Below are 71,103 nucleotides of genomic sequence, written 5' to 3'. Positions count from 1 at the left end.
GGAAATCAGGAGGCCAGAATTGGAGGAGAGCAGAGATCTCAGAGGGTTGTGGGGCTGGAGGAGATTACAGAGAGAGGGAGGGAGCGAGGCCATGGAAGGATTTGAACACAAGGGTGAGAATTTTAAAATCGAGCCATTGCTGATCCGGGAGCTGATGGAGGTGAGCGAGCGCAGTGGGGAGGGGGTTGTTGGTGATAGATGAACGGACTTGGTGCGTGTTGGGATAGGGACGGCAGAGTTTTGAATAAGCTGAAGGTGGGAGAGCTCCCAGGAGACATTGGAATAGCCGTGTCTGGAGGTGATAGAGGGATGGATGAGGGCTTCAACAGCAGATGAGCTGAGAGTGGGGGGGTAGAAGACGAGCAGTATTGCGGAGGTGAACGTCGGCAGTCTTGGTGATGGTGCGCACTGACCCTTTCACTCCTTTTAACATTTTGTTTCCCCTGTATAATGTACTGAGTAGCAACCACTGCCTATTTCTGGCCCTGCAATGGAGAGAGTCATTGGGAAATACTATTCTTTTATTTCCTGACAGATGCTCCTAATAGCTTCAATTAGCTGTTAATGTGCTCTCTGTAATCTGTCCTCCTCTGACCAATTATCTCTCAACCGAGCAGTCCACTCGTCCTGTTTTTCCTTCCTGAACAAACAGTTTGGAATCAAAATGTGCCAAGCAAGCATCCAAAGAACAGTTGTTTTCACAATCGGCTCCATCTTCCGATTCCCCACGTAATTTTATATTAAAAGGTAGAGGGTACAGACTGCAGCTGATACCAGGCTGGAATACTGAATCCAATTCTGTTCTAGCACCTGCACCATTATCTCTGGCGATTTCCCCCCCCACCCGCCATTCCCCCTCCCTCCCCCCCCCCCCACCAACTGCGTTCTCATCTACAAGCTGCCTCTCGGCGACATTGTCCGAAAACGGGTACCACTAGTACGCTGACAACACCCAGCTCAACCTCACTGCCACCCCTCCTAACCTCTCCGCTACCTCCGACTTGTCACCCTGAGCAGTTATACTGGGAAGACTCTGTCTTTGATCCCCACAAGCTCTCCGCCCTTGCCACCAACTCCATCCTTCTTCTTGACCACTGTCTGAACCAGACTGTTCATAACATTGTGTCCGTTTCTGGGCACTGCACTTTAGGAAGGGTGTCAGGGCCTTGGAGAGGGTGCTTACTGGAATTGGGGGGAAAGAATTTGCAGAGCTACGGGGAAAGAGCAGGGGAGGGTGGGACTAATTGGATAGCTCTTTCACAGAGCTGACACATGCACAATGGGCCGAATGGTCTCCTTCTGTGTTATATCATCACCAAGACTGCCTACATCTAACTCCTTAACATCCCCCAACTCTGCCACTGCCTCAGCCAAACTCTTGTTGAAACTCTTATCCTTGCTTTTATTAACCCCAGACTTAAATAATCTAATGGTCTCTCGGCCAGACTCCAATCCTTCATCCTTTTTAAACCTTAGCTCATCCAGAACACCCAGAATCCACTCCCTAAACCTCTCCTCCTTTCTCTCTCTCTCTTTCTCCCCCCCCCCCCCTCCTTTCTCTCTCTCTCCACCTTTCTCTCTCTCTCTCTCTCCCCCCTCCTTTCTCTCTCTCTCCACCTTTCTCTCTCTCTCTCTCTCTCTCTCTCTCTCCCCTCCTTTCTCTCTCCACCTTTCTCTCTCTCTCTCTCTCTCTCCCCTCCTTTCTCTCTCTCCTCCTTTAAGATACTCTTTAAGACTTCTTTGACCAAGCTTTTGGTTATCTGACCCAATAGCCTTATGTGGCTTGGTGTCTGTTTTTGTTTGATAGTGCTCCAGTGAGGTGCCTGTGACATTTTACTGCGTTAATGATGCTATAGAAATGCAAGTTGTTGTTGGGTCTGCAACACACTTAAAGGGTGGTTTATGTCCCAGAACCGTGATTTAAAGAACTAGTGATTGAACGTAGCCTCTTAACTCCATCTACTTGCCCTGGTTTGATACCCTTTTTACCCAACAAAAATCTAGCAATCCACTATCCTGCAGAAGTCACTGGATAGCGATCAGGATGAGGGCCTGTCAGCAGATTGCTTTCCACCTTTCCCAGGCTGGGGTCACTCGGACGGATTGTATCCCTCCCTCTGAGGCCCCATCTAACTGCACAGTCTGGGGACTGAATCTGTGCCCTTGTCCATGGTGACACAGTATCTGGCTGACTGAGCCATTGAGGAGCTGGAAGGTGAAAGTTTTCTAATGATAGGGCTAAGTGCCTGGATTGCTCACTCTGTCTGTTTGAACAGAAAGCTGCTATTTACACATTTAATCTTCTCAAATGTCCATCATTTCATCGAGATCTACGAACCCAACACTCATTCTGCTGACACAGTCTTTCTCTCTGACCATCTCTCTTTCTCTCTCTCTCTGACCATCTCTCCATCTCTCTTTCTCTCTCTCTCTGACCATATCTCTCTCTGTCTCTCACCATTTCTCTCAAGATCTCTTTGTCTTTCTCTCTTTGTCTTTCTCTCTTTGTCTCGCTCTACCTCCATCTGTTTCTGTCTATTTGTCTCTCTCCCTCTCTGTCCCTGTCCCTCCCTGTCTCTATCTCTCTGTCTCTCCCTGTCTCTTTCCCTCTCTTTCAGTTTTTCTCTCTCTCTCTCTCTCTCACACTGTGTGTGTGTCTCTGTCTCTCTCACTCTCTTTCTCTGTCTGTCTGTCTTTTTGCAGCACTCGCTCAGAGAGGGTGGGCAAAGGGGAGACAGTCAGTAGGCCCTGCCCTTTTCTGGTTAGCATTCCATCGCTGCACACCGAGACAGGAAGCAGAGAGGACTGGATCGCAGCTCCCAACCCTTCCCACCACCAGGCAGAGTTCCCAACCCTCCAGGATTGGCTTGGAGTCTCCAGGAATTGAAGATTACTCTCCAGGAATCTGCTACGAACAAAGAACCTGGGAGAGAAGAACAGTGGGATCCTCAAAAAAAGTTTGGTTTTCATCATCTTTGAACACTTTTGTTTATTAGTGGAAAATAAGGATTAAAATGGCTGTTCGACTGGATGAGGAGGCAGGAGATCATGTGTTGAAATCTCCAGGAAGATGTCCAACCAGAGTTGGCAATCTCACTGGCCCTTCCCCCCAGTCTTTTGGGGGAGAGAGAGTTCAGGTACCACTGGATGGTCACCTTTCATGCTCTGTACATTAAGCAATGTTGTAAAGGTTATGTTACGACCAGGTGAGAAAGAGGTCTAGGGTTCCCTTTCAGCCTTCACCTGGTCGTACTGTAACAGGGTTTTATTTTTAAACACACAGTGTTTTGAGCTCCCCCTTGGTGAATCCTTGTTCACCGCTTTCCAATTATAAGGTAAAGAAACCAGCACAGACAGGCTTTCTTAGGTTTAAAGAAGAAAAATTGAAATTTCTTAAACTTAAACTCTAATTTGGTTAACGCCTACGGATACATGACGAGCCCACACTGGCATGCATACGCGAGACACACATGCAGATAGGGACAGAAAGAGCAGAAGAAAAATAAAGTGGAAAGGTTTGAGGCAATTGCTGAAGAGGGTTTTTTGTCACTGTGCTTCGAGCTCACGGTAGAGTCCTTGATTGCAGGTAGATCTTGCTTTTGGTTGGGACCCAGTATTCTTCTTAAACCTTGTTCACTGTAGGAGACTTTTCTCTCTTGGGGTCCATGTGTCTTCAATGGGTTTTGGAGTTCCATGAGAAAGAGATGGGAGCAGCCAGGAGAGGCTGTGGCGAGCCAGCTAGGAGAGGTCTTTTCAATCCAGGAGCATTCTGCTGCAAAAAAAACCCAGACTGCCAAGCAGGTTAGTCATGTGACTAACTGGTTTGACCACGTCTGTTTGTGGATTGTATTGGAGCAGGGATTAGCTCCTTTGTTTCAAACACTCTTGGTTTGTATGCAAAAATATCTTTCCAGCCAGGGAGCCTGGCAACTCCTTGTCACAGGCCTTCTCTTCCCAGCAACAATATGAAATTTAATGTCCATGTGGTGAAATTAATGTGCCTCATTCTGGGCAGGTGGGGGCCTGCATGACGATTAAGAAAAGGTAAGAAGAGGTTCTTGGGCCATTCCCTTAGATCAACCCCAAAGTCTCTGCAAGATTTTATAAGTAACGCTCTTTTTAATTAAAAGAGAGACTCTGCCATTTAAAGGATGTGTGTAGCATGCCATCGTGCTTAACACTTGGTGCTGACCAACAAACATGTGAGTGGGTATTGAGCGCTGCGTCAGAAACAAAGTGCCAGTGAGTATTGCTGATGGCTGACCAGCTTAATTGGATCTGAGGTTGCCAGGGTGGGAAGACAGGTGACATGGATGGGAGAGTACAGCCCTCTGAATGATTCAGACAAGAGCCGGGAGCTCTAGAGGACTCTCGCCCATCCCATTCTCCTTCTCAGAATCGGCAGGAATGAGGAAGGACCAGGGGGTAGGTGACAGGTTATTCTGAACGCTTGGTTTTACAGCTGCTGGTAGTCCTATAAAAGTCACAAGAATTGCGAGGCAGTGAATCAGGGTGAGGTTCGACGGTAACGTGACATCAGGCACAGCAAAAACGGAACTCTCGGTCAGTCTGTTTCTCTGGGCTGGTGCTGGGCGAATTAAAGGGTAGGAGGTGACACTATTTACCCCTCGACCAAACAGATGATCTGATCATTATCGCATTGCTGTTTGTGGGAGCTTGCTGTGCATGACTTGGCTACTACGTTCCCTACATTACAATAGTGACTACACTTAAAAAAAAAAAGTACTTCATTGGCTGGAAATTCCGACTGCCGTTTCAAAAGATGCACATCAGTCATGTTCAGACACACACTTTTATTCCCTCTTAATGCACAATCTGTGAAAATAAAAGCAGGATTCATTTTGAGCAGAGTGATTCGGAGCAGGTACGTCCCATAATTTCTCGGGAATTCTCCAGCGGCAGAATGAGACTTAACCGGTCCTGACTTTGCCTTATTGGTTGACTGTAGCACAGAAATTGTGTACAATCGGTGATCGGGGAGATTCCTATGATCCCGGGATTGTGGGGATTCAATGTCAAATTCCCAGTTCCAGAGCCCTGAGCATAAAATCTAGGCTGACACACCCAGACATGGTATGGAGGGAGTGCTGCACTGTCGGAGGTGCTGGCTTTTTGAGGCCCTGTTTGCCCTCTCAGATGTGAAAGATCCCATGGCCAGTATTCGAAGAAGGACAGGGGAGTTCTCCCTGATGTCCTGGCCAATATTTATCCTTCAACTTCGCTAAAGCAGATGATATGGTCATTATCTCATCGCTGTTTGTAGGAGCTTGCTGTGCGCAAATAGGCAACTGTATTTCCTGCATTACAACAGTGACTATGCTTCGAGCAAAAAAGTGTGCCGTTGATTGTAAAGTGCTTTGGGGGTGTTCTGAAGTGGTGAGAGGTGCTATATAAATCCAATTCTTTCTTGATTTGGCTCCCTCTGTACCAAGCTGGGTGTGTCAGCCTAGATTTTATGCTCAGGACTCTGGAACTGGGAATTTGTGAGATTGAATCCCAGAGGCTGGTGATTGGAACCAGGCGCCAGGCCCCACTTCTGATCATTGGACAGTGAGAGTAGGATTCAGCGGGCGTGCGGTTTCTGGGTACAGACAGTACTGTGCCCCGACTAGATCAAAGTTAGGGCGAGGTGCTGGCACAAGCCACTGCCCATGTGTCTATACACCAGCCAGGGTCAAATCAATAGGGGGTCATAGTCCCAGGATTTAGGGGTTGGCCATTTAGAACTGAGATAAAGTGAAATGTCTTCACTTACTAGAGGGAAAAATTTGCATTTCTTTCGCGGCTTTCACAAGCACAGGACGACCCAAAGCTCTTCACAGCCAATGAAGTACCTTTGGTGTGTAGTCACTGTTGTAACGCAGGAAACGTGGCGGCCAATTTGCACACAGCAAGATCCCACAAACAGCAACGTGGCAATGAAAAGGTTAACAGTTTTTTAGCAAGACAGATTTGAGGGATAGATACTGGCCCAGGACACAAGCCCTGCTTTTCTTCAAACTAGGGCCGTGGGATCAGGCGGGGCCTCAGTTTAACATCCCATCTGATAGTTGACAGTGCAGCACTCCCTCAGATCTTTGTGCTACTGGAGTGGGTCTCTCTGACTCAAAGGCAAGAGGGTTACTCACTGAGCTACATTCAGTTCTTGGGAGTGAGCACAATATTAAGGGGAATGGATAGGGTAGATCGAGTAAAACTATTTCTGCTGGTTGGGGAGTGTAGGACGAGGGGATTATAGTTTAAAATTAGAGCCAGATCTTTCGGGAGTGAAACTAGGAAACACTTCTACACACAAAGGGTGGTAGAAGTTTGGAACTCTCTTCCACAAATGGCAGTTGATGCTGGATCAATTCTAAAATGTAAATCTGAGCCTGATAGATTTTTTTGTTAACCAAAGGTGTTAAGGGGTTTGGGGCAAGGGTGGGAATATGGAGTTAGGTCACAGATCAGCCACGAATTCATTGAATGGCAGAACAGGCTCGAGGGGCTGAATGGCCTCCTCCAGCTCCCATTTCTTATGTTCTTATGATGGGTGGTGAGCAGAGGGTTTTGGGGGGAGAGAGAGTGGGGGTGCGGTTTACAAACAGCAGCTGAAGTTGGACAGAGAGAGGCTGAAGTGTTTGACGGGGTGGGATTAATGACGGGACACAGTTGCTTGGCTGACTGGGAGCTGAACCCTCCAGTCAGTCGTTGCCTGGAGACACGAGTGGGTCACTTATTAACCAGGGGTAACGAGGTGCATCAGCTGACACAGCTATCCTTGGTACAACAGCGAGCGCAAGGGTTGTGACTGAGCCAGGTCCCAAACGGAGAAAGTAACGGGCGTGTTAAACCGGGCATCTTGCCCCAGAGAAAACAGGACGCCGAGAGTCAAGGGAAAGCCCTGGAAATTTGAGTGTGAGCGTCACCGTGTTCTTAACCCGTGAGTACGCCATTCTGTAATTGTTCGGGAGGGAAACCGTGCCCTATCGCCACTTGTTGGGAGCAGTGGGTTGTCCTCTAAAGAAGCGGGTTAATCGTTGAAGGGAGGGTGTCGCAACGGGCAGTCTGTCCCACAACCCCGCCTGCACGCTCTTGCGTGTTGACAAGGGCAAGGCTGGCGAGCGCCGGCCAACATCACATGCACGGGCACACGGGTTCATTGCTGATGGTGAGTTCCCTATCTCGGCTGCGCTGTTCCTGATGAGATGGGACAATGGCGGGGGGAGGGGGGGAAATGCTTATGACAAAAATCTACAAAGTTGAAAAAAAATGTGTGAAGAGATCTTGGGGTTTGGCAAAGCCCCCACTCACCTCCACCACCCCCCCCCCCCCCCCCCACCACTGCATTTGTGACACAGTGCAATCCCACAGACTGCAATGGCCAGCTGTTACAAACAATAACTCCCAAGACACGTACAAAATAAAATCCCAATTTCAGGTCAGGAAAGTAGGAATTTGCATTTCTATAGCTGATGGCACAGGATAGCACTCTCACCTCTGTGTCAGAATGTCCTGCTTCAGAATCTTGAGCAAATAATCTGGGCAGACGTTCCCTGTGCAGTACTGAGGGAGTGCTGCCCTGTCGGAGGGTCAGTACTGAGGGAGTGCTGCCCTGTCGGAGGGTCAGTACTGAGGGAGTGCTGCAATGTCGGAGGGTCAGTACTGAGGGAGTGCTGCCCTGTCGGAGGGTCAGTACTGAGGGAGTGCTGCCCTGTCGGAGGGTCAGTACTGAGGGAGCGCTGCACTGTCAGAGGGTCACTACTGAGGGAGTGCTGCACTGTCGGAGGGTCAGTACTGAGGGAGCGTTGCACTGTCAGAGGGTCAGTACTGAGGGTGCGCTGCACTGTTGGAGGGTCAGTACCGAGGGAGTGCTGCACTGTCGGAGGGTCAGTACCGAGGGAGTGCAGCACTGTCGGAGGGTCAGTACTGAGGGAGCGCCGCACTGTCGGAGGGTCAGTACTCAGGGAATGCCGCAGTGTCTGAGGGTCAGTACTGAGGAAGCGCTGCACTGTCTGAGGGTCAGTACTGAGGGAGCGCCGCACTGTCGGAGGGTCAGTACTGAGGGAGCGCTGCACTGTCGGAGGTTCAGTACTGAGGAAGTGCTGCACTGTCGGAGGGTCAGTACTGAGGAAGTGCTGCACTGTCGGAGGGTCAGTACTGAGGGAGTGCTGCACTGTCAGAGGGTCAGTACTGAGGGAGCGCTGCACTGTCGGAGGGTCAGTACTGAGGAAGTGCTGCACTGTCGGAGGGTCAGTACTGAGGAAGTGCTGCACTGTCGGAGGGTCGGTACTGAGGGAGAGCTACACTGTTGTAATGGTAGTACTGAGGGAGTGCTGCACTGTTGTAATGGTAATACTGAGGGATTGCTGCACTGTCAGAGGGTCAGTATGAGGGAGCGCCGCACTGATGAAAGGTCGGTACTGAGGGAGTGCTACACTGTTGTAATGGTAGTACTGATGGAGTGCTACACTGTTGTAATGGTAGTACTGAGGGAGTGCTACACTGTTGTAATGGTAGTACTGAGGGAGTGCTACACTGTTGTAATGGTAGTACTGAGGGAGTGCTGCACTGTTGTAATGGTAGTACTGAGGGAGTGCTGTACTGTTGTAATGGTAGTACTGAGGGAGAGCTACACTGTTGTAATGGTAGTACTGAGGGAGTGCTACACTGTTGTAATGGTAGTACTGAGGGAGTGCTGCACTGTTGTAACGGTAGTACTGAGGGAGAGCTACACTGTTGTAATGGTAGTACTGAGGGAGTGCTACACTGTTGCAATGGTAGTACTGAGGGAGTGCTGCACTGTTGTAATGGTAGTACTGAGGGAGTGCTGCACTGTTGTAATGGTAGTACTGAGGGAGTGCTACACTGTTGTAATGGTAGTACTGAGGGAGTGCTGCACTGTTGTAATGGTAGTACTGAGGGAGTGCTGCACTGTTGTAATGGTAGTACTGAGGGAGAGCTACACTGTTGTAATGGTAGTACTGAGGGAGTGCTACACTGTTGTAATGGTAGTACTGAGGGAGAGCTACACTGTTGTAATGGTAGTACTGAGGGAGAGCTACACTGTTGTAATGGTAGTACTGAGGGAGTGCTACACTGTTGTAATGGTAGTACTGAGGGAGTGCTACACTGTTGTAATGGTAGTACTGAGGGAGTGCTGCACTGTTGTAATGGTAGTACTGAGGGTGTGCTACACTGTTGTAATGGTAGTACTGAGGGAGAGCTACACTGTTGTAATGGTAGTACTGAGGGAGAGCTACACTGTTGTAATGGTAGTACTGAGGGAGTGCTACACTGTTATAATGGTAGTACTGAGGGAGTGCTGCACTGTTGTAATGGTAGTACTGAGGGAGTGCTGCACTGTTGTAATGGGAGTACTGAGGGAGTGCTACACTGTTGTAATGGTAGTACTGAGGGAGAGCTACACTGTTGTAATGGTAGTACTGAGGGAGTGCTACACTGTTGTAATGGTAGTACTGAGGGAGTGCTACACTGTTGTAATGGTAGTACTGAGGGAGTGCTGCATTGTAGATGCTGTAAAGAGGGAAAAGATTCATCTTTCCAGGCTATATTCTGCTCTGTATATGATGATTGCAGCCTGTAATTTGGATAATCTCCACTTTTATTATCCCAATCATTTTTCTGCAGAGTAATTCTGAATTATTCACCACTGGCAAATGTCCCGTGGAATAGCTCATGGTTCAAACATAGTGGGTCTTCTATCTTCTCATAGTTATCTCCAGACTCGTCTATTCCATTGCTCTCCTGGCCAGTCTCCTAACCTGCATCCTCCATAAACTCTGCTGCCTGTATGCTCACCCACACCAAGTCCCGTTCACCCATCGTTCTTGTGCTCGCTCACCTACATTGGCTCCCAGTCCAGCAAAGTCTCCAGTTTAAAAATCTCATCCGTGTTTTCAAATCCCTCCATGGCTTCACCCCTCCTTAGACCCAAATCCCTCTGCGATCTCTGTGCTCCTCCAATTCTAGCCTCTTACGCATCTCCAATTTTAATCGCTGCACTATTGATGGCCGTGCCTTCAACTGCCTGGGCCCTAAGCTCTGGAATTCCCTCCCCAAACCTCTCTGCCTCTCTCCCCTCCTCTAAGATGTTCCTTAAAACCTACCTCTTTGACCAAGCTTTTGGTCAGCTGTCTTAATATCACCTTAATGTGGTGCGGGGTCACATTTTTGGTTTGGTAATAGAATCATTGAATGCTCACAGCTCAGAAGGAGGCCATTCGGCCCATCATGTCCATGACAGCTCTCTGCAACAGCAATTCCTAGTTCCATCACACTCCCCCACTCCCCCCCCCCCCCCCCACCCACCACCACCTTTTCCCCGTAGCCCTGCAATTTTTTTCCATTCAGATAATTATCCAGTTCCTTTTTGAAAGCCACAATTGAACTTGCCCGCACCGCACTGTCGGGCAGTTCATTCCAGATCCTAACCACTCACTGTGTTCCCGCCTGTGAAGTGCCCTGGGGCGTTCCACTACATTAAAGGCACTATATAAATGCAAGTTATTGTAGTTACCGGCTGAGATGATCTATAGCACCACCTCCGGAGCAAACAAGAACAGAAGTTTAGGAGGATGTCATGTCATATTAATTTTTTATGGGAAGTGCTAACAGTGCTGCCCCTGGACCAATTAGGAATTGCCAAAATTATCACCACAGAGCTGGGGCATTGTCTCAACAGATTGAGAGATTGACAACAACATTGATACATAGATGTTTCCAGCCCCATCTCATTGTAGCATGTTGCACAGACTAGGCTTGTATTCCCTTGAATATAGAAGATTAGGAAGCTCAGGGGTGATGTCAGGAAGCACTTTTCCACACAAAGGGGAGTGGAAATCTGAAACTCTCTCCCTAAAAAGTTGTCGAGGCGGTGGGGGCGGGGGGGTCAATTGAAAAATTTCAAAACTGAGATTGACAGATTTTTCTTGGGTGAGGGGATTACGGAACCAAGGCGGGTAAATGGGGTTAAGATACAGATCAGCCATGATCTCATTGAATGGCGGGACAGGCTCGAGGGGCTGAATGGCCTCCTCCTGCTTCTAGGATCTCACATTTCACACAGGAAGTGACAACTGAAGGCAGTCCTCATGACGGCCATGCCCTCAGCTGCCTGGGCCCCAAGCTCTGGAATTCTCTCCCGAAGCCTCTCCTCCTCTCTCTCCTCCTCCAAGCAGGGTGAAAGGAAAAGGCTGTTCATATGCCATTCACGCCCCGTTTTTAAGTCATGCAATCTGTCCATGTTTTTACATAATACTTGAATTTAACAGAATGTTTTTTTTCTAATTCTTTCTGCGCTGTGGACGTCACTGGCAAGGTTAGTATTTATTGCCCATCCCTAATTGCCCCTTGAGAAGTTGGTGGTCAGCTGCCCTCTTGAACTGTGCAATCCGTGTGGTGAACGTGCTCCCACAGTGCTGTTCGGGAGGGAGATGTCAATTCAACAGTACATGTGAGTGATGCAATGCTGCACTTCGACATGATCTGTTGGGTTGGGTTCTGTTACACAGAATTACACAGTATTTACAGCACAGAAACAGGCCATTCGGCCCACCTGGTCAGTGCTAGTGTTTATGTTCCACTTGAGCCTCCCCCACCCCTCTTCATCTCACCCTCCCAGCATATCCTTCTATTCCTTTCTCCCTCATGTGTTTATCCAGCTTCCCTTTAAATGTAGACACTATTCACCTCAACCACTCCCTGTGGTAGCGAGTTCCACATTCCCACCACTCTCTGGGGAAAGATGTTTCTCCTGAGTTCCCTGTTGGATTTATTAGTGACTGTCTTATATTTATGGCCTCTATTTTTGGATTCTTCCACAGCTTCTCTACGTCTATCCTTTCAATCTCCTTCATAATTTTAGATACGTAATTTTGAACATAAAAGTTGGGCTGACACTCCCAGTGCCAGTACTGAGGGAGAGCTGCACTGTCGGAGGCGCCGTCTTTCCGATGAGACGTTAAACTGAGGCCCCGTCTACTTTCTCAGGTGAATGTAAAAATCCATGGCTGCTATTGGAAGAAAAACAGTGGAGTTCTCCCTGGTGTTCTGCCCAATATTTATCCTTAAACCAACATCGCTTAAAAAAAAAACCGTCTGGTCATTATTTTGTCGCTGTTTGTGGGAGCTTGCTGTGCGCAAATTGGCTGCCGTGTTTCCCCACATCACAACAGTTGACAACATTTTAAAAGTGCGTCATTGGCTGTGAAGAGTCCTGAGGTTGTGAAAGGCTCTAGAAATGCAGGTTCTTTCTTATTCTGTGATTGGACCAAGGCTGTATGTGCGTGATAACTGCAGTGTTAGTACAAAACAAGACTGATTTCCATCAACAGGACAGTTGTAATGTAAAATGTCCACTCCCTGTTTGAATAGGAAGGAGTTTGGCCCATTGGGAAGGAATGGAAGTAGATTTGTTCTGCTATGATGAGAGGCTGAGTAAATTGGGTCTATACTCTCCGGAGTTTAGAAGAAGGGGAGGTGATCTCGTTGAAACATAGAAGATTCTAAAGGGGTTTGACAGGGTAGACACTGAGGGCTTGTTTCCCCTCACTGGGGAATCCAGAACACAGGGGTGCAGTCTCAGGATAAGGGACCGATCATTTAGGACTGAGATGAGGAGGAATTTAGTCGCTCAAAGGGTTGTGAATCTTTGGAATTCTCTACCCCAGAGGGTTGTGGATGCTCCATCATGAAGTATGTTTTGGAATCGAGGGATATGGGGAGGGAGCGGGAAAGTGGAATTGAAGCAGAAGATCAGTCATGATCGTATTGAATGGCGAAGCAGGCTTGAGGGGCCGAATGGCCTACTCCTGCTTTCATTCCTTATATTCTCATGTTATTTTCCGGACTCGGGCTTTTCAATTTGTTTGTACTGTGGTCAAAATTAAGTTGGAATATGTTCTATGACTATAGCATCTCCATACAGTAAATCCCAGTAAGTTTGGGGTAGTATAACACAGATCTATACATGATTCCTTGACATTGAATTATCCAAACATAGAACAGCCTTAAAATATGGTTTAAATAATTGAATGAACTGTTTTTTAAGCAAGGAACTCTGATTTCTACAACTCTCCCTCCTCCTTGCACCCTCTCTGTGTTGAAATCGTGATTCATCGCACCCTCTCCCGTCTTTCCCAGGAACGCCTCACTTCTCTCCGGTCTTTCCTTTCTAAATGCCACATGCTTTTTAGACCTCATGCTTGTTGTCACCTCATCATTCACCTCATCCATTCTACTCGTTTCAACCTTGTGGATGGGTTTTCTCAAATAATGATTTGGAGCCGTGAGGTAAATGGGATCTTGTGTCCATTGTCCAAAATGGTTTGACCTCCATCTGTTGGCAAATTGTCTACAACATGAGGTCAAACTCAGAGACTTTACTGTCCATGATGTTGTGCTACTAGTCTGTATGAACTGTCAACAACAATTTTCATTTATATAGCACCTTTAATGTAGTAGAATGTTCCAAGACATTTCACAGGAGCGTTACCAAACAAACTGAGCCACATGCGGTGATATTGGGACATGTGACTAAAATGCTTGGTCAAGGAGGTTGGTTTTAAGGAACGTCTTAAAGGAGGAGAGACAGGCGGATGGGCTTTATGGAGGGAATTCCAGAGCTGAGGGCCCCAGGCAGCTGAGGGAATGGCCGCCATGGTGGGGAGTTCAAAATCGATGAATATGAAAGGGGCCAGAATTGGAGGAGCAGAGAGGTCTCGGAGGGTTGTGGGGCTGGAGGAGGTTAGGGATAGGGAGGGGACGAAGCCGTGGAGGGATTTGAAATCAAGGATGAGAATTTTAAAATCGAGGCGTTACCAGACCAGGAGCCAGTGTAGGTGAGCGAGCACAGGGGAGGTTGGTGACTGATGTGCAATTGGGAAGATCCACATGATGTTCAAAAGAGGGGAAGAGTCAGGGGCACGCAGAGAGACAAGAAATTGCAATGGTGAGAAAGCATGGTTGGAAGGTGGGATAGGAGGAGGACCATCTCCTGATCTTTTCCATTACATGGTTGTGTACCAGCTCTCAACAAAGGAACACAGCGTGTTGTGTCAAAATAGGAAGAGTACTGCATGTGTTCTGCACGCATTGCAATCGTGGGGAACCAGGCAGTAAAATGGGACCCTTGTCCCTTGTGGATGTTTCTCAGGTTACTGGTTAACCAGCAAAGGCCAAGATGCTCTGTTATCCATTTAACTAGTGCGTTCGGAAGGGCTGCAGTAGTCGTGAGTGCCCAGAATTGTATTTTGAAGCTCCTACATTGTGTTGTTTGCGAAACAGAAATAGCAGCTGATCAGCAAATCCCCCGCCATGTTATAAAGATGAGGGAGACAGGTGGAGGTAGGGTTGCCCACTCTGTTTGGGTGCATTCCTGGAGGTTCTATCCCATGACCTCCTACTGTCCTGCTCTCTCGCTTCCGCCATTGGTCCATTCTCACAGCCCACCATCTGCTCATTGAAACCTTTAGGGACACTTGCCACTGGGCTAGTAATCACGAGGCTTGGACCAATGATCTGGAGAAATGAGTTCAAATCCCACCACTTTTACTGCTGTCAGCTCAGTATTTCCAGATTTTTAAAAAAAACCGAATTGAGATTCCCAAACTGCCCTGGTGGGATTTGAACTCTGGATTATAAATCCAGTGACATAAAGTGTGACTCAACCAGAATAAGTGAAGAGTTTGCGACAACCCAGAGCTCCTGAGAACTCCGGAATCCCTGGGAAATTTAGTGGCTTGGTTTAATCCTTTTTACCTTTGTAAGGATTTTCTTCTCATTGACTGGTTTGATCCCCCCAGCTTTGCCTAGGACGCTGGGGGAACAGTCCAACCTGTTACTGTGGCAAAATATGTGGGAACTACGGAAAAAAGCCACACTGTGAGCTTGGCTCTAATTTCAGCTTGTTATATAGACAGAGAATAGAGAAGCCTTACTTAGATAGGTCTAACTTTGGTGTATTAGATTAGATTAGATTAGATTAGAGATACAGCACTGAAACAGGCCCTTCGGCCCACCGAGTCTGTGCCGAACATCAACCACCCATTTATACTAATCCTACACTAATCCCATATTCCTACCAAACATCCCCACCTATCCCTAGATTTCCCGACCACCTACCTATACTAGTGACAATTTACAATGGCCAATTTACCTATCAACCTGCAAGTCTTTTGGCTTGTGGGAGGAAACCGGAGCACCCGGAGAAAACCCACGCAGACACAGGGAGAACTTGCAAACTCCACACAGGCAGTACCCGGAATCGAACCCGGGTCCCTGGAGCTGTGAGGCGGCGGTGCTAACCACTGTGCCGCCCTAATCCAATTTATCATAGAGAGAGAGAGAGAGAGAGAGAGAGAGAGAGAGAGAGAGAGAGAGTGAGTGTGGGGCCAGAGAGAAAGCCCTCATTGCAGACTCCGCCTTTAGAATCTTAGCAATGTACAGCACAAAAGGAGGCCACTCGGCCCATTGTGTCTGTGCCAGCCAAAGAAAAGCGATCCGGCCTCATCCCACTTTCCAGCTCTTTGTCTGCAGTCTTGTATCTGCATATCGAACTTAGTCTGCATTTTAGTGTGAGTGAGGCTGCTTCTGTGTGCCAAAGGACAGTCAACTTGTCGTGGGCCAAAGGACAGTCAACTTGTCGTGGGCCAAAGGACAGTCAACTTGTCGTGGGCCAAAGGACCGGCTTCATCAAAGTGTCGGGGATGTTCCAGCTGTAGAGTTAGAGAAAGAGATAGAAAAATAGTGCAATAGAGAGGGAAGTTGATAGTTTCACGAGTGTGTGAGAGAGAGAGATAGTAATGGATAGAACAGAGAGAGCAACACACAAATGCTCAGTTTATTGCAGACGGCAGGGGCTTTTCCAGCTTGTCATGGTACACTACTGGTCCGACAGAGATAAGGTGTATTACAGACTGTTACAATGCCCTTTGCTGATGGAAAGCCCAGTTTAATGGGCTGAGGGGAATTGGTGGGGGGTAGGGGGGGAGGACACCATTTTTATCAGGTGGAGACAGGGGCTCATTCAGGCCAAGAAGAGATGGCTTGAGCCTGCTTTGCTGGGCCAGGCCTCCCCTCCCCTGAGCTTCACAAACAAAGACAGAAACTCCATAGGATTGCATTCCTGTGAATATAGCTTAGAGGTGTTTAAGATTATTAAAGGATTTGATAGGGTCAATAGAGAGAAACTATTTCCTCTGGGGGGGTGGGGGGCCAGAACCTTAAAATTAGAACCAGGCTGTTCAGGGGTGATGTCAGGAAGCACTTCTTCACACAAAGGGGAGTGGAAACCTGGAACTCTCTCCCCCTAAAAAAGCTGTTGGCTGATGGGGAGTGTGGGGCGGGGGGACGGAATCAACTGAAAATTTCGAACCTGACATTGATAGATTTTTGTTTAGATGGAGTTAAGATACAGATCAGCCGTGATCTAATTGGATGGTGGAACAGGCTTGAGGGGCTGAATGGCCTCCTTTCGTTCTGCGTCCCTATAACACATAATAGGATAGTTAATTTTACACCTTTTTATTCGATAGTATTTATCAATCCAAATAAATTATTAGTGTTTGTTGGGTGAATGGGGGGAGTTAATCAAAGAGCAACTTACACCTGGCCCATACAAAATGCTCATTGCCCATTGAAGGAATATGTATAAAACCTCAGTTGCTGCTTGTCAGTTACTGTGGAAACCTTGGTGTCAGGCCTTGTAATGTTGACAGACTGCAAACGGGTAAAACACAAAAATAGTCCATTATCACGGAACGCATGGGGCAGGAAAACATATTTCTTGCTCAGAATGAACATCGAGGTTTGTGTTGTTGATCCCGTGTTGGCGTTGACTGGAATGAGCCATAATCTGTTCCCTCATTGCATCTACGCCATCCAACAAACATTTACACCAGTGCATTGTGCACTGTAACATCTGTGAGCATGTGAAGGGGGTTTTATTAGTTCACAGTATGTGGCATGGTTGCCATATAGTAGTTGCCAACTCAGCTTGGATGTATTCCTGGAGGTTTGGTCACATGACCCTGTGCCCTCCTGTCATTGGTCACCCGACACGTCAATCCTCATGGCTCCCGTGGCCAATCGTGAATTGAACAGTCTCTTTGGTACCTGATTGGACGAATCTTGACTCCCAGTCAAACAGCCCTTTTTTTCATGTCCGAAGTTTTTAGAATTAATAAGCAAAAGTATTAAAGAATTTTTAAAAAAATTGAAATACAAACATTTAATGTCCTGATGATGCTTCTTCTGGCTGTTTGTTCACAGTAGCATCCAAGAGATGTGTCTTCATTACCTGGAGACTCCAGGGCAATCCTATAACCAATGGAGTGCCAATAATTTTAGATAATTGGTAAAAGAACCAGAGGGGGAGATGAAGAGAATTATTTTTTTTCCACAGCGAGTTGTTGTGATTTGGAACGCGCTGTCTGAAAGGGCGGTGGAAGCAGATTCAACGGGCACTTTCAAAAGGGGAATTGGAGAAATACTTGAAAAGGAAACATTTGCCAGGCTATGGGGAAAGAGCAGTGGGGAGTGGGAGAGTTTGGACAGCTCTTTCAAAGTGCTAGCACAGACATGATGGGCCGAATGGCCTCCTTCTGTGCTGTATGACCCCATGATTCTGGGAGGTTAAATTAGTTGAATGGAGTTGGCAATGGAGCGTTCTTCACACGACCTGGATTGTTCAGTCAGGTGTGCACAGAGCTGTGTCATTCTCCTGAAATAAAACTTTTTTTCCCCTGTTCATCAAGGTTGTGAGTTATGAAAATGTTAGCGTGGGTAGAAAGGGCTCTTTGACAGGGTAGATGAGGAGAGGATGTTTTCCCCTCGCGGGGCAATCTAAAACTAGAGGGCACAGTTTCAGAATACGGGCTCTCCCATTTAAGACGGAGATGAGGAGGAATTTCTTCTCTGAGGGGCAGAAATCTTTGGAATTCTCTTCCCCAGAGAGCAGTGGAGGCTGGGTCATTGATTATATTCAAGACTGAATTAGACAGATTTTTGAACGATAGGGGAGTCCAGGGTTATGGGAAACAGCCGGGAAAGTGGAGTTGAGGCCGAGATCAGATCCGCCATGATCTTATTGAATGGCGGAACAGTCTTGAGGGGCCAAGTGGCCCACTCCTGCTCCTATTTCTTATGAGCAAAAGTATCCATATCCTCTTAAAATTAAACATAGTTTTGTGCTCCATAGGAAGGTGTGCAGAGGATAACCAAACATTTTGTAAGGCCTGTGAAAGGCCGCATTAGAATGTTGTCTCTACGTGATGTCAGACCTGGGTGAAGAGATAGCTTCTGGTCAGAACACGAGTCTGGATTAATATTGTCGCAGTTACAATGGCTGCAACTCACAAACTGCAGACAATATAACTGCACCATTCGAGGGGAAGGATTATCAAAATCTCCCCATAAGAGGCCATTCACAAGGGACTGCAGTGTACTAGTTATGTTACTAGGCTAGTAAATCTAAAGACAGGCCTAATCCAGAGAACGTGAGTTCAAGTCGCACTGTGGCAATTCAGCTAAGAAATTTGGACATATTAATCAGGTCTCAGTAAAAGTGATCAAGCTTGTTCACTAATATCCTTACGCTGTCTGGGCCTGTGTGAGACCTCAACAACATGGCTGACTCTTGCCTGCCTGCTGCAGCCACTCAGTTGTATCAAACCACTACCAGTGGTTCAAGAAAGCAGCTCGTCACCCTGGCCACCCAAGGATGGGCAACAAATTCTGGCCTTGCCAGCGATGCCCATAACCAGGGAATCAAGTTGGAAAATAATTAGCCCATTGCACCAGCACTCTTTCATCAAAACTATCATAGGAAGATAGGAAGAGGAGGAGGCCATTCAGCCCCCTGAGCCTGTCCCACCATTCAATGAAATCATGACTGATCTTCTACCTCAATGCCACCTTCCCGTCCTATCTCATGCCCCTCGATTCCCTTAGTGCCCGAAAACATCTATCAATCTCTGTCTTGAATACACTCAATGACTGAGCAGTCACAGCCCTCTGGTTTAGAGAATCCTAAAAACTCACAACTCGTTAAGTGAAGAAATTTCTCCTCATCTCAGTCCTCAATGGCTGAACCCTTATTCTGAGACTGTCACCCTGAGGTCTAAATTCTGCAGCCAGAAGATCTGTCCTCCCAGCATCCAGCCTGTCAATCCCGCTAAGAGTTTTATAGGTTTCACCTCTCATTCTTCTAAATTCTAGGGAATAAATTCCCTGGCCCCTTCTCATTCTATTTAGAACTTTTCTCCATCAAGAATTAATTTAATTCCCTTGTGATTAGCTCAGCTCCCTTGTAGTAATGGATTCCAAATGCTACTAACCCTTTGAGTAACAGATTGGTTTCTAACCTCCCCCTTTACACTGCCTTGTTATTGGGTCTGGATTTGCTACAAAAATAGCAGGGTCTGATCGCCACTCACCATTATTAATGCACGAATCGTGCAGTACCTTGCGGCGAAGAAAAGGTAACTGGTAAGTTGCAAATCGCCACAATTCCTCGCGAAAATGGCATCTTGCCCTCGACCTCTGCTGATTTTCATCAAGTTGCTGCATTTGCGCATGAATTGCCCATTAAGCTCGCCACGGAAAGTCAAGTCTAATAATTAACTGCATAAGTACCCCTTTTAACGATGTGATAATTGTTAATGACTGCCAACCGACCTCTCTGGCCCAGAAAGCAAACAGTTAAAAATGTGGAGTTTCATTCCTTCAGGCGGTGAATTGTTGTCAGAGAATTTTTAAAAAATCAAATATTAAATTAATTTTTTTCTTACATTTCCTTTCTGTCCCTTTTTTCTCTCTTGCATGTCTTTTTTTCCTCTTTAATTATATAGCATCTTTAATGGCGAAGATTTGTCTCAATGCACTTCACAGAGAGAAAATCAATACAATGGAACAAAGAAGCTGAGACAAAGGAGATATTAGGACCAGGGACAGTGGGGGTGGGGGATGCCACCAAAGCCTTTGTCAAAGAGATGGGGTTTTTACAGACAGTAATAAAGAGAGCGATGTGGAAGGGTTTAGGAAGGGTGTTTCATAGCTTCCAACATCAGTGGCTGAAGAAATGGCCATTGATGGTAACAGGATAAACAAGAGTTTGGAGGGATTTATAGGAAAGAGATATTTGCATTTCTGTAGTGCCTTTCACAACCTCAGGACTCTAAAGCACTTTACAGTCAATGAGGTATTTTTGAAGTGTAGTTGCTGCTGTAATGTAGGCAGCTAATTTGCGAACAGCAAGCTCCCACAAACAGCAATGTGGTAATGACCAGAATATCCGTTTTTATTTAGTGATGTTGGTTGACGGATAAATATTGGCCAGGACACTGGGGAGAATTTCCTTGCTCTACTTTGAAATATGGCTGTTATATTCCACTGGTGGTGAAGGATGGAACTGGAGCCAATCTTTACTCAATTTAATAAGCATTTATTTACAGAGATGCACATTACAAGCATGCACCTCCTTGCCCAACAACCACAGTTTCAGTCTGTTCCTATTTATAGGGGCACAAGTGAATCCCCAGTTAATGCCCAACATCTGCATACAATTAAATACAATTAGCAAGCTGTGGGATTTTTTTGTCTACCTAAGAGCACAGATGGGACCTCGGATGAGCGTCTTATTCAAAAGACGGCACCTCAGAGAGTGCAGCACTCCCTCAGTACTGGCACTGCGAGTTGTCAGCCTGGATTATGGGCTCAAGTCTCTGGAGTTCGAGACGTTTTAGTTAAAAAAAAACTAGGAGAAATATCCAAAAACAGGTGTTTCCTGTCATGGCCCTTCCCTAATGAGGAGGCTGTACTTTTAAAGCAGTGGCCCACGGTGTCACAAGATAATGATAATTTCATCCAATTAATTTCACACGATGTTCTCATCCTGTGATGTGGAACAAAGTGGTTGTAAACAGATTCTGTCCACCTCCCTCCTGTACACAAGCATACTCTAAACACCTCCCCCCACCACCCACAACCTTAAATGCTTCTTAAATGTTGGACGTGGCCTCTGGTTAAAAACAAAATTGACTTTTCTTTTTTTTTTAAAAAGAGAGTTTAGAAGCGAGGGGTCTGTTTTGTTGGTTACTTAACACCCAATTTGGCCAGTTACTGAGTTACATTTTAACAGTCTACAAGGGTTAGGTACAAACTTGGATTGCTGGCACAAACCTAAATCGTTACTCATCACCGAACATTGCGCAACAGTCATGCACAGAATGTCCAAAATCCTGTCCCTTGAACAGCTAAGTACGGAACGGATAGAGAGATAGAGAGAGAGAGAGAAGGGAGAAACACGAGTTCTCAGCCAGCGCTGTTTCCAAGAAGGTTCTGGAGGTAAGAACTTTGGGGTCGTCGCAGATCATCGATTCATTTGGAAAGATTTTCCATGTTTCTAGGAGATTTGTATCATGGAATCAGTGGAATACAGCACAGAAGGAGGCCATTCAGCCCATCGTGCCTGTGCTGGCTCTTTGAAGGAGTTATCCAATCAGTCCCACTCCCCTGCTCTTTTCCCATTGCCCTGCAGAATCCTCCTTTTCACGTATTTATCCAGTTCCCTTTTGAAAGTTACTATTGAATCTGCTTCCACCGCCCTTTCAGGCAGCGAGTTCCAGATCACAACAACTCACTGCGTAAAAAAAATTCTCCTCATCTCCCCCACCCAGTTCTTTTGCCAATTATTTGCCAGCATTTATTACCCATCTCTAATTGCCCTGGAGAAGGTGGTGGTGAGCCACCTGCTTGGATTGCTGCAGTCCATGTGATAAATTACTGACCCTCTATCATTGGAAACAGTTTCTCCTTATTTAACTCTATCAGATCTCCCCTTAACCTTCTCAACTCTAAGGAGAACAATCCCAGCTTCTCCAGTCTCTCCACATCACTGAACTCCCTCATCCCTGGTACCATTCTAGTAAATCTCCTCTGTATCCTCTCCAGGGCCTTAAATTGGATGCACTACTCTGACTGGGAGCTAACCAATGTTTAACACTCTTGCTTTTTAAAATTACTGTTGTAATGTAGGAAACCCCGCAGCCAACATGTGCACAGCAAGATCCCACAAGCAGCCATGTGATAATGACCAGGCAGTCTATTCTAGTGATGTTGATTAAGGGATAACTATTGGCCAGGATTCCGGGGATAACGCTGCTGCTCTTCTTCGAAATGATGGACATAGGATCTGTTAAGCCCACCCGAGAGGGCACAAAAGACCTCGATTTAATGTCTCATCCGAAAGACTGCAGCTCTGACAGTGTGCAGTCTCTCAGTGGTGGCACTGGAAGTGTTAGCCTAGATTATGCGTTTCAGCCTCTGGTATACTTGAACCCACAATTATCTGACTCCGGATGCTACCCACGGAGTCACAGCCGACATGCGGTAAAAATGTGTCAAAATCAAAATATTGTAGATGTTGGATATCTGAAATAGAGTGCTGGGAAAGTCTCAGCAGGTCAGGCTGCACATGTGGAGGTCAGAAGGCAGGGTTAAGGTTTCAGGGCGATGTCCTTTGTCAGAATGGTGCTGAGCATTGGCCACATTTCCTGTTTGGACTGCTAATCTCGGCCAAAACCTCGATGCAATACTGAAGGAGTGCTGCATTGTCAGAGGTGCCGTACTTTGGGAAAGACAAGGAAAAAACTGAAGTCCCATCTCCCTGGTCACATTTGTTCATCTTATTGCTGTTTGTGGGAACTTGCTGTGCACACAATGTTATCAACATGCACTCGCATGTTATAAATATGTACCACCCATGTTATAAACATGTTCTTTCATGTTATAAATGTGTACCACCCATGTTATAAACATGCTCTCCCATGTTATAAATGTGTAACACCATGTTATAAACATGTTCTCCCATGTTATAAATGTGTGTCACCCATGATATCAATGAGCACCACCCATGTTGTAAAGATGAACCCCATGTTATAACCATCTACTACCCATAATATAAACGTGAATTATGTGCTGAGACGTTACACCTTCCAACACATAGACGCAAGAATTCTTCCAATGTCAAGTGAACATTCCCAAGTTTTGGGGGACATGGGGAAGAATTGGGTGTTTGTTCTCACTCTACCACTCAAATATGGATGTGAAACACAGTCGGTCATGAAAGCTTCTCTCCCTCAATAGCCCCCAGTTGTTGTTAGTCAAATTAGGCCCACAAACCTGCTTTGAAGATTTGAGATTGATATGGATGAGGAAAATCCATTGGATGTATACTTACTCCATATGTAGATCGATCCTACAGTTCTCTGCCCTCCCCACACTATTCCATTCAGTTGTTTCTGTAATTATTCCAATGACTTTTGCCTCCACTGCCTGACCCAGAAATGCTTTCCAACTGTCCCTAACACCAGTCCTAACTTTGCCTTTTGTTAACCTCTGTCCCCACACATGATGTATCATTCCCCACAATGGGAGGGAATGCCCCTTATCAAGGGAAAAGCAACACTCGGAATCAAGAAAGGACTTGCATCTCTACCACACCTTTCACAATCCCAGGACGTCCTAAATTTACAACAACAACTTGCATTTATATAGTATCTTTAACATGGTTAAACCACCCAAGGTGCTTAATAGGAGCATCATCAAACAAAATTCGGCACCAAGCCACAGAAGGAGATATTGGGACAGGTGAAAGAGATCGGTCTTAAGGAGCATTTTAAAAAAAGGAGGGAGAGGTGGAGAGGGTTAGGGAAGGAATTCCAGAGCCCAGGCCGCCAAAGGCACGGCTGCCAATGGTGGAACAATTAAAATTGGGGATGCGCAAGTGGCCAGAATTGGAGGGGGCGCAGAGATCTCGGAGAGTTGTAGGACTGGAGAAGATTACAAAGAGATGGTGGAGCAGAAATCAGGGATGCACAAGAGGCCAGATTTAAGCACTTTTTAAGTGAAGTCACTTGTTATAATATAAGGCAGCCAATATACGTACATAGCAAGTTCCCACAAATCTCTCACTCCGTCCTTTCCTTGTCTTCCCTCTAGGTCTGAGAATTCATAACTGCCATCTACTGGTGTGCGATGCTTACGACAAGCAGAAGAATCTAGAAGATGAATGAAAATGTTACAAGCCCGATGGTTGACAATGGCTCAAGCCAAGACATTCCTCCTGGCGCCTCAAACTCATGTAACAAGGATGAATCGTACAAATATGTCTTCCTCCCCGTCTGCTACACCTACACCTGCATCCTCAGCTTGGCGCTCAACTCCATCATCCTCTGCAGCATTCTCAAACGTCGGAAAGAATGGAACTGCTCCCTCATCTACATGTTCAACCTCGCCCTGACTGACTTCATGTACGGCCTGTCCCTGCCGTTCCTCATCGCCAGCTACATCATGCACGATGTCTGGGTCTTTGGGGACTTCACTTGTCGCCTGGTCCGTTTCCTCTTCTACTTCAACCTCTACTGCAGCATCTTCTTTCTGACCTGCATCAGCTTCCATCGCTACCTGGGCATCTGCCACCCCATGAAGACCATCACCATGGAGACCAAGAAAACCGCCAGGGTGGTCTGCGTGCTGGTGTGGCTGGTGGTTCTGGCCCTCACCTGCCCCATTTTCCATTTCGCCAAGACTGCAGCCTTCAACAATGCCACCAACTGCTGGGATGACGCCCTCGACACTGAGTACCCACACTATGTCCCTTACGGGATCATTTTGCATTCGGTTGGCTTCTTCCTGCCCTTCTCCATCATCGCTTGGTGCTACTCCCGCGTGATAAAGACTATCTTCAAAACCATCAATAACCAGGAGTTCAAGTCCGCCGTGCCGGGCTTGGAAAAGAGGCGAAAGTCCATCAAGACCATCGTGACCATCACCCTTCTTTTTGCCCTCTGCTTCTTCCCGTTCCACGTGACCAAGACTATCTTCTTGATCAACAAGGCTGTCCCTGATGTGGCCTGCGCAACCAAGAGGGTGGTGACCATCTGCTACAAGGTCACCAGGCCCTTGGCCAGCTTCAATGCTTGGCTCAATGCCCTGCTGTACTTTCTCACAAAGGACAAGTGGCCTCAGAACTGCCTGAAGCCCAAGAAGAATGCCGACGACTCAAAGTCCTCGTGGAACATTTTCAAGCCTTTCAACCACTTGACGCCGCCGTCCTGATCTGGCGCTGGCAGGAAGCAGAGAGGGCATCTGGAAGGGCATCTGGACTGGCAGTAGACCAGCAAGAGGCCCCAGATGGCGAGGCCCCTATCTATTGTTCAGTGGGCAGAGCTTAAGCGCAGAGAGACACGGGCTGCTCCCTAGATGCTCACACGCCTAAGCTCTGCCTGCAGTGACTAGTGGCGTTGAACTATTTTTGTTGACGTTTTGTTTTGAAGAAGCCCGTGTCACAATGCTATCAAATAGTTTTTTTAATATATTGTCAAAATTGACCTCATGGAATTGCCCATTGCCCCCACTGCTTTTGGTCTGATGTTATAGCTGCTGCAGTCTTAACAAAACGGTTGTGGGATATCATTGTAACAAAGTTCCAAAAGGGAGCCTTGCGAGTCGGGACAGGCGAGTTGAAGCTTCCTTCAGGTCAAGGGCTGAGCTACAGAAATGGCTTGTGACCTCTGATCCCAACTGTACTGTGGTCGACCCAATGACTTTTCTGCAGTATCGCGGATGTAAAAAGGAACATGCATTTCTATAGTGCCTTTCGCAACCTCAGAAAGGACCCGAAGCGCTTTACAGCCAATGAAGTACTTTCGGAAGCACAGTCACTGTTGCAATGTCAGAAACACAGCACGCAATCTGCGCACAGCAAGCTCCCACAAACAGCAATGTGACCATGACCAGATAATATGTCTTTTAGTGATGTTGGTTGAGGGACAATCATTGGGCCAGGACACCGGGGAGCGCTCCCCTGCTCTTCTTCAAATAGTGTCACGGGATCTTTTACATCTACCTGAGTGGGCAAATGGGGCCATAGTTTAATGTCTCATCCGAAAGACAGCACCACCGACAGTGCAGCATTCCCTCAGTACTGACCCTCCGACAGTGCAGCGCTCCCTCAGTAGTGACCCTCCAACAGTGCAGCATTCCCTCAGTACTGACCCTCCGACAGTGCAGCAATTCCTCAGTACTGACCCTCCGACAGTGCAGCACTCCCTCAGTACTGACCCTCCGACAGTGCAGCACTCCCTCAGTACTGGCCCTCTGACAGTGCAGCACTCCCTCAGTACTGGCCCTCTGACAGTTCAGCACTCCCTCAGTACTGGCCCTCCGACAGTGCAGCACTCCCTCAGTACTGACCCTCCGACAGTGCAGCACTCCCTCAGTACTGGCCCTCCGACAGTGCAGCACTCCCTCAGTACTGGCCCTCCGACAGTGCAGCACTCCCTCAGTACTGACCGTCCAACAGTGCAGCACTCCCTCAGTTCTGCCCCCAACAGTGCTACCCACTGAGCCACGCATGACATTATTAGTTTGATTACCTTCGGTGCCTTGTACTATTGGCTGTTTGATTGTCGCAGACTCATGAGTAGAATGTTCTGTTGGACGTTTGAGGTTTGCATTCAATGTGTTTTCCTCTGGGTGTTTATTTCGCAGTTACTGATTATTGCCATGTTGAGTTGATGAGCTTAAGCCCAATGACACGTTGACTGCCATCGATCTCAATTTCACTGCCAAAACGGAAACTGGGAAACAGCTCCATAATATTATTTGTGCCACTGAACTATCGCGAGTCCAAAGCCAGATCGGCTGACCATTTCCCCATGGAGTCAACTCACCATTTTGATTTTTGAAATCTTTGCTCCCTGAAGTCCTCATATGGAGATCAGCCTGTCACTGTCTGTTTGAAGTATTATAGCGGATTGCTTTTTATAACCCTAAATGTTATATACAGAGAGATCGGAACTGTTGATGGTTGTCTCAAGTCATTTGTTGGTCATCGGTATTTTATTTTCCCTCTCCTCTTGCTGGGCATTGTCCATCCCTCCCTTATCCACATGGCCGTTTGCTGTGCCCGGGCTGAATATTGGCAAGCTGTCTGACAGGGTGTTGTCACAGCTGAGCCCCATCCCGACCTTACCACAGAAATAATAATCAGAGGGATGATTCCTGAATGATTGTCATTTTCTCTGTACCAGGTACATCAAGGCCTACTGCAGAGCCCCCTTACTATTGCCACGGCTGCAGTTAGCTAACTCAGTGGATACCAGGGATTGAACGAGGTTTGCCAACCCTTCAGGAACGCGCTGGAGTCTCCAGGATTTGAAGCTTAATCTCCAGGACACTGCTGGGAGCAACCCAGGAGAAAAATGGTGTTTAAAAAAAAAAACGGTTTCTTTTTTCATGTTTTTTTTCTTCTATTTGGCCAAGGTAAGGTGGGACCCCGCGAGGATGGACAATTTGGGCAGCCAATGGCAGGACTGTGCTTGTGGGGCAGTTGGAGGTGAAAGGTCATGTGAGCCATGAAATCTCCAGGAATACGTCCACCCAAAGTTGGCGACATTAGATTTAACCTGTGACCTACCTACTCTGTGTGGCTCAGTGCCACTCAGGGTAGCGTAATTACAGCACTGAAGGCGGCCATCTAATCCTCCTCCAAATGACTTTCTCCTCAAAGTAAGGCCAATCCGAAAGACTCTAGGATTTGCTTGGCAAAGAATATCAGAAACAGGCCAGAAAAGTTGAAAACATTGGAAAAGGAGGAGGTCAGATAAATTTTTTTTTTTGTGATGTTGATTGAGGGATAAATATTGACTCAGGACACCAGGGAGAACGTCCCCCTACTCTTCAAAATAGTGCCGTGCGATCTTTTATATCCTGAGAGGGAAGACTGGCCCTTGGTTTAAGATCTCGACCAAAAGGCAGCACCTCCAACAGTTTAGCATTCCCTCGGTGCTGCACTGGGAGTGTCAACCTAGATTTTGTGCTCAAGTCCCTAGTCTGGGGCTTCAACCCACAACCTTTTGACACAGAGGGGGGCAACTAACCACCAAGCCACAGGGTGACATTATGAGGTGGGGGGCAGGGGGGTGGGTGGGGTAGGGTGTGCCATATAGGCCTGATCAAGGGAGCTCTTAATGGAACATTGCAGAAGTGCTTTGCCTAGTATTTCATCCATGCTACACTAGATCTGGAAGTTGCAAATATTGCACAGAATATACAGCACAGAAACAGGCCATTCTGCCCAACTCATCCTTGCTGGTGTTTATGCTCCACACGAGCCTCCTCCCACCCCTCTTCATCTCACCCATCAACATATCCTTCTATTCCTTTCTCCCTTGTGTGTTTATCCAGCTTCCCCCTTAAATACATCTATGCTATTCACCTCAACCACTCCTTGTGGTAGCAAGTTCCAGATTCTAACAACTTTTACGCAGTGCTGCCTGAAAGGGCGATGGAAGCTGATTCAATAGTAACTTTCAAAAGGGAATTGGATAAATACTTGAAAAATTTGCAGGGATATGGGGAAGGTAGGGCAACTGGGACTATTTGGATGGCTCTTTCAAAGAGCTGGCACTGGCATGATGGGCTGAATGGCCTCTGTCTGTGTTGTATGATTTGATGATATTTAATATGCTCCCATCCCACATTGTCCTCCTCCTTTCTCGGAGGCAGTGAGTAAACAATGCCCAAAGCAAAGAATATTATTGACGTCTCATTAACCTAAAGACATTCCATTACAAGTTAAGATCAGTCAAAGAACGAGGACTGTCTTGATCAACTGTGTGACTGAATTGGATTGGGTCCAAAGGTCAAAGGACGACACGTTGCTATGGAGACTCGACCAAAGGGAGAAATAATGATCAATCATGAAAGCGCCTGTTATTAATTTTTCTGACAATATTTCCACAAAGGGGTTTGACAGCTGCAAATGCATGTGAACTAAAGATTACGCAGTAAAGTTATTTAATATTCTTGTGAAAAGACTACAGGTCAGAAATCATGAGCTGGTCATGTGTGCTGTCGCTTCCCGTTCCCCTGAGTCACACATACCATCCCGACTTGGAACTATGTCACCGTTACTTCAGTGTCGCTGGCTCAAAATCCTGGAACTCCCTTCCTAACAGCACTGTGGGTGTACCTACCCCACATGGACTGCAGCGGTTCAAGAAGGCAGCTCACCGCCACCTTCTCAAGGGGCAACTGGCAATGCCCACATTCCGTGACTGAATGTAACATAAGGTCAGGTATGAGACAAAGCCATTCAGCCCATTGCTATTCATCCTTTTACTACATTATCTCTTCCATCACATCTCTTTGTAGTTGGACAGCCTCATTGTTTAGCCTCTATTAACTTTCTTGGCAGATTATTACACACACCAGTTGATCATTTTTCTACAACCTGCTTCAAAATTTACTTTCCACTAGTTTCCATTGATGCTATTCATTCCTGGCTTAATTTAAATAAAAATAGAAAGATAGAATTGAAAAGCAGTGAAGTTATGTTAATCTTGTATAGAACCAGCGGTTAGACCACACTTGGGACTTGTGCACATTTCTGGTCTCCATGTTAAAACAAGGGTTATGGAGGCACTAGAGAAAATGTTAAAAAAAAGATTTACAAGGACGTTACTTGAGCTGAGGTGTTATATGTATCAGGAAAGACAGAACAGATTGGGGTTTCTTTCTGAAAGAAAAGGGAAGACTGAGAGGTGATTTCATGGAGGTCTTTAAAATTATGAAAGAATTCAACAGGATAGAGATGTTTCCATTTGTGGTTGGATGGGGGAATCAAAACGATAATAGTTACTAATAAAACCAGTCGGGAATTCAGGAGAAATTCCTTTACCTAGAGAGTAGTGAGAATGTGGAACTCGCTACCACAGGCAGTGGTTGAGGTGAATAGTCGATGCATTTAAAGGGAAACTAGATGAGCACATGAGGGAGAAAGGAATAAAAGATTTTGTTGATAGGGTGCGATGAGGAGGTGTGGGAGGAGGCTTGTGTGGATGATACACACCTGCATGGACCTGTTGGGAAAGTGACCTGTTTCTGAGCTGTAAATGCGACACAGTTCCACATAATTTCGTTTCATAACACTCCAGTGAAGTGCCTTGGATTGTTCCAGAGAGCACCCTGATTGGCAAACTACCTTTGCATCTAATGTGCTAGGAATTACATAGGATTTTTGTGCACAGGAACAGGCTATTCGGCCCGACTGTTCTCTGCTGGGTTTATGCTTCACACAAGCCTCCTCCAGCTCCTCTTCATAAGAACATAAGAAGTAGGAGCAGGAGTAGTCCATATGGCCCCTCCCCCACCCCCGAACCAGCTTCGCCATTCAATATGATCATGGCTGCCCTTCTACCTCAAGTTCACTTTCCTGCCCTATCTCATATCCAATTGATTCCCCTAGAAACCAAATATTTATCGCTGCAAGTCTTGAATATATTCAATGACTGAGCATCCACAGCTCTCTGGGATAGAGAATTCCAAGGATTCGCAATCCTCTGAGTAAAGAAACTTCTCCTCATCTCAGTCATAAATGGCCGTCCTCTTATCCTGAGACTGTGTCCTTTAGTCCTAGACTTTCCAGCCAAAGGAAACAGCCTCTCAGAATCTAGTCCGTCATGGCTTCTAAGAATTTAATATGTTTCAGAGATCACCTCTCATTCTTCTAAATTCCAGAGAATATAGACCCATTCTACTCAGTCTCTCCTCATAGGTCAACTCTCTCATCTCACTCTATCCTTCTTTTCCTTTCTCCCTCATGTACTTAACTAGCTTTTCCCTCAATGCTGGGATGTTTGTCTAGGTTTACATTGGCAGTTCTGTCTCCGAGTTGCAGGAATGCAGTTTAATCTGTTGTGCTCTGGTCTGCCTTCGCAAGTAAGCTCAAGACTGTCTTATTCCAAGTTGGAGTCATTGTAAAACTGTTAGAGAAAACAGCAGTCTAGTTCACGGATGCGTGCTGGATCAGCAGGGAACTGTCACACATGGGATGTTTTTTATTTACATGTTCAACGAGAAGATATTTGGTTGTTTCCTTTATCTGAAGAGGAATAAATAAGCAAGCATCTAATTACTGTAATTATGTTATATTGCATTTACTACTGTTCATTTGTGTGTTTACTGTTTAATAAAGCTGCCTTGTGGTTTACAACCCATGCCATAGTCTGATAACAGTGTTTATTCATCCACTTTTTCTGAAGTCCAGGAAACTACATGGTGGCTTGTGATACATCGATCGATGAATATATTTACAGATTCCCTGTTCATCCTCCAGCCTCTCTATATTTACTGAGTTATTGGATAAGTAAAAGGCTTATGGTGACAGAGCGCTGTGTTATGGGAGTGGTCTGAGTTTTAACTAGGTTTAATCATCCTTTCATTGGAAGAGAAAAAGACCTGCATTTGTATAGCTCCTTTTACAAACTCAGGATGTTCCAAAGCGCTTTACAACAACTTATATTAATATAACACCTTTAAAGTTGTAAAACGTCTCAAGGTGTTTCACAGAAGCGTTATCAAACAAAATTTGACCGCAAGCCACATAAGGAGATATTAGAGCAGATGACCAAAAACTTGCTCAATGAGATAGGTATGAAGCTGTGTCTTAAAGGAGGTGAGGTTTAAGCTGGGAATTCCAGAGCTTAGGGCCCAGGCAGCCAATGGTGGAGCGATTAAAATCAGGGATGCTCAAGAGGCCAGAATTGGAGGAGCGCAGAGATCTTGGAGGGTTGTAGGGCTGGAGGAGATTACAGAGTTAGGGAGGGATTTGAAAACAAGCTGAGAATTGTGTTATCACTGTTATTTTTTTTTTTATTTCCAAAATATACTTTATTCATAAAAATCTGTAAAAATTACATTGCCAAACAGTTTCCAAACAGCACGAAAAAATACAAACATTGCAAAAGAGATCAGTTTCTTTCAATAATGTCATGAGTTTCTTCCCAACCCTTCCGTTTCACAATTGTCATGTCAATTACAGTTTTACATTTACAGCAATTGAGAATATTAACGATACAGTTCGAGGGGTTTCCCATGGTTCCAGCCCCTCAGTCCAGCTTGGTGGGGGAACCTTACACTGTGGTCTTTCCCCATTGAGCCTTTGCTGCGGCTGCCCCAAGCTTTAGTGCGTCCCTCAGCACGTAGTCCTGGACCTTGGAATGTGCCAGTCTGCAACATTCGGTGGTGGACAACTCTTTGCGCTGGAAGACCAGCAAGTTTCGGGCAGACCAAAGGGCGTCTTTCACCGAATTGATAGTCCCCCAGCAGCAGTTGATGTTTGTCTCGGTGTGCGTCCCTGGGAACAGCCCGTAGAGCACAGACTCCTGTGTTACAGAGCTGCTTGGGATGAACCTTGACAAAAACCACTGCATCTCTTTCCACACCTGCTTTGCAAAGGCACATTCCAGGAGGAGGTGGGCGACCGTCACTGTTATAATCTAGGAAATGATGCAGTCAATTTGCACATTGCAAACTCCCACAAACAGCAATGAGATAATTTACCCAATGAACTGTTTTCTTAGTGATGTTGGTTGAGGGATAGCTCTTTTATTACTCAGTCTGCTTCTACCACTCTTTCAAGCAGGTGAATAAAGCAGATAGGTGCAAATCACAGACATGATGCTGCAAAGGAATGAGGGCCTGGGAAAGGATAAGTTAACAGTGGATGACAAGGCTTACTTTCAGCATATGGAGGCAAGCCAGAGGAGGAGCATGTAGGTGCATCTGGAATCCGAATGTTGACAGGGCCATAATGGTGTTGATGGGATCAGAAGATAAGACAGGATATAAAGGAGAACACCCTATCTGTACTAATGCTTTGTCTTTCAACACACCATTAACATATTGTTTGCCTTTGCTCCACGACCTTCTGGTCAGCTATTCTGTGACCTTGTCCTATCTACACCTTCTCCTTTGTTATCTCTTGTGTTAGAGGTGTTGAAATTGGTAGAATATGTAATTAAGGTGCCCACCTTTCTCTTCAACTATGATTCTCCACTGGGCATCCGAACAGGGGGAGGCCATTAAGCTCCTCATGCCGGTTCTGCCATTCAATTAAATTATGACTGATCCCTTGCTCGACTCGATCTACCCGCCCTGATAAAAAATATCTCCTTCTACCCTTATCAATCCTTTAACCAGCTTTCACACCTCAATTAGATCACCCTTTAACCTTCTATACTCGAGGGAATGCAAACCTAGTCCATGCAATGTGAATAAAATGGAATAAACATGACAGAAGTGAAGTAATAACATTCATGAAAACAGGAAAAAATGATAAAAATAGTGCCTTTCATGACCCATGCCAAAGCGCTTTCCAGCCAATTGAGTATTTTTTAGGCACTGTTGTAACGTAGGAAATGCAGAAGGCAATTTGCGCACAGCAAGCTCCCACTAACGACCAGATAATCTGCACTAGTGATGTTACTGAGGGATAAATATTGGCCAAGGACACCGGGGAGAACTCCTCTGTTCTTCTAACAGTGGCCATGGGATCTTTCACATCCACCTGAGAGGGCAGACAGAGCCTCAGTTTAACATCTCATCCAAAAGGCGGCACCGACGACAATGTGGCACTCCATCAGTAGGGCACTGGGAGTGTCAGCCTTGTCTCTGGAAGGGGGTCAGAGGCGAGGGAGTGCTGCCCACCTGAGCTGATGGTAAGGAAAAAGGGGTGCGGGGGAGAAAAGGAAAGTTGCACAATTTGATCTGGGCAGTTTTTATCCCAACTTATTGCAATTAATTGGCCTTTGAGGCGCCATCTTTGATTTTCCCTTTCCCAACCCTTCCGGTGACTTCACCCGCCCGCCACGACGCAAGGCACGCAAGCGGGAGCGTTGTGTGTGACGACATGACGCAATGTACGCACGACGCACGCAGCGCCGGCCTGTGCGCGTTGGCGTGGGTCAGGTGCCCTCCGCAGGAATGTGCCGGAACAGCAGGATGGAAACTTAGCAACCGTGCGGCGCCAGCCAGTGTTTCGCGCTTCTCGTCGCGAAAAACGAAACTCCCCCTCGTACAAATAAGCGGCGGAAAAAAAATGGACGAAATTCGGAGAAGCAACGTTTTGATTCTCTGAACGACTTTCCGTGCCTCCCCGGTTCGGACTTGGTCGAGGCCTTTCCGTCGAGGCTTTCGCCGACTTAAAGTTGAGAGCTTGAGGCGGCGGGGGGGGGGTTAGGTGGGAGGTGAAGGTGGGGTGGCTGTTGTGTGGACGCAGGGCGACGCGAGCCCGAGGCTGTGCGGCCTGGAGTTCACGCCTCCCTCCTCTCGATGGCGCAGGAGGAGCGGATGGAAGTGGATCAGTGCGCTTGCGCGGCGGCCGGCGCTGCTTTGCCGGCAGGTGGTGGGGGAGGGGCGGTGCTGCGCAGATCCAACAGTGCCCCCATGATCAGCAATATCAGGTAACCCAATCAGTCAATCCTCTGTCTAATCTGTGGCTCCATTCAACTGTACACTCAATGAAATGCACCTAAACAGTGACTTACACTTTCAGTGCTGTTTATTTTGAAATTATTACGATATTGGGAGTTATATGCAACTACCAGATGGGACAAAGGAGGGGAGGTCTGCGTTATCATTAGCATTTCGGTAGAGGTGCATCAGTGGGTGTTTGAATTCAATTTTGTGCTTGTCTTGAGCAAAGAGATGTGCTGTTTTCAGGTGGAAGTTTGTCTTTTAAGCCTGAAATAAAAACAAAGTGCTGGAAATACTCATGCAGGTCTGGCAGCATCTGTAGAGAGAGAAAAACAGAGTTAACATTTCAGGTTTCTTTCTCCACAGACACTGCTGAGTATTTCCAGCACTTTCTGTTTTTGTTTCAGATCTGCAGTATTTTGCTTTTTTTTTGTGTCTAAGCCTGTTGCTCTGTGTGGGATGACTGTTGACCCAAACGAGGACAGAAACAGGTTTCCAGCATCTGCAGTATTTTGCTTTTATATTACCCCAACCAGGGTTTGCTTCCCCGAGAATTTAGAAGGTTAAGTAAGGGGTGATTTGATTGTCATTTTCAAGATGTTAAGGGGAACAGATAGGGTAGATTGGGAGGCACTTTCTGCTGGTTGGGGAGTATAAAGAAAGATTTGCATTTATATAGTGCTTTTCACGACCATCAGCTTGACCAAGTGCTTGACTTTTTTGAAGTGTAGTCACCGTTCTAATGTCGGAAATGTGGCAGCTAATTAGTGCAGAGCAAGTTCCCCCACAAACAGCAATGTGATATAATGACCAGATAATCTGATTTTTATGATGTTTGAAGGATAAGTTTTATGATGTTTGAAGGATAAGTATAAGCCAGAACACCGGGAATCTCTCAAATGAAAGTAAAATACTGCGAATGCTGGAAATCTGAGACTGGGGATAACTCCCGTGCTCTTCTTTGAAATAGTGCCTTGGGATCTTTTACATCCATCCAAGCAGGCAGATGGGGCCTCGGTTCAATGTCTTATCCGAAAGATGGCATCTCTGACAGTGCCGCACTCCCTCAGTACTGCACTGGAGTGTCCGTCTTGATTTTAGTGCTGAAGTCCTGGAGTGGGACTTGAAGCTCGAACTTTGTGACTTAGAGGTGAGAGAGTGCGCTACCAACTGAACCACGGCTGACTTTGTTTTTAATCCTTTCACGGGATGTGGGCATCGTTGACAGGCTAACATTTGTTGCCCATCCTAATTTCCCTTAAACTTAGTGGCTTGCTCGGCCATTTCAGAGGGCAGTTAAGAGTCAACCACATTGCTGTGAGTCGGGAGTCACATGTAGGCATGACTGGGTAAGGACGGCAGATTTCCTATCTGAAGGGCATTAGTGAACTGGATGAATTTTTACAGCAATTGATAGTTTCATGGCATCATTACTGAGAATAGCTTTCAATTCCAGAGTTGCCTTTTAATTCTAGATTTTAAAAAAAATATTTATTAATGGTGGGATTTTGTGGCTAATGACATTACCACTACGCCACTGCCTCCCCTTACTCTTCAGACATATTAAAAATGTGATAAGCTGTGTAAGTATAATGTTACAAGGAGTTTTATTCAATTGTGCTGTCATGACATGCCTTTAAAATTAGGGTTGTCACCATTTGGCTGAGTCTAGAACCTTGGGATGGGGATCATGGTTTTTGTTCTGATTTATTTTTAATATGTACTTTTGAAGGTGGTTAATAAGTTGATAACACTGTTGAGAAAAAGTACAAGGATCATTGACTTTTGATAAATAGAGGCATAGAGTGCAAAAGCAAGCGTGTATGCTAAGCCTTTTATTGAACAGTTAGGCCTCAGTAACTGCATTGTGTCCAGTTCTGGGCACCAGCCTTTAGGGAGGATGTCAAGACCTTGAACAAGGTGCAGACGAGATTTTCCAGAATGGTACTAGGTTTAAGGTCATTGCCAAAAGAACCAGAGGGGAGATGAGATTTTTCGTTTAACGCAGCAAATGTTTGTGATTTGGAACGCGCTGCCTGAAAGGGCGATGGAAGCAGATTTAATGGTAACTTTCAAAAGGGAATTGGATAAATACTTGAACAGGAGAAATTTGCAAGCGTGGGGCAAGAGCAGGGGAATGGGACTAATTGGATAACTCTTTCAAAGAGCTGGCACAGGCATGATGGGCCGAACGGCCACCTCCTGTGCTGTTTGACTTGTTCATGGGTTGTGAGTAATTCCAGTAAGGCTACATTTATTGCCCATAGCTCGCTGTTCTAAGAATGTGGTAGAATCACTGCTGTCCTTGGTGCCCCCTCTTTAGGAATGGTAGCATCGTGGTTAAGCTATTGGACTAGTAATAAACTAGGTATAGACTAGTGATACAGAGACCAGGAGTTCAAATGTCACCATGAGAGCTCTGAGAGTTTAATTCTCTGTAAATAAATCCGCAGTAAAAAGCTAGTATCAGTAATGGTGAACATGAAATGACTGGATTGCTGTAAAAACCAATTCACTCATCTCCTTTAGGGAAGGAAATCTGCTGTCTTTATCCGGTCTGGCCTACGTGTGACTCTAGACCCACAACAATGTGGCTGACTCTTAACTGCCTTTTGAAATAGCCTAGCAAACCTCTCAGCAAAAGGAAATTAGGGAGGGCAATAAATACTGGCCTTGCCAGCGGCGGCCACATAAATGAATTAAAAAGAGGTACCAGATAGAGAATTTGAAGAGAGTGCATTTCAGAAGTCCTTCATTTGATGTGAAGTATTTTGAGATGTCCTGAGGTGAGGAAATGCACAACGTAAAGACACATTCGTTTTTTACTTCCTTTACATGTCGCAGTCAGGACGGTGCATGTACTTGGAGGGGAGCTTGTACATAGCCCATGATACTTTGCTGTTCGCATTCTCAATAGTGGTGATCATGGGATTGGGAGGTACTGATGAAGTACTGGAAAATAGCAAATGTAACTCCTTTATTCACAAAGGGAGGGAGACAGAAAGCAGGAAACTACAGGCCAGTTAGCATAACATCTGTCTTAGGGAAAATGTTATAAGCTATTATTAAAGATGTTATAGCAGGGCACTTAGAAAAATTGAAGGTAATCAGGCAGAGTCAACATGGTTTTGTTAAAGGGATATCATGTTTAATCAATTTATTGGAGACATTTGAGGGGGTTAACATGTGCTGTGGATAAAGGAGAACCGGTGGATGTATTGTACTTAGATTTCCAGAAGGCATTTGATAAGGTACCACATCAAAGGTTATTGCAAAAAATAAAATCTCATGGTGTAGGGGATAACATATTGGCATTAATAGGTAGGAAAGTAGGTTGTGAAGAAGACATAAGGAGGCTACAAAGGGATATAGATAGGTTAAGTGAGTGGGCAAAAATCTGGCAGATGGAGTATAATGTGGGAAAATATGAAGTTGCCCACTTTGGCAGGAAGAATAACAAACAAGCATATTATCTAAATGGTGAGTGATTGCAGAGCTCTGAGATGCAGAGGGATTTGGGTGTCCTAGTGCTTGAATCTCAAAAGGTTAGTATGCAGGTACAGCAGCGGAAGCAGAGTCTTTGAATATGTTTAGATAGATTCTTGATGAGGAAGGGGGTGAAAGGTTATTGGGGATAGGTTGTAATGTGGAGAAATCAGTTCAGCTATGAACTTATTGGATGGCGGAGCAGGCTCGAGGGGTCGAATGACCTACTCCTGATTCGTCAGTTTGTATGTAAACTTGATGAGCTTCTGCTCTGTGTCCTGTAAGATATCTTAGATATCTTAGTTATCTTAGAGATACAGCACTGAAACAGGCCCTTCGGCCCACTGAGTCTGTGCCGACCATCAACCACCCATTTACACTAATCCTACACTAATTCCATATTCCTATCACATCCCCATCTGTCCCTATATTTCCCTACCACCTACCTATACTAGGGGCAATTTATAATAACCAATTTACCTATCAACCTGCAAGTCTTTGGCATGTGGGAGGAAACCGGAGCACCCGGAGGAAACCCACGCAGACACAGGGAGAACTTGCAAACTCCACACAGGCAGTACCCAGAACTGAACCCGGGTCGCCGGAGCTGTGAGGCTGCGGTGCTAACCACTGCGCCACTGTGCCGCCATAGGATTAGTATAAATTAGTATAAATGGGTGGTGTTGGTTGGCACAGACTCGGTGGGCCGAAGGGCCTGTGTCAGTGCTGTATCTCTAATAATAATAAAGTCCAACCCAGCCAATTACCGCCCCATTAGTCTACTCTCAATCATCAGTAAAGTGATGGAAGGTGTCATCAACAGTGTCTGTTGATGAAAATTAATTGAAAGGTTCTGACTTGGAATTTAGAAGTTTTTGCACAGTGCATTCCCAAACTGGAAGAGTGGAAGTAGAGATTAAAATTCTAATTTTTTTATTCTATATGATGGAACTTTACTGATGGTTCAGTGGATAAATAGACTGAGTGGAATGGTATTGAACTGTTTAGTCCCTGTTCTTCAATTTGCTGATGATACAAAGCTAGGTGGGAATGTAAGCTGTGAGGAGGACACAAAAGAGCCTGCAAAGACAGGTAAAGTGAGTGGGCAACAAGTGTCAGATGGAGTATAATGTGGGGAAGTGTGAGGTTATTCACTTTGGTAGTAAGAATAGAGAAGCAGAACATTTTTAAAAGGCGTGAAACTTTCAAATTCTGATGCTCAGAGGAACACACAGTTAGCATGCAGGTACAGCAAGCAATTAGGAAGGCAAATGGCAAGGTGATTGGATTACAAGAATAAGGAAGTCTTGCTACAGTTGTATAGGGCTTTGGTAAGACCACACCTGGACTACAGTGTGCAGTTTTGGTTTCTATATCTAAGGAAGGATATCCTTGTGTTGGAGGCAATATAGCGAAGCTTCATTAAATTGGCTCCTGGATGAGAGGGTTGACCTGTTATGAGAGGCTGAGTAAATTGGGCCTATACTCTCTGGAGCTTAGAAGAATGAGAGGCGATCTCATTGAAGCATACAAGATTCCGAAGGGGCTTGACAGGGTAGACACTGACAGGTTGCTTCCCCTCACTGGGGAATCCAGAACATTGGGGCACAATCTCAGGATAAAGGGGTCGGTCATTTCGGACTGAAATGAAAAATTTCTTCACTCTGAGGGTTGTGAATCTTTGGAATTTTCTACCCCAGAGGGTTGTGGATGCTTCATTGTTGAGTATATTCAAGGCGGCAATAGATAGATTTTTAGTCTCTCGGAATCGAGAGATATGGGACGCTGGTAACAAAGTGAAATTACAGCAGAAGATCAGCCATGATCTTATTAAATGGCAGACAAGGCCGAGGGGCTGAATGGCCTCTTCCTGTGCCCAAGTTCCTAATTTATTAAGTAAGCTCCTTGACCTGTTGGAGTGTGTAATAACAAACTTTCATGTTTAGAGCACATTAAGTGCAATTTATCTCTGAAGGTCAGATGACATAAATCATAAGATCTTTGATCTCTTACCAACTCCAAGAATAAAATATGATCTTTGCATTCATTCTCTTCAGTCCGTTTTCTGTTTTAGTTTCTCTTCTAGGCCTGACACCAGTAGGAGCTGAAAGAGTCGGTCGGCTGTTTACCAGCTTCAAGGCTGTGCTGCTCGTCAGCTTAGTTGCCCATTCTTTATAGAACATAGAACAGTACAGCACAGTACAGGCCCTTCGGCCCACGATGTTGTGCCGAACATTTAACCTACTCCAAGATCAAACTAACTACCTACCCTTCACTCTACTATCATCCATGTACCTATCCAAGAGTCACTTAAATGCCCCTAATGTATCTGCTTCTACTACCACCGCTGGCAGCGCATTCCACGCACCCTCCACTCTCTGTGTAAAGAACCTACCTCTGACATCTCCCCGAAACCTTCCTCCAATCACCTTAAAATTATGCCCCCTGGTGATAGCCCTTTCCATCCTGGGAAAAAGTCTCTGACTATCCACTCTATCTATGCCTCTTATCATCTTGTACCCCTCTATCAAGTCACCTCTCGCCCTTCTTCGCTCCAATGAGAAAAGCCCTAGCTCCCTCAATCTTTCTTCGTAGGACATGCCCTCCAGTCCAGGCAGCATCCTGGTAAATCTCTGCACCCTCTCTAAAGCTTCCACATCCTTCCTATAATGAGGCAACCAGAACTGAACACAATATTCCGAGTGTGGTCTAACCAGTGCTTTATAGAGCTGCAGCATAACCTCGTGGCTCTTAAACTCAATCCCCCTGTTAATGAAAGCCAACACACCATACGCCGCCTTAACAACCCTATCAACTTGGGTGGCAACTTTGAGCGATCTATGGACATTGACCCCAAGATCCCTCTGTTCCTCCACACTACCAAGAATCCTGTCTTTAAACCTGTATTCCGCATTCAAATTCGACCTTCCAAAATGAATCACTTCACACTTTTCCAGGTTGAACTCCATCTGCCACTTCTCAGCCCAGCTCTGCATCCTGTCAATGTCCCGTTGCAACCTATAACAGCCTTCCACACTATCCACAACTCCAGCAACCTTCGTGTCATCGGCAAACTTGCTAACCCAGCCTTCCACATCCTCATCCAAGTCATTTATAAAAATCACAAAGAGCAGAGGTCCCAGAACAGATCCTTGTGGAACACCACTGGTCACCGAGCTCCATGCTGAAATTCTTTCCATCTACTACCACCCTCTGACTTCTATGGGCCAGCCAATTTTGTATCCAGACAGCCAGCTTTCCCTGAATCCCATGCTTCCTTACTTTCCGAACTTAGTGAGTGATGGCAGGCAATTTAATTGCATGGGGCAGCTGGGTCCAATCCATTCCCCAACCGACAGCTACACTATCCATTAGGTGGTTAGGGGCAGGTCACTGGATAATCAAGTATTGCAGCCCTACCGTGTCAGCCGTGACTCAGTTGGTCGCAGTCTTGCCTCTGAGCCAGAAAGTTGCAGATTCAATTTCCAGGCAAGAGACTTGAGCACAAAAATCTCTGCTGACAATCCCAGTGCAGTACTCAGAGAATGATACACTGTTGGGGGTGCCCTCTTTTGGATAAGAAGTTAAACTGAGGCGCCGTCTATCCTCTCGTGGATGTAAAAAGAGCCCATGGCAGTACTTCAAAGAAGTGAAGGCGAGTGCTTCCCGTTGTCTTGGAGCCAATATTTATCCATCGACCGATATCACAGTGAATGGGGATCTTAGTGTTTGACTTGTGGGGGAGATCAAAACTCAGGGTCATAAATAACTCACAAATCCAACAGGGAATTCAGGAAAAGCTTCTTTACCCAGAGAGTGATGAGAATGTGGAACTCGGAGTAGTTCAGGCAAATAGTATTTATAAGGGGAAGTTAGATAAACACATCAGGGAGAAAGGAATAGAAGATTATGCTGATAGGGGTAGAAGAGTAGGAGTGGGAGGAGGCTCGTGTGGAGTATAAAGACTGGCATGGACCGGTTGGGCTGAATGACCTGTTTCTGTGTAATGTAGTACGGTGGGTGGGGAAGCATGAGCATTGGTAAAGTGGGGCATTATGGAGTTGCACAGAAACTTGGGGTTTGCAGGCACAAGAGATGGGGACATTTTAGGGATCAGCAACAAGGAGTGGGGGAATATAGGATTTCATTGTAATGGGGCAAAAGCAGATCCTGGGGGGGTCGGTGGGGGGTATTGCTATTTTAAAAATAGCCCCAATCTTTCCATTCTTTCTTTGTAATTCTTTTTCATTGTACTAGTCAGCAGCCTAAAATCTGTTCTGTACTCTATTATGCTGTTTGAGTTTGTGTAGTATGAAGCCTAAAACTGCAGACAGTACTTAACCATGTTCTAAGGTTTTTAAAAAATTCTCTCTGATGTGATATAACGTCTCTAACTTCATTTTAAGCACTTCAAAATGTGGAAGGTCAGCACTGTGCAATGGAACACTTTCCATTTCAGGTGCCCAGCATCAGGTAGACAAATACTGTCAGCTCCATGTGCCTCACTCCCAACCTCAACTTTATGCACCAGTGTGGCATCTTTCTATTTTCCCACACTGCAACAACCATCCTGTGGCTTCTCCAAGTGGTGTTAAATTAGGGACTTTAGTATGAGGCGGTTTTAAAAAGAGTTACAGGGTAGTTTGGAGGTGTTTAAAATTATTAAGGGACTGTGCAGGGTAGATAGAAACAGATTGCATCATTTTGGGGAGGGTTTAGAACAAGGGGACATATAGATATAATAAACTAGAAAGATTTAGGACAGAGCAGGCAAAACTTTTTTTACATGGAAGATTGTGAGGCTGTGGAATGCACTTTTGAAATTAGTGATTGAAACAGAGACTCATGTTATAGTTTAAGACTTAAGAAAGGGCAATAAGGAAACAGGATGGACACATGAGAAGTGCTTGTGTGGAGGATAAACACCAGAACGGATGGTTGGTTCGGGTGGTCTGTTTACTTCCATTGGCTGCCCAAACTCTACGGGGAACCATTATCTCATCAGTCTAGTTAACTTCCTTCATCTCTACAGCCCTCCATGTTCTCTGTGTTCCTCCCATCTGGCCTCTGGTGTAACCCTCCCCTTCCTTCGCTCCACCATTGGCGGCCATGCATTCAGCTGCCTGGGCCCCAAGCTCAGGAATTCCCTCTCTAAATCTCTCCATCTTTCTACCCCTCTCTTTCTCTCCATCTTAAAACCTACCTCTTTAGCCAAGCTTTTGTCCAACTGTCCTAATATGTCCTTATGTAGCTCGGTGCCAAATTTTCTCTGATTATACTCCTGGAAGTGCCTTTAGTGCTATACTCCAGTAAAGGCGTTGTATAAATGCAAATTGTTGTTGACTGGGTTTGAACCCAGTTCCCACAGGTGAAAGGTTATTGTCTAACCTAATGTATCACCGTGGTTGATCTGATCTCCACTTGAGCGCTATGAAAATACAGTTGCAGTTGTTCTGACATACACGTGAAGATCAGCCAGGCGGGCAGAGCTGCTGGAGGGTTGCCAATGGCTTTGGTGTGAGGGAAACCTGGCAAAATAAGTGTCTGCTCAGATGGAGTCTCGTTCATTTCTGAACTCGCCATTGCGGTTTCTCCAGCCCCCCCACAGGAAACGATTTGGCTCTTGCCAGGTCCAGGATTGTCGATGAGCAGTCCGATTGGAAATCAGGCTGATTGCCATCAGCTCCCAGTCTTGGATTCCGATCGGGAGGCATCCGTGTTTGGAACATTCTGTACTGGCTGCGCATGCAGCAGCTGTTAATTTAATTCTCTCCGTAGAGAAGAAGCGGACCAGAATCTGTGTTGGCTTTTTCTTTGTTTAGGAAGGCACTGTCTCTTTCCGGGGGTACAGTTCTACAGTAACCAGCGGCTGTCTGGCCATTCCTCATGAGTGATCCTCGACGGTGAGTGTTAGTGAGCTGTTTGGCCACAGGCAGCAGCACAGCCAACTTCAGTCGTCATCCTGTCCTTTCCTCACCCATTATTTCCAACAGGGGTCATGGGATGGAAATCCAGAGCTGGAATCCTGTCGGACATTTCTGCTGCCTTAACTTAGGAGCATTGTGACCAACTGTAGTGGCCCCTACCTGGGCTGATACAGGCTTGACTACACGCACCAGGGACCAAAGCTGGCACCAGCTTGACTTGTACCTTACGTGGCACTGCAGTTATGAACCAAACAATATCTGAGTTGCTGAGTGTGTTCTCCTGCCAGTAAATAGCAGTAGTCCGTGCCAGGAACATTCCTTGACTGAGCAGTCCTGCTTCATGAGTTACATATGGCAGATGGTATGCCTGGTGGAGGCTCAGACTTGTGACCTTGTGTGTTCCAGGGTTGACCCTTTGACTGTTTGACCTGTGCATGTCTAAACTGCGCCACTGGGGTGGTCCCAACTTAATTGTGAGACTATAAAATAGGTTGCGTGTTCTTGGAGTAAGAGCGGTAGTGCACTATGATTAGAACTTGAAATTGATGCACAACATTAGCAATGGTGACAATACTTAGCAATTTTCTAAAAATATGAATCCTCCAATTTTTATCAAAGAGTGAAAATCTGGCACACTCTGTGAGTTTGTCTCAGCTGCTGTGGGCCTTATAAGTAAGGATCCCTCCAAGCGTGCAATATACATGCCTGAGCTTTGCACAGCATGTTAGCTTTTACTATAGTGAACACACACTATCAGACAGCACCAAGAAAGTGTTGGTTAAAGTTGGGTAACTGGGAAATGTTTACTTGTTTATTATATCTGTCTTACTGTCCTGTATATGTGATATGTCTCAATATTTGTGACAAAATACAATGGGACTGGTCCAAAACAAGCACGCAGTATTTTGGCTTACGCACATTGACACTGTGAAAACAGTAAGGGCCTTTTTGAATCCTTGGTGAAAGCGCTGGCTAATCTCTCTCACTCAATTACTTCTTACAGCGACTCGTCACCAGTGTTTCAGCCAACCTCGCTCCGATGTCGGAGGAGCAGTGCCTCTGTAAACCTCAGCTGCCCAAGCTCGGTAAGTAATGGAAGGCAGCACTGTTTCCCCACCACTTAACATAGGCCTCAATTCCACCCCCATTTCGGTCACCAGCTTGACTTAAATATTCTGGGGCTTGAAATCTCCTTTTTGGACGGATCAAAATGTTTTGGTTTGTGTTTTCTTTATTTTTTGCCACTCAGCCAGTAACTGGGGAATTTTCAGTTTATATTCCTGAGTAATTTAGTTTCAGTTTTATGAGCAAACAATTAATTCTGTTATACTCGAGATTCATTTAGTGCCATTAAAGTGGGAAAATGTCTTGAGACATTTCCCAGGAACATAGTTGGACAAAAATTTGACGCCAAGCAAGAGATGTTGTTAGGACTAAAAGCTTGGTGAAATTAATTTTTAAGGAGGCTCTTTGAGGAGAGACAGATATGTTCTGTGAATTCCAGCGCTTAGGGCCTAGAAGACTAAAGGCACAGCAGCCTTCAGTGGGCTGCAGAGACTGGGGATGCGCGAGGATGAGTTGGAGGGCTGCAGAGTTCTGGTGGGGTTATAGGTCTGGAGGAGGCTGCAGTAAAGGCCGGCTCGGGTATGAAATTGAAACCCGACCCAGGCACATCCAGCCCAAACCTGACCAAGGCCTGAGTCCTTTGATTTTTTCCCACCCCTGATCTGACCTGACTACCGTAATAAAGTTAATCATATCAAACAGGTTATTGTGCTTTACCTTGTCTAAATGTTGTGATCCTCTGTTCTGGCAGCACGTTTCCCACCTTGACGTACTGGCTGAATGTTCAAATTTTTAAGATTACATCCCTCCCTGAGCAAGGCAGCACTGTGTCCACGTCCAGCCCAGCCTGACCCGAGCCCGAATGCCGGACCCGGAAGAGAGACCCGACATGTCGTCAGGTCTGGTTGGGTTCGGGTCAGTAGCCATGCTTTAGGCTGCAGAGATAGAGAGGCAAGGCCATGGGGAGTCTTTGATCACGAGGATGAGAATTTTAATTCCTTTGAGCCACAGACCAGCGTGTTACCAGCTAAATTAAGCTGATGTAATACTCCAAAACTGTTCGTTCTGTAAACTGAGCTGATTACTTGTGGGAGCTTTGCCATGCTTTTTATTGTCTTCAGATATTTTAGGACTTTGCTTAAGCTCTGACGCGTATCTACTGGTTTTCTACATTACAACAGTGACTACACTTCTTATAAAAAAAAAATGTACTTAATTGGCTGTAAAGTGCTTTGGGCCATGAGGTCATGAAAGGTGCTATAAAAACGCAAATCTTTTTGTTCTATCGCGTCCGAGCACCAAGCCCCGTCTGCAGCTGAGAGCAGCCAACCAATTTTCTGTCGGCCCCTTCCCCCGCAGTGTTTTGTTAGTGAGCAGTGCTGAGGGGTGTGCAAAGGTTGTCGGAGGCTGATTCTCTGGGATTGGTTTTTTACCCCCAACCCCTCCCTTTCAGAAAATGCCAGGCTCTGGTTGCCAGCCTGTCACCATACTTCAGAACAATAATGTGCAGAATCAGATGGAGGGAGGTAGATCCGTTGCTCAGTGCTGACAAAAAAACATATTTAACCAACTTCTGAATGCTGTTAGACCTCCTGTGGTGTTGCTGCTGGTGAGTTGAAGGTTACAGTGTTTTATTAAGGACTGGAGCATTATAACTTGTAAAGCACCACATATGCTAAGCCTTGATTATAAAATTCTTATCCTTGTGTTCAAATCCCTCCAAGGCCCTCCCTTTCTCTGTAACCTCCTACAACCCTCCGAGAACTCTGTGTTCCTCCAGTTCTGGATTCTTGCGCATCCCTGATTTCCTTCTCTTCAGCTTTGGCGGCCAAGCCTTTATCCGCCTGGGCCGTAAGCTCTGGAATTCCCTCCCTAAACCTCTCCGCCGCTCTCCTTTAAGATGCTGCTTAAAATCTACCTCTATGGCCAAGCTTTTGGCCACCTGCCTTAATATTTCCTTATGTGCCTTGGTGTTAAATTTTTTTGGGTGTCCCTGTAATGTGCCTTGGGGCGTTTTACTGCGTTTAATGCGCTATATAAATGTAATTTGTTGCTGCCAAAGTGACCCTTGCGTGACCTTTTAGGAGAACAGATTTCAAATCTTATATGAAGCATAAAGCACTGCCCCTCAAGCAGGAAGTTTTAAATATAGGGAGTTGGCTGATGCAGATAATCCACCCACCCCCGCTAAAATTACTTTTTGACAGTGGGTCATGGAGACATTTAAAACAAAAAATTGGTGTTGACGACAGTCATAGCAGCTGGCACCTCCAGGGTTTGTCATAAATAAAGTCCCAGGACAATAGGGGCCTGAGTTTGACAAAATCCAGGCCTTTAGCTTAGTTGCAATTACAATCTGAATGTGAATTTTTAATGTTTGCAGTTACTTTAAGCATTCAGTTGTAACTATTTTTATTGAATTGGGACAAGTGACTTACACTTGGGTGTCTTCTGGAAGTAGTATTTCCACAGTGCACGGGCAGCAATCAGTGTGGAAACTCATGGAATATAGTGTCGCACCAAATTACTTGCCCTATCCACACTAAGAGTTGTTTTTCAACCTGGCTAAGCTTTCAGTTGGTGTGGATGTGTAACGGCTGGCTTCCATGGGTGTGCATTGCGATTCGCAGGCCTGACTGGTACATGCTAATCGCCCATGTGGGTTAGTGCCGAATCAGAGGAGACGGGGACTTCACAATCAGACATTCCAAAAGGTACATCCTTGTTTAGTTGGGATTCTTGGAAAAGTGTTCGAGGAAAAAGAGGGAAATTGTCCCAGTGTTGGCTGGCCAACCCAACCAGGGTAAACAACGTGGAGACTGGGAACTCTTACTCGTGTGCAATGCACAGGAGTGCAGGAAGGGAAACCATCTGATGTGTTTTGCTCAGTTCATTTTTGCCTGGATTTCATGTTCAAATCCCACTTCATTTCACAGCTGCTCGGCAGAACAGAGATTCCACACTTTAGCTTGTTATGTAAACTCTCAATATTCAGGTCAATTTCCAATTAGTAACACAATGAGCGAGTTGAATGATGGACTTTGTTTTTCTTTGCTCCCCTCCCCTCGCCATTCCAGTCTTTCCCACTGTCACCATTCCGAACCTTCAGCAGCCGGATTGACCAGATTAGGCAGGTAAGGCTTACCTCGTGGTATCGGTGCCTTAAACTCAGTCGAATGTATTGTGTCAGTGTTGTCCTATTAAGGTTTCCTCCATAGTCTCGGTGTCTGTGCTAGTTGTGCCTTTGGGTCAACTGCTTAGCCACATGACAGTGTTATTGTCACCAGATGCATTACATAGAATGTACATCAGTGAAACAGGCCATTCGGGCCAGCCCAACTGGTCCATGCCAGTGTTTATGCTCCACACGAGCCTTCTCCCACCCTCCTTCATCTCACCCTATCGGCATATCCTAATACTGATTTTAGAATTATTCTCTCTTGAGGAGTAAGATAGATCAATGTTGTATAACTTTTGTACCTATAGTCAAGTACAGGAAATTCCCTGATTATTCCCTCTAACTTGGAAGTACTTGTATGATTGCATACATGGAGTTGGTTAAAATGGGCTGGGCAGTAAAGCACAGATGTTTTAAAGCTCTGAAATCTTCTCATTTTTTGCCATTCTGGCCTTATGCTATGGGATCAGATGAGGAACCCTTCACAACCAATCATTTGCATTTCTGTACGTTAGGTGTAGGATCACATGAATATTCGTTAATAATCAAACTGGAATTAATTATACCAAAATATATTAAATAGCCAATAGACTTTCTGCAATTTAATACAGATACAACCATACAATGGTACAAGAACATACATAGGAACAAGAGTGGACCAGGCTCAAACTCCACTTTCCCGCACAATCCTTATATCTCTTGATTCCCTTAGTATCCAGAGAGTCTAATGGAACTTCATTGTTTTACATTTTTGATCTGTTGAATAAGAAGAAGAAAAAGGGGATTACACGCGATCTTGGGTAATGGCACATTACAGAACGCATGTCAGATTACAAGCTGACAATGCATATTATTAGCTCAGCACGTTTGAGTGGCAGCGTTCATTGGAAGGGGTCTTGATTCGAGGCAAGAAGGGTGGGACTGAATGCAATGCTGGGCATTGTGTTTGGATGCACATTAAGTGCAAAAAAATTAACCATGCTTCACTTGGATTTATCCACCACCATAGCACAAGTAAGATGTCTCCAGTGGCAGAGGTTGCTACGCACAGATGTAAAAGGCAGTTGCTTGTTATGTTTCAGGAGGAGAGTATGGATGTGATGAATCGAGAGACTGCACATGAAAGGTGAGTTTGACATTTGGAACTTTATGCTCTCTGCCCACTTTATTTAAATCCTTGGTTGCTAAAGACACCTTTGGTGGTGTCTCAATTGGAGTTTGCGCTTACCTCCAATTTCCCCCTTCCCAGTTTTCATCCCCTCCCCCATTCTTCAATGTGCTGAGTGGTGCTGGGGTAAGGCTCTCTGGTCATAGAATGGTACAGCACAGAAGTAGGCCATTCAGCCCATCGCACCTCTGCCAGCTCCTTAAAACCCACTCCCCATAACCCCGCAGTGTTTTCCTTTTCAAGCATTCATGCAATTCCCTTTTGAAAGTTATCATTGAATCTGCTTCCACCGCCCTTTCAGGCAGTGCATTCCTGATCATAGCAACTCGCTGCGTAAAATAAATTATATCACCAAGAGCCTTGCCCAAGTAGCCATTCTTCAAGTGAGACCCTTGATGGTGTGATTTGTCAGGCTACTTTTGTTTTCCATCTTTCCTAACCTCCAGTCTCTGCTGCTGCCCGGCTCGGCACACTCGACACAAACTGGGATTGAACCTGGGCTCACGTGGTGTCTGTAATCTCAGCATCAGGAGGCAGCACACTTCCTAAGTGGGGCGTACTGTATATATTAGCCTCCCTGTTTGGAGTTGAGTATGTGGGGGTTTTTATCTTGTACGTGGGGGGTGTTTATCTTTTACGTGGGTCATATCTTCCCTCAGCTGCCCCTCTTGGTGGAGCAGTTACTCCACAGACTCCACCTGGCAGCAGCTGCAAACCAGCGTCCCCCTATCAGTTGTTCCTCTACTCCTCCACACTCTGATACTTAAATGGCAACTTCCACTCTCTGCATGTACGCACACACTCCTGCTGTTGACGTACAATTGGAGGGAATCCAGCAGATGGATACAAGGCGAGAGGAGGGCGTACTGTGGGAGAGCTGCTATATCACAATGATCAGGGAAGCAGCTGATAGGAATGTGCCAGTTCAAATGGGAAACAGTTGGGAAGAAAGTATGTTTTTGGATACATTGGGAGTCTGTATTTTGGTGAATACTATTTAGAATATTTTGTGGGTAGGGGGTGGTTTATGGTTGCCTTACTCATGGTTGTTTGGTGTTGAATTTTTGGAGAATCCTACGTACTGTCTGCACAGAAATTGGCATTTCTCAGTGCTTTTTAGAATGGCTTGACTGAACAGTTTGATAATGTTGTGTGAAACTCCCCCCGGTGTGTTGCATGTAATTCAATTCCACTGTTGCAAATGGGAATTACTGTCACTCATCTTAAATGGATAAAGCACACTGACACATTTATTCTTGAACATACTTGAAGACATCTGCTGCTTTCTGCAGTGAGCTTGGGCATATTGGTGCATTTGTTGCTCAGTGATGTGATTGTTCGTCTAAAAATGCCACAGACTTGTGCCTCTTCCAGCCTCTTTAGTTGACTTGCTCTTCAATTTCGGGGAGATGCACAGGTTTTAAGGGTTGTTGCTGCTTTAAGTATGGACCACACTCTCTTTTTAAGTGATGTCTGGAATTGTTTAAAGTCAAAATTGGACGGTATTCCAGTCCGGTTGTTGTGGGGAGGAATTAGTGAGTGAGAACTTTGAGGTTTTCGATTAGTTTTAGTTAGTGTAGGTGAAGTCTGCACTCGCTGATTCCATTTGTACTCTCTATCTGTCTGTTTTTGGATTTTTTGAACAGTTGCACCTTTACTAAATTTCATTAAATTCCTAGCGAGCACATGTTTTTGGCACAAAACCTACCTCTGTGCAGCCCCGATTGGATCGTGTTTGTATATTGCATGTTAATTATGCAGAATTTACAGCACAAACAGGCCATTTGGCCCAACTGGTCTTAGTTTAGTTTAGTTTAGAGATACAGCACTGAAACAGGCCCTTCGGCCCACCGAGTCTGTGCCGACCATCAACCACCCATTTATACTAATGCTACACTAATCCCATATTCCTACCACATCCCCACCTGTCCCTATATTTCCCTACCACCTACCTACACTAGGGGCAATTGCTAATGGCCAATTTACCTATCAACCTGCAAGTCTTTGGCACGTGGGAGGAAACCGGAGCACCCGGAGGAAACCCATGCAAACACAGGGAGAGCTTGCAAACTCCACACAGGCAGTACCCAGAATTGAACCCGGGTCACTGGAGCTGTGAGTCTGCGGTGCTAACCACTGCGCCGCCCACTGTGCTCTACATGAGCCCCCTCACACTTACCTTCAACTTACACCATTTGCAGGTCCTTTTATTATCTGTGTATTATTCTTTTTATGAAATATCATGCAGAGGCAATAGGAGATGCCCTTCTGTGCTTGAGATCAATTTGTTTAGCATTGTAAAGGAAGCTCTGGAAGGAATCATTAAACCTCCTAATCCTGATGTGCTGCTGCTTTAAGCTGCTGGTGAGAAGTGGAAAATGATCAGGGTTTTTCTCACCGCCTGCTGAAATGAGCCCCATCTTTATCTCGGGGAGGTGGGGAAGGGTTAGTTGGGGGATCACTTTGTTCTGGTATCTGATTTGTATTTTTCCCTCTCTTCTCTCTCTGTTAAGAGGGATACACACAGCTATGCAAATGAGCTGCTCGTGGGAGGATGGCTTTACACTGGTGAGTACCTCACACCCTAACCAGGTTCAGTAAAATCAATGCTTCACTTCATTAACTTCTCTATGGGTTTTGTGACCTCAAATGTTTAATTTATATCAGCTGGGAAACGCTGGGGGATGTAGTCTCAGTGTAAAAGGGCACTTCCACATCCTTAATTTTCAGCAGCTCATTTTTGTTTTGTAACATGATCCTCAGGGGAATCATTAGATTCAATATACCTTCCCTTTGTGTACTGGGGAGTGGAGGGAGAGAGAGTACGGCTGGGATTTTCCGTCCGTTAAAAGTGAATTAACGAACATTCATGGGCTGATGAGAATGCAAGTGGAAAGTTGGCTATGTTTTTGTAGAAAATAATGAATGGTTTTGTTTTCAAAATGTTGACTTTTCACTTCCAACGCAGAGCTGCAGGCTGAATGTGCTCACCGTACAGGCATCCCCAGATGGCCGCTGACATGAACATGGGAACAGGAGGAGGCCATTCAGCCCCTCGAGCCTTTCCTGCCATTCAATTCGATCATGGCTGATTTGTATCTTAACTCCCATCTACCTGCCTTGGTTCTGTAGCCCTTAATACCCTTGTCTAACAAAAATCTTATCAATCACAGTTTTGAAATTTTCAATTGACCCCCAGCCTCAACAGTGGTTTTGGGGGAGGAGTTCCAGATTTCCACTCCCCTTTCTGTGAAGAAGTGCTTCCTGACATCACACCTGAACGGCCTGGCTCTAATTTTAAGGTTATTCCCCCATGTTCTGGGCTTCCCCCACCCCCCCCCCCCCCCCCCAACCAGAGGAAATAGTTTATATCAAATCCTTTAATTGTGAGCACTTCAATTAGATCACTCCTTAATCTTCTTTACTTGAGGAAATACAAGTGTAGTCTATGCAATCTATCCTCACTATTTAACCCTTTTTAGTTCTGGTATCATTCTGAAGAAGCCTTATACATCCCAGTGAGGATTTACTGAACGCAGTAGACACTGTGAGGGCCAGTTACGATTAGCCTACTTATGGGAACCAGCCCTGTTGCCTGGGGATGCCACATATTGAGTTGGTGGGAGTCTCTGGCTGGTCTGAAGTTGCATTGTAAACTGTTTTACTTTACTCTCCGTCCCTCCCTTGCTCTTTGCATTTGTTTTTGTTGGGAGGCTGAAGATAGTGACAGATAGTCAACTGTGTTGATAGAATTACATAGTCAGACTGTGACTTGTGCATTGATATGGTTTTGTCTGAACACACTGATTACTTGATGCTTCTTTTGCAGTGCGACCAGATGGTGACTGCTGAGCAGGACGACCGGATTTTGACTCTGCAGAGGGAGGATATTTTCCCCCTCTCCCCTTCTCCTTCTCCGACGCGAATTGGCAAGGTATGACTGGTGGTATTTGTGGTTGACACTTAGCAATTTGCAGCATTAATCTCAGTCATGCAAGTTACTTGGCTCTTTGCAACTCTTAACAAAAGACTGTGTTGAGATTGTAAGGAGTTTGTGATGTTTTGGGGTTGCAATCAGGGAATGACAACACACCTTGTTTGTAAACTTAACCTATTTTGAGATACCTGACAAAAGCGTTTAGGAAGCACTCTCGCCTCTGAATCAGAAAGTTGTGAGCTCAAGCCCCACTCCATGCACTTGAGAGCGTAATCTAGACTGACACTCCTACTGCAGTACTGAGGGAGTGTTGCACTGTCGGAGGTGCTATCTTTCAGATGAGACTTTAAACTGAGGCCCCGTCTGCCCTCTCTGGTGGACATAAAAGATCCCGTGACACTGTTTCAAAGAAGAGCAGGGGAGTTCTCCTCAGTGTTCTGGGCAACGTTCCCTGTAATTTTTTTTGTTCTGTGCATCTTATTCATTTAAGTGCATAGGCCCTTTAATTTTTTTTTGTGCAGCTGCACGTGCGTATTAACTTAAAGGGGCCGACTCATGCTCAGCCTGCGCGAGAACTTCTGGGTCGCTTAGAGGGAACGTTGGTTCCGGGCCAATATTTCTCCCTCAACCAACATTGCTAAAACAGATTATCTGGTCTTTATCACGTTGCTGTCTGTGGGAGCTTGCTGTGTACAAATTGGCTGCAGTGTTTCTTACATGACAGCAGTGACTACACTTCAAAAATACTTTGTGAGCTTTAAAGCGCCTTGGGATATGCTGAAGTCATGGGAGGTGCCATGTAAATTCAAGCCTTTTCCTTTTGAATAGAGCAGTCATGGATATGGCTCGACGGACTTGAAACATCCAGTTGTGCTGTATAATTCCCCTCATGAAAACCTGTTAAAGCCACCTTTTTCTTTAATGTGAGATGTGCTCTGTGCTAATAAGAGCATATTTGTTATCCATCTATCTCTAGTTGTCTTCAGATGATTTGCTTCATAAGACTTAAGAGGGCATTAAGAGTCAGCCGTGTAGCAGGAGACTGGAGTTATGTGTATGTCGTACTGTGTAATGTTTCCTGGTTAATTTTTACGGCTTTCCACAGCGGAGTTTGAATTTGCCCTCTGGTTTGCTAAATCATTACTATAAGCACTACACAAAGCATCCTGTTTGATCTTCATCCCACCTTAAACATTCACTCCCATCGACCACTGTCTCACTGTGGCTGCAGTGTGTACCATCTGCAAGATGCACTGCAGCAACTCGTCAAGGCTCCTTTGACAGCACCTTCCAATCCTGTGACCTTTGTGGCCTAGAAAGTAAGGGCAGCAGGTGTATGGAAAACCCACCACCTGCAAGTCCCCCTCCGAGGCGCACACACCATCCTGACTCGGATATATAATGGCAATTCCTTCATCTTCACTAGGTCAAACTCCTAGAGCTCGCCCCCTAACCGCACTGTGGGTCTGCCTACAGCACACTTACTGCAGCAATGCAAGAAGGCGGCTCACCACCACCATCTCAAGGGCAGTTAGGGATGGGCAATAAATGCTGGCCTTGCTAGCAATGCCCGTGACCTAATTTATTTTAAAAACACTATCTTTCATGGTTGACCTGACCTTGAATTTTGGCAGAGCGAAAAGAAAAAGCCAAAGTGATATAAAGTTATCCCTTCTTTAGGCCCATCAGTCCGTGCCATTAGTTGTACTCCAGTAAATTTCACCCAGCTGCATTGTGGACATTCTTTGTACTGTGAAAAGCATCTGGCAGTACAGTTATGGATTTTATCCTTTCAGATGTGGAGAGAGGGTTGTGTGGTTTACAAAGTTGGTTGAAATATTTGTGGTTACAGGCCTGTCGGTGGTTGGTGGTGAGGAAACAATTTGAGGTGATGAATTAAGAAAGAAAGGAAGACTTGCATTCGTACAGCCCCTTTCACAACTTCAGGACATCCCAAAGCGCTTTACAGCCAGTGAAGTACTTTTGAAGTATTGTCACTGTTTTAATATAGGAAATGTGGCAGGATCCCACAAGCAGAAAAGCAGCAATGACCAGATAATATTTTTCCAGAGTGTCTCCTGACAATGCAGAGCATGCACAGAGCAATCGCCAACGTCATGAGTGCTTGCTGCCGAGCATTTGCCAGCCTGCCAGTGTCACCGTGCAATGATGTCAGACCTAATGACTTCCGAGCATTGCCTCACCCCTCAATGGGTGTGATGGCCACCTCCATTCCCCCCCAACAGTACCCTGTTCCTCCCATCATCCCCGCTATCAGTTTCCCATTCCCGACTAATAGCCACTTCACCCCGGCCACGTGCTCCCTGCCTCGCTGCTTCACCCCGGCCACGTGCTCCCTGCCTCGCTGCTTCACCCCGGCCACGTGCTCCCTGCCTCGCTGCTTCACCCCGGCCACGTGCTCCCTGCCTCGCTGCTTCACCCCGGCCACGTGCTCCCTGCCTCGCTGCTTCACCCCGGCCACGTGCTCCCTGCCTCGCTGCTTCACCCCGGCCACGTGCTCCCTGCCTCGCTGCTTCACCCCGGCCACGTGCTCCCTGCCTCGCTGCTTCACCCCGGCCACGTGCTCCCTGCCTCGCTGCTTCACCCCGGCCACGTGCTCCCTGCCTCGCTGCTTCACCCCGGCCACGTGCTCCCTGCCTCGCTGCTTCACCCCGGCCACGTGCTCCCTGCCTCGCTGCTTCACCCCGGCCACGTGCTCCCTGCCTCGCTGCTTCACCCCGGCCACGTGCTCCCTGCCTCGCTGCTTCACCCCGGCCACGTGCTCCCTGCCTCGCTGCTTCACCCCGGCCACGTGCTCCCTGCCTCGCTGCTTCACCCCGGCCACGTGCTCCCTGCCTCGCTGCTTCACCCCGGCCACGTGCTCCCTGCCTCGCTGCTTCACCCCGGCCACGTGCTCCCTGCCTCGCTGCTTCACCCCGGCCACGTGCTCCCTGCCTCGCTGCTTCACCCCGGCCACGTGCTCCCTGCCTCGCTGCTTCACCCCGGCCACGTGCTCCCTGCCTCGCTGCTTCACCCCGGCCACGTGCTCCCTGCCTCGCTGCTTCACCCCGGCCACGTGCTCCCTGCCTCGCTGCTTCACCCCGGCCACGTGCTCCCTGCCTCGCTGCTTCACCCCGGCCACGTGCTCCCTGCCTCGCTGCTTCACCCCGGCCACGTGCTCCCTGCCTCGCTGCTTCACCCCGGCCACGTGCTCCCTGCCTCGCTGCTTCACCCCGGCCACGTGCTCCCTGCCTCGCTGCTTCACCCCGGCCACGTGCTCCCTGCCTCGCTGCTTCACCCCGGCCACGTGCTCCCTGCCTCGCTGCTTCACCCCGGCCACGTGCTCCCTGCCTCGCTGCTTCACCCCGGCCACGTGCTCCCTGCCTCGCTGCTTCACCCCGGCCACGTGCTCCCTGCCTCGCTGCTTCACCCCGGCCACGTGCTCCCTGCCTCGCTGCTTCACCCCGGCCACGTGCTCCCTGCCTCGCTGCTTCACCCCGGCCACGTGCTCCCTGCCTCGCTGCTTCACCCCGGCCACGTGCTCCCTGCCTCGCTGCTTCACCCCGGCCACGTGCTCCCTGCCTCGCTGCTTCACCCCGGCCACGTGCTCCCTGCCTCGCTGCTTCACCCCGGCCACGTGCTCCCTGCCTCGCTGCTTCACCCCGGCCACGTGCTCCCTGCCTCGCTGCTTCACCCCGGCCACGTGCTCCCTGCCTCGCTGCTTCACCCCGGCCACGTGCTCCCTGCCTCGCTGCTTCACCCCGGCCACGTGCTCCCTGCCTCGCTGCTTCACCCCGGCCACGTGCTCCCTGCCTCGCTGCTTCACCCCGGCCACGTGCTCCCTGCCTCGCTGCTTCACCCCGGCCACGTGCTCCCTGCCTCGCTGCTTCACCCCGGCCACGTGCTCCCTGCCTCGCTGCTTCACCCCGGCCACGTGCTCCCTGCCTCGCTGCTTCACCCCGGCCACGTGCTCCCTGCCTCGCTGCTTCACCCCGGCCACGTGCTCCCTGCCTCGCTGCTTCACCCCGGCCACGTGCTCCCTGCCTCGCTGCTTCACCCCGGCCACGTGCTCCCTGCCTCGCTGCTTCACCCCGGCCACGTGCTCCCTGCCTCGCTGCTTCACCCCGGCCACGTGCTCCCTGCCTCGCTGCTTCACCCCGGCCACGTGCTCCCTGCCTCGCTGCTTCACCCCGGCCACGTGCTCCCTGCCTCGCTGCTTCACCCCGGCCACGTGCTCCCTGCCTCGCTGCTTCACCCCGGCCACGTGCTCCCTGCCTCGCTGCTTCACCCCGGCCACGTGCTCCCTGCCTCGCTGCTTCACCCCGGCCACGTGCTCCCTGCCTCGCTGCTTCACCCCGGCCACGTGCTCCCTGCCTCGCTGCTTCACCCCGGCCACGTGCTCCCTGCCTCGCTGCTTCACCCCGGCCACGTGCTCCCTGCCTCGCTGCTTCACCCCGGCCACGTGCTCCCTGCCTCGCTGCTTCACCCCGGCCACGTGCTCCCTGCCTCGCTGCTTCACCCCGGCCACGTGCTCCCTGCCTCGCTGCTTCACCCCGGCCACGTGCTCCCTGCCTCGCTGCTTCACCCCGGCCACGTGCTCCCTGCCTCGCTGCTTCACCCCGGCCACGTGCTCCCTGCCTCGCTGCTTCACCCCGGCCACGTGCTCCCTGCCTCGCTGCTTCACCCCGGCCACGTGCTCCCTGCCTCGCTGCTTCACCCCGGCCACGTGCTCCCTGCCTCGCTGCTTCACCCCGGCCACGTGCTCCCTGCCTCGCTGCTTCACCCCGGCCACGTGCTCCCTGCCTCGCTGCTTCACCCCGGCCACGTGCTCCCTGCCTCGCTGCTTCACCCCGGCCACGTGCTCCCTGCCTCGCTGCTTCACCCCGGCCACGTGCTCGCTGCCTCGCTGCTTCACCCCGGCCACGTGCTCCCTGCCTCGCTGCTTCACCCCGTTGTCTGCTTGCTTCCCGCTGTCCCACTGCTTCTCCGGTTGGTGCAGTGGGGAGTGAGCAGCTGAGGGGTGACAGCAATGCAGGGAGCAGCCGGACACGGGAGGGAGCAGCAAAGAGAAGCGGTGATGGCAGGAGGGAGCGGGATACTGTTGGAAATGGGATAGAGGCGGCGATTGCAGCCATTGAGGGTATTTGGGTTTAATTTGTTTTTTGTGTCAAATTGAGCAGCGCCATCTTGATTACTGGCAGCTGCCTAAGACGTCACAGTGACCTTTCTTTCGATGAGGCTGCATTTGCACATGTGCCAGTACTGCGCCAACTAGTGGTTGTGTTGTCAGCTTTTTCTTCTATCTGTCTGCAGTTTGGTCAGTTTTACTCTGAACCTGACCTTTTTGGGCACTCAGTCCCACTGACTACCTTGGTTGAGATTTCCTAAAAATAACATTGGGAACGCCTGCCAAACTCGGTTTAAAGTCTCATCAAAAAGACTGCACCTCCGACAGTGCAGCACTCCCTCAGTTCTGCACTGGTTATGTTGGTGAAGTCACTGGAGTGGGGCTTGAACCCATGACCTGTGGACTCGGGCAAGAGGGAGTGCGACCCACTGAGCCACGGCTGACACCAAAGAGTGGCTGCGTCACGTGCAATTACAGTGTTGCAGTGCCATCTGGCTGTTTGCACTTAGAAGCAAGCAGCTGGTTGATAGCTCTTGCAAGACATTTGCCCCTCTGCCTCTTGTAGCAACGTGAGTATGTGCGGTTGCAAGAGGCATGTAATATTTTAGATTTGGGCAAGGATATGAGAGAACTCCCTCTTTGCAAACTGCAGTTGGGCTTTAGCTTAGTTTGAGTTACCTGACACACCATACATTCGGGTCATGCAGTGGTCAGGCATCTAGCCCCAGGGGAATCACGGACGACCTTATCTGAATCACTTTAAATTCTTGGCTTCAGGAAGTTGTGATTCTTCGGCTGGTATGTGTGGGAAGCATTTAACTATTGTGATCTTTCATGTTTTAAGAAGCTTTTGAGTGGGTTGGTGTACTTTATTCAGCAAGATGCAATGTGGCATGTGCCATCCAGTGGCCAGAAGTGGGTTTGCATCTACAATTTCAAGTACAGTTCCCACTCCTTAAACTATCCCGGCTGATCCCGGATAGCTGCTTATATCGGGAACATGGTGTTAAAAGTTTACCATTAACAGAGACCCCAATTACAAAGGTGCTGCTTAAACCGAATTTACTGCGCCTATTGTTTCAGCTGGTTCAAGCAGCTGTTAGACCCTCATGAGTACCCGTCATTAGGAGCCAAACACCCCTCCCCGCCCCCTCTCGAACTCTTGCCACTACTGCGAGTCCTTCTTGCTGAGCTGGATGCCTTCCGACTCCTTTTTTGAATTTACAGCAACGGTCTGACCACCTCTTAAACTGATCCAGGCTGTTATTCTCCCATCCAAATTGGCAAGTATTGAGTACAGTGGGGTTAACTTTTGCAGATGGTCACTGGAGCGGGCAGAGGTGGGTAAGGGGCAGGGGTGCCAAGAGCTTAGAACCATAGTTATAACTGCACCGACACCGGCCATTTGGCCCATCGAGTCCATGCCAACTTTCTGTAGAGCAATCCTATCAGTCCCACTCCCCTGCTCTATCCCCGTAGCCCTGTAAGTTTATTTCCCTCATGCCCATCCAATTTCCTTTTGAAATCATTCATCATCTCCACTTCCACCACCCTCATAGGCAGCGAGTTCCAGGTCATTAGCACTCGCATAAAAACGTTCTTCCACACATCCCCTGCATTTCTTGCCCAGAACCTTAAATCTGTGTCTCCTTGTCATTGTACCATCAGCTGTTCTTTGTCTACCTTATCTAAACCTGTCATAATCTTGTACACTGCTATCAAATCTCCCCTCAATCTCCTTTGCTCCAAGGAGAACAACCACAGCTTCCCCACCCTAACCTTGTAGCTAAAATCCCTCATCCCTGGAACCATTCTGGTAAATCTCCTCTGTACCCTCTCAAGGACCCTCACATCCTTATGTGGTGACCAGAACGCAATATGGGCTTGTTGTTGGCTGAAACAAGCATAAATGAGTTTCTCCCTGATGTCCCTTGCATGTCTCTCCATGGCCTTCATGTCGATGATGGCATCATTATCTTTGTTGTCCTCCTCCTCACCTTATTCCTAGTCATCCTCATCTGAGGAGGACTGGTGTTCCTCCAGTTCCTCCGGCTGCAGAATGTTGTCACATCTAATTGCAAGGTTGTGCAAGGCACAGCAGACAACGATTATTCATGATGCCTTCCTTTTACAGCAGTACTTCTCATCATCCCAGCCAATTCTGATACCCAAAGGTGGCGTCACTCCAAATTCCTCTCCAAGTCCCACTCGACGTATTGCAAGGTGAGAGGAACCTATGGGTTCTTAAAACTCAAGTTTGTCGTCCCTTGGTTATTACTGTCTGATTTACCTTGTGTTTTGTTTTCCTTAACATTTTCAAGCCTGGTGGTGTCCTGCAGTGTGGTCTTGGGTATTTCAGTTATAAAAGATAACCCCTTTCTCCCTGTTGTAATTATTTGAATGTATATTCCAGGATAAGCCATTTTTAGTGCCCCTCTCCTCTGCATTCCTCATAAAAGGGCCCTACATATTTTCTACGATGTACTTATCACTGGAAATTCTCCTGTAGCTGGGGTGCTAAGTCGTGATATTTTATAGTTTTGCACCAAGCTGTGTGCTCAGTGGCATTATCTTGCTCAGATCATTGAAGTATCTTTCAGACAATAAGTCAAAGGCAGCTTTAAATGCTGCTTTGTGCATCGATTTTGGAGTAATACTGTCACATTTTCTGAGTCTCCCAAGCTGTGAAAATATCCCATTACATAATATGTGCCCGAGGACAGTGGGCAATTTGGAAAATTCTGCAAGCACACAAATCTTCTTTTACTACTTTTGTGCCAAACAGTTCTGCAGTATCTTAAAATTGGGCTCATTGAGCCACCAGGATGGGTGCACTTTATAACCAGGGACTCTGAACGTGAATCTCTCAATTTCAACATTGATAGATACCAGTAAATGACCCGTGGCTTTTCCTCATGTCTCTTGGTGAATGTAGGTTTTACCAACCGGTGAGTAGATCATTTCTAACCTGCATCTTAACTCCACCTTTAATTAAGATACAGACCAGCCATGATTTAATTGAATGGCGGAACAGGATCCAGGGCCTGAATAGCCGCCTCCTGTTCCTGTGAGTGTCAGTTACCGCGTCATTACAGGCAACTGTTTACATGCAGAATTTAGATGCTTAATATTTACATAGGCAGTTTATATGTTAAATGGTGACATAAAAGTGTGACCAAACATTATGACAGCAGGAAGGGCAATCACAACTCGGTATAGATTGGTGTACACTAGAAGCTGCAGGGGAATGATGACGCAGTTGGGCAGCAGTTGCATACGGATATTGTTACAGGGCTCAACAGTCTTGGTGCCTTCTTTTCTTTCTAAATAGTAGTCCTTGCTCAATCCAGCCACATTTCCAAACACATTCTAATGCGCATTTCACAGAACAAGATCACACTACACCCCTCTTGGCTCTTCACCTCCCAGCCTCTCACTGCCATTCAACTCAGTCTCGCACTGTCTTGTACACTTTACACCATTACTTGCCCTGAATCATCTTTTATATTCACTCGGTTGGGGAAGGTCTCCTCCCATTCCAGGTGCAATTATCGTTTTAAAGGGAAACGTGTGTGGGTGTGGGGTCCATTGAGCAGTATCTGCCGAGGTTTGAACTTGTCTTTGCCTTTACAGCAGGAGAAGTGTCAGCCCCAGTGTTGCTTTACGACCCAGTGCCTTGGGACCATTGAAGAGGAAAGGTAAGGGATCCTCAGTAATGCCTCTTCAAAATGCAAGTATAAATTGCATGTTCGGTAATTAGATTTATATTAAATTTCATTCTTTTATTTTTGTTACTTTTTGACAGTCGGTGTTGGCTTGGCTTGTTTGGTAACGCTCTTGCCTCCTGAGTTAAAACGTTGAAGTTCAGGTTCCACTGTTGGACAGGATAGGTGTGTCCTTACTTATAACTTACTCCTCAAATTAACAGGATTCAAGCACATTGAATGGAAGATGTCATTGACTTATTAAATATGCTGTAATTACATACGAACATACGAATTAGGAACAGGAGTGGGCCACTCGGCCCCTCGAACCTGCTCCGTCATTCAACAAGATCACGACTGATCTGATTGCAACCTCAACTCCACACTCCTGCCTATCCCCAATAACCTTTCACCCCTTGCTTATCAAGAATATGTCTACCTCTGCCTTAAAAATAATCAAAATACACTTAAAAAATTAAACAAACACTTAAAAAGCAAGTACTAGGAAGTGAACCCAATCCCAAAATGAGCACAAAATTCTGGAAATATACAGCTGATCCATCGGCATCTGTAAGAGCAAAGGACAGGTTAGCAGTTCAGGTGGGGTCCTTCATCAGAACTGAACATTAACCTGCCTTTCACTTTCAGCTCCTGACTGACTTTGTTTCAAACATTATCATAGCAGAAAACCTGAGGTCTGCATGGTGCAAGACTGGCACTGTGCGCCATCAGCCAGTTCAATTAATGCCCATCTCTAAAACTACTTAAACTGAAGTTTTCAAACTAAAGCAAAATATTACAGATGCCGGAAATCTGAAATAAAGAACAGAAAATGTTGCAAACACAAAGCAGTTCAAGCAGCATTCCTGGCGAGAGAAACAGTTAACGTTTCATCCCAATGGCCTTTCATCGGTTCCAATGAAAAGTCATTGGCCATGGTCCTGAAATGTTACCTCTTGTTTCTCTGTCTCCACTCTCTGCCTGACTTGCTGATTGCAGCATTTTCTGAATTTTTCAAAACTAATTTCAGCATTCTCTCTACAATTCTATTTCTGCAAAACAGCACGTTGCTTGGATTCTGTGTTCCATTTTTAATCTATACATCGTGAATTTGAGAAATGTGGCTGAAGAATAGTCTCCGACAAGACCAGCACCACAACTCACATCCTTGCTTGTGGTATTCCTGCAACAAAGCCTCACTATCTCTGATGTAATATACTGAACAACTGAGCAGCCACTGCATAGCCGTCAGGGTAGAGAATTCCAAAGGCTCGCAACCCTCTGAGTGAAGAAATTTCTCCTCATCTCAGTCCTAAATGACCCACCCCTTATCCTGAGACTACACCCCATAGTTCTAGACTCTCCAGCCAGGGGGAAACATCTTCCCAGCACCTACGCTGTCAAGCCCTCTTAAGAATTTTGTACATTTCAAAGTGATCACCTCTCATTCTTCTGAACTTCAGAGAATATAAGTCCAGACTACTCGATCTCTCCTCATAGCCAGACAGCCCTTTCATCCCAGGAATCTATCTCGTTAACCTTTGTTGCACCCCCTCCAAGGTAAGGAGACCAAAGCTTATGCCGTACTCCAGGTGTGGTCTCATTAAGGCCTCATATCATTGCAGCAAGACTTCCTTACCCTTATACTTCTGCAACTTTTTTGCAATAAAGACAAGCATATCATTTGCTTTCCTAATTGCTTGCTGTACCTGCTATTAACTTGCTGTAATTCATGTACAAGGACACAAAAGTCTTTCTGTATATCAACATTTACTAGTATCTCACCTTTTTAAAAAAAAAATAATAATTCTGTATTTTTTAAAGGATCAGTTTGGGGCTGACTTTCCTCTCTGCACTGTTTGTAGCAGATTGAGAACTACATTTTGTTCTTAATCATTTCCTGTCTCTGCTATTTCCACGGTTATTAACTCATTTAATTTAAACAAGTTCAAAAATGCATTAAAATGAATTTCCTAAGAATATGCTAATCAGTGCATAAAAATAGCGCACACCAGAAATTGAAGATGACAACAGGTATATGAGCATTCCAGAAGGGCAGACACTGGCATTTCATCTCTGCAGGAAATGAAACCCTACCTGATGCTAGCTTTTCTTAAACATAGCACAAACCTTATCTTTTCCTCTGTACTTTATGCAACTTGTACATTTATTTTTGTATGCTTTGTTACAATGGCTGTTGTTCTCTGAGCTAATTTCTCCCGATCAGCTTGAATAATGCAATGAGCCAGTGGCATCTGTCACTGTCCCATAGTTGGTGGGGTGAGACTGGGAAAGTGCTAGAGAAATGTAATACTGGGACCAGTGCTGGCTCCAGAGATGAAATTCTAGTGTCTGACCTCCTGTATTACCCATACACCTGTTGTCATTTTTAATATTTTAGTAGTATTGATGGGTCTTTCAGGAGCAAAAACTTGGGCCTGCCATTTTCTCTGTCTCTCCCCTCAGTCAATGGCCTTTGCTTCTTCCTGCAGGTGACATGGAAGTGGATTCACCTCCAAAGAAATTATTTGTCAGTGGCGTCCCTGGGATTGGAAATGCTGGGACTCCTCTGCTGACCCCGTTGCTTTCACACAGGTATGCAAAATGCAAGTTCTGGGTGTTGTCTTTTCTCCAACAAAAGTAATATAAACTGTATCTAAAATCGTGGTACATTTACAGGAGTAGATTAGTGTCTCTCCCTCATCTCCCATTATCGACACTCACTCATAATTTAAGGACCCATTATTAAACATTTTGTTCTGAGTGAGTGTAAGATTAACTGTTTCCAAGGTCCATTCCATGTTTAGAATAGGAACATAGGAGCAGGAGTAGGCCATTCAGCCCATCGAGCCTGCCCCGCCATTCAGTATGATCATGGCTGATCATCCACTTCAGTGCCTTTTTCCCCACACTATCTTCATATCCCCTTATGTCATTTAAATTTTGTTTGTATGTTGTTTTCCATTTTCTGCTGCATATTCTCACCCAAGTACTTGTTTACAGGTAAGCTTAAATAGCAAAGCACATTACAAACATCCCTGATATAAAAACAGAAAGTGCTGGAAATACTCAGCAGGTCTGGCAGCATCTGTGGAGAGAGAAGCAGAGTTAACGTTTCAGGTCTGTGACCTTTCATCAGAACTGGGTCCACCTGTGTGCATTTTCCAACAGGGGTCACTGAGGAGCAGAAATATTGACTCATTTCCAGCTTCTTTTCTCTCCTGTAACCAATGACTTATTGATTAATGCGATCACCTGCTGTGGGCTGGACATCCATATCCGATGTCCTTGGGCTGGTATCCCACTCTGCTGAATTAGTTGGTCTCAGCTGAACTACAATTACTTCAGAGCTGGAGGATGTAAAAATCAGTTGCTGCCTGTCAACACGTGTAAGGTACCTGAGACCTCTTGGCTCCCGTAGAACTGTGCCTTACTACATTTAAAGGTGCTCTATAAATGCAAGTTGTTGTTGGATCTGTTAACTCTTCGGGCCCTGCAGCCCTCTGAGATCTTTGTGCTCTTCCAATTCTGGCCTCTTGCGCATCCCCCATTTTAATTGCTGCACTATTTGCAGTATGCCTTCAGCTACCTAGGCCCTAAGCTCTGTAATTTCTTCCTTAAATCTCATTGCCTTTCTCTTCCTTAATCCTTAAAACCTACCTCTTTGCCCAAGCTTTTGGTCACCTGTTCTAATATCTCCTTATGTGGTTCAGTGTCAAATTTTAATAACTTCCTATGAAGCCCCTTGAGACATTTTACTATGTTAAAGGTGCTGTTTAAGTACGAGTTGTTGTGCCCTGGAAAGAATCGATGACTTGAGAAGAGGGAAAACCAAGAATTTTAAGCTTCATGCTCTAACTGTGCAGATGAACAGATCCTAACATCAGTGATTTCCCTCATATTTTTGTGTGTCTGTTTCAGCCTGGAAAGTGTGAACAGCAGCCCTCCCCAGACTGTGCCTCCGTCAGGGCCTTACGTTGCGACTTCGCCATCTGCCACCGAGATTGGTTTCACTTCGCCTTTCACCTCTGTGGCTCACCCACCTGGAATGTGAACAAAAAGACAATCACCTATATTCTAAGAGATGGGCTACATAAAGCACTTTGTTAGAGGACACTGTATAATAGCATTCCTAATCAGTATTTTATAGTCAACTGTATAGTTCATTAGTGAAAGAAACCTTTAAAGATGGTCAATGAGTGGGGAACAGAACTCGCTCCTGCCTGCCACTTGGGCTGGAACTGCACAGTCCACTGGTGGAGCTAACCTGACTCTTTGCCATATTGGGTTCAGACCTTGTGCCTGCCCACTGTATATACCACTGTATGAATTGCTGGTGTAGAAATATTGAGTTGTTGTGAGGTTAGAGTTAAGCTGCTCCTCATAGGGCTGGCGCAGTCCATGAGACTAGGTTGATCAATGTCAACCATTAAAAGTATGACGACAGAACAGGACAAGGTTTTGCATGCATAATGACCAGATATAATGGAAAACTGCAGATGTGGCCAGTCATTACTGTGATGGCGAGTGGGAGTTAGGGACTCCTGTCTCCTACCATCCTTCGAAGTCAGGTATGTTTCTTCAGTGAGCTGGGAGCTGCTGGCAGTATTGACAGGATATGCGCAATGTAATAACGCAGAAGTGGTGTCTTCCACATGTTTAAAAACAGTGATTGGCTTGTGGCTTACTGTTGCTTTATTTGATTCTACATTCTGTGAAGTTGGTTCCTGGATTATTTAACCAAAAATTTACATATCATTTGGGTTATCTTCTGTGTTGGACTCATTTGTCTTGTTGAAACTGCCTTTAACAGAGGAAAAAAAGGCGTTTACAATGGTTGGACAAATCACTGTTTACTGTGATGGTGCTAAGAGCCGTCACGTGGGCATGCAGTCACTGTATAGGCTGAAAATACTTTCATGACATTGTGATTCTTTAGCAGTTTCCCTAATACATGATTGGATCCCTGCGTAATATTACATTCAGCTCACAGTAGTTTCCTTGTTGGAACAATGTCTTACATCAGTCTCTCCCAGAACAAACTTTGTTCCTTGCTCCCTAACTGAGAGAAGCCCTGTAAAACACTAGGCGTGATCTCTTGTGTGCCCTGCAAAGCTTATGGAATCCCTTCCTTAATACAGAAACCATGAAAACCATCTTCTCAACACATCCCATGTTGTAAAACTGCCTTCTGCATGGCTCTGACGTTGCTGTGTACAAGCTGGAGAGATGGTTTACTGTTACAATTTTATAGATGGAACCGTTTGCAACCAGTGTTTCAGTGCTGGTAGTGAGAGCATTTAAAGGCTGGCTCTGTGAGGAGAGTGAACCGCTGGCAGATTTGTACATGAGTGAAGCCATATTGTCTTTATCTTCAGACGTGCGATTATGTAACTGAGGGCAAGGAAATTCCCAGTGCTCGAACTTCTGGAAAATAGCTGACCAAAAACTACAGTAGAAGTGCCCGGAACCAGACAGTGTTGTTCATATGGAAGGTGTTTGCAACCGAAAATTTCATTCCATAGGATAGGACGGGCTTCTTTTTAAGTCGAATGTGATACAGAGGGCGGTTGAATGCTGAAATCAAGAATGATTGGTTTGAAATGATCAAGATGGATGGATGGAATTTTCTTGAGCAGGTCGATCTGTGCATCTTGTCGAGACCAAACAGTCACTGCCATGCAAATCTAAAGACAGTTGTGTGCAATGTGTTGGACTTCAGGCATCTGGAAGACCTATACATTTTATTTTTTGTTGTTGTTGCTTATTTTGCTGCTGTGTGTAGCTTCAGCAGCTTGTACTGTACTGGTCCCATCACTGTTGCTGTGGGGTTCAAAGCTTAGAGTCACAGAATTCCTGAAACCCTGATCACACGTCAGGAATATGATTGATGAGCAGTTAAGTTCAAATGACCTGCCCCCCCCCCCCCCCCTTCTCCCTTTGTAATTTTGTTCTGTAACTAGCTACCTGCTTTTAATAAACCACCATTGCTGCTTCTGTTTAGAGGGAAAGCCTGGAAGTGGATGGTGCCAGTTAAATGTTCAAAGTCTTGCGACTTTGTTTGAGCTTTCCTTTTGTTGGTTGACTTTCTCGGGCAGCCCTCCTGTCTAAGACTGTGTGGATGGTTGGCAGGTAGAACTTGCGGGACTCTAGACTTAATGTCAAGTATTGGCTCATTTCACCCATTTCGTACCAAAGCCCTTTAAGAGAAGAAACGTGGAGTGGACGAGTTTTTTTAAACAAAAAAATCGAGGTGTCTGATTGTCTTGATGCCTTTCTGTGCTCGGATCCCATTCACTTGCTGTTTAACACATGTGTTATCAGATAGTATCGTGTTATTCCAGTTAATGTGCTGTAACTCAAAAGGGTTAAAAATGATTCTTTACAATCACTGGTCTAGAGAACCACTGAGTAGGGATGACGCAATATATGAAGAAAATAAATTTACGGTCATTGGTGCCAATTTTATATTTTTTATATAATATATAATTATATATATAGATATATATATATACGCAAAGTGAGAGTTGTCTAACTTCTGCCTATCCAGAGAGGTCAGTCTTGTCTATTGTTGCCACTCATAATGTCATTATATTAAACAATAAATTCATTGATTGCCAGGATATGAGTGAAAATTTCAAAAAGGTCCAACAAGTGTTCACAGCCGAAATTCGTGCAAGGAAATATGAGGGGCATGACTAAACACGATGGAGTGTGGTAAAGAGTAACTTAGAACGGAATAATTTCCGGAGAATTCTGAAAGGCTGAAGTCTTGGACGCTTTCCAAAAAATGTAGAGTGGGGAGAAAGTTGAACAACTCCCATCTCTTCGATTGAAACCATTTTGTAAGGAAGACCTGGCTGTCTGAAGTAAGCCTCAGCTGTAATGGTTACAGATGAGTTTCCCACCCCCTGCCTTTGTAATATTTGTCTTTGTTTCCTGAGCTTTTTGAAATGATGCTTGGGGTGATTAATTAAACATGTAGATGTTGCTGAAATGTTTACTCCGCAGCTTAATGGCTTTTTCAGTTGCTGGCTGTCAAATCGAATTGATCTTTTCTCCAAGTCCAGGTGGTTAAATTATTTTGTTTGAGATGTGTGTGTGTGTCTCACCATCAATCCTTTACAAGAATAATTGCATTCAAAAATCAGGTAAATGATGAGCACAGTATCATTCTAAAATTTATGGTAATTTTTTAGTAAAATACTAGTCTATTTCCATGATCACTCAGGTGAAGTGGAGTTGAAGGTTATGAGCTTAATTGAACCAGGGCACCTAGATGTAATTCATCCCTCATTTTAAAGTCAGACATTCTGTCCTGTGTTTCCATTATAAATTGTTATTCCATATTTAATAACTGTCCATGTAAACTTGTCACTTTGTAATGATGCCCTCCCGCCAGTAGTAGTGATGATGTGCCATGACTGTGGTGCAGGTGCAGTTGAAACATGGGGGAGTTTCCATTAGAAATGGGGTCATAAATTTATAATGTGGGGGGGGGGGGGGGGAGGGGAGGGACAGAGTTGACAAGAAGTACATACGTGCGCGCACATATATAGTGTTTTAATATATTGTTTATGGTAACTAACCATAATTTGGATTTAGATCTTTGGGACCAGGGTTGAGGTTCCGCCTGGATAGACTTGAACCTGGTTGAAAATCCATCCGGTCACCTAACCTAAGTAGGTGGGAATCAACAGCAGAATGTCATTGTTGGATGATGGCATGCCTCGGCAATGCGTTTGGTTTATTTGGAGAAGCCAAAATGAGTTGTGGGGAGTGGGGCATAAAAGGTCACAGGAATTTACAAAGTTGATGTATTTTTCTGATTTCCAGATTGCCCATTACAAACTAATGAAATATGTTTTTTTTAAAAAGATTTTTGTGCGGTCTGTTCAAAATAGTGTCTTGTGAGGATTGGCAGGTATCCTGGCTTTAAAACAGAGGAAATCGTTAGTTTGTTGAGCATTGGGTGATGCATCATGAATAACGTGGCCCTCCTGGAGCTTGCTTGATTGTCTGAGGGAGGTAGAGAAGATATTTGTTTCTCAACTCGGTTAGTCTTTTTGTCTCACCATCTAATGGATAGGATGAGCAACGAGGGGACAAATGGTCTTTTCTTCCCATATGCTTATATGAAGTAAATTGAATAATTCATTGGTGACAATAGCTATACCTAAAACAGCACCCCATAGAACATTCTGACAGACGTGATATTACTGGAGTGTGTGAAGAAGTATGTTGAAACGTAAGTGAGTACGCCACCTCATGCCTAAATTGTCATCAGTTCTGTTGACAGGGAAAATTATGGGTCTTACCCCTTACCCCTTAAACAGCCTGACTAGCAGTGTACAGTGTGAGCATAGCGAGACACGAGCGGTTCCCCTTACGAAGTGGAAATGAATTTTAAAAAAGTATCAGTGTGCAACGATTGCAACAAAAGAGTCATTCAGATGCTGTGTTGAGAATAATCCTGCATGCCTTCCACTTATGGAGAGTTTTCAGTGCAATGAGCCCTCTACGTTAAGCAATACTTACTCTTTTAAAAAAAAATATCCATGGACCAATAATGATATGCGAGTTGATGTGGCCTTTTGTCCGTTTGTTTTGTACATAGCTCGGATTTGCTCAGTATATTATGTGATCTCTCTGCCTGGATAACAGTCATGACATTGTGTTTCTTGGGACCTAAGGGTGACATGGGTCACCCAACCTCAATTTCTGAGGTACATCCCGTTCCCGTTGAGTTCCATTCCAGTTAAGTGGACAGGTTTTATTATGCCTTTGAAGATTTTAAATTCAAGTGCAGCCAGCAAGCCATCCATTATCAACAGTTGATGCAACAAGCATGATCTGGGAATGGTGGAGTTTCATTTTGCATCTACGCACTTCTGATGCCATTTGGAGAATAGATTATTGGATAAAGGTGTTGCATATTGTAGTATGGCGCCTCGAAGATCAGATTCAGTTAACGGCAAATGTGTCTTCAGCATCCTTAGGCTGAAAAATGCCCAGATGTGGACATCAGTTGATTTCAGGATCTGGCTCAGGCATGATGTGCGGAGTGGGCAAATAGCCTAGCAATACCCATTGTCTCCCCAGGAAACGTGGGCGCCAGGGTGAGGTGCTGGTTGGTATCCAGTGTCCATGGAACTGTTGGCTGCAG

The 71,103-nt window shown here is 46.2% G+C and overlaps 2 protein-coding genes across 7 annotated transcripts; both read left to right on the top strand.

Annotated features, from left to right (window-relative positions):
* Nucleotides 1–6,704: 6,704 nt before the first annotated feature.
* si:dkey-6n21.13 (P2Y purinoceptor 3) lies at nucleotides 6,705–31,076 on the top strand. Of its 4 annotated transcripts, XM_068023994.1 has the most exons (3): nucleotides 6,705–6,943; nucleotides 11,847–12,012; nucleotides 24,022–31,076. In XM_068023994.1, exon 3 carries the CDS (start codon nucleotides 24,088–24,090, stop codon nucleotides 25,138–25,140), a length of 1,053 nt encoding a protein of 350 aa, XP_067880095.1. In that variant the 5' UTR covers nucleotides 6,705–6,943; nucleotides 11,847–12,012; nucleotides 24,022–24,087; the 3' UTR covers nucleotides 25,141–31,076. The 4 variants fall into 4 exon arrangements, with proteins under 4 accessions (XP_067880095.1, XP_067880094.1, XP_067880097.1 ...); XM_068023993.1 differs by lacking the exon at nucleotides 11,847–12,012; XM_068023996.1 differs by lacking the exons at nucleotides 6,705–6,943; nucleotides 11,847–12,012 and adding an exon at nucleotides 7,125–7,171.
* A 3,025-nt stretch (nucleotides 31,077–34,101) lies between these two features.
* On the top strand, nucleotides 34,102–68,934 carry LOC137357387 (P2R1A-PPP2R2A-interacting phosphatase regulator 1-like). 3 transcript variants are annotated; one of them, XM_068023694.1, is made up of 10 exons: nucleotides 34,102–34,331; nucleotides 44,761–44,842; nucleotides 47,900–47,956; nucleotides 49,083–49,126; nucleotides 51,682–51,736; nucleotides 52,998–53,102; nucleotides 60,371–60,456; nucleotides 61,867–61,931; nucleotides 64,430–64,532; nucleotides 65,859–68,934. In XM_068023694.1, exons 1-10 carry the CDS (start codon nucleotides 34,201–34,203, stop codon nucleotides 65,989–65,991), a joined length of 861 nt encoding a protein of 286 aa, XP_067879795.1. In that variant the 5' UTR covers nucleotides 34,102–34,200; the 3' UTR covers nucleotides 65,992–68,934. The 3 variants fall into 3 exon arrangements, with proteins under 3 accessions (XP_067879795.1, XP_067879796.1, XP_067879794.1); XM_068023693.1 differs by having other exon boundaries at nucleotides 34,103–34,331; nucleotides 60,368–60,456; XM_068023695.1 differs by lacking the exon at nucleotides 47,900–47,956 and having other exon boundaries at nucleotides 60,368–60,456.
* Nucleotides 68,935–71,103: the final 2,169 nt, after the last annotated feature.

The sequence above is a fragment of the Heterodontus francisci genome, chromosome 48, assembly GCF_036365525.1.
Source record: "Heterodontus francisci isolate sHetFra1 chromosome 48, sHetFra1.hap1, whole genome shotgun sequence".
Lineage (NCBI taxonomy): Eukaryota > Metazoa > Chordata > Chondrichthyes > Heterodontiformes > Heterodontidae > Heterodontus > Heterodontus francisci.
The sequence above is the reverse complement of the archived record's forward strand: the minus strand, read 5'-3'. Positions and strand labels throughout refer to the sequence as shown.

What these genes read in the sequence shown, in the direction of transcription:
- si:dkey-6n21.13 (XM_068023993.1), top strand. Translation starts at nt 24,088, where the DNA reads ATGAATGAAAATGTTACAAGCCCGATGGTTGACAATGGCTCAAGCCAA.
- LOC137357387 (XM_068023693.1), top strand. Translation starts at nt 34,201, where the DNA reads ATGGCGCAGGAGGAGCGGATGGAAGTGGATCAGTGCGCTTGCGCGGCG. An exon ending in CCCATGATCAGCAATATCAG is followed by an intron (nt 34,332 to 44,760) that starts GTAACCCAATCA and finishes TACTTCTTACAG; the next exon opens with CGACTCGTCACCAGTGTTTC. An exon ending in CCCACTCGACGTATTGCAAG is followed by an intron (nt 60,457 to 61,866) that starts GTGAGAGGAACC and finishes TTGCCTTTACAG; the next exon opens with CAGGAGAAGTGTCAGCCCCA.